A 72089-nucleotide genomic window follows, 5' to 3' on the forward strand; every position below is an offset into this window, starting at 1 on the left:
TGATAATTGCTACCTTCGAAAACTTTGAATAGGCCAGAAGACCTCATATCACAGGCTCAGCAGACTTTTGTCTGGGGCATAAACATGTGAAATAGGAGATCGCACGTCCCCACCACTTCTACTGGGAACTTCAAAGCCAACTCAAGAGCAGCCTTAGAACTATGCCCTTATATGGTGAACAACGCTGACCATTTTGGCTCTGAAGACTATTTTATTAATAAACTTTTAAGACTTTTATCTTTGCAACAGGACTTCGCAGGAATGTAAAAAATTTACGGTTTAAATGTAATTTTGTGGGTTTTAATTTAAGACGTGGTAGCCTCACTGCCATATTGGGAACAGAAATGGCAGAGAATTGGACCGTTTGAGGAAAGTGTACATGATGCCACTGTGCAATTCAGTACTTACATGTCTTATGATAATCTATACACAATGTATAAAGTTATAGAATTTTAGGTAGAATATTTATCACTGAAAATCGTGAAAAACTATTAGACGGGCGAAACAAAGTCCTACAGACATTAGGGTGGGACTGCCATGCTCTGCATACAATATGAAATTTGCCTATGTAATTTGTTAAGATGCCACAACGGTAAAAATTTGCCATTTATGCCAAAACTGTATTTTAACTAAAGTAACTGTGGGATGATCCTGGGCAATGAGAAGCCACATCATAAATCTGATGTCATGTCTCTAAAAGTCCAACCAGCTGACAGCAAGGTGGTAACAATCACCCCTGGCCAATCCAGTTGTTAGAGGCATGCCTAGCTTAAGCCTGATCCACCATCTAATTCTATGATGTCACCATGCCTTATAAATAAGGGAGCCTGACAGAACTCTGGACACTCTCTTCTGAATTTTCCAGCGCCTGTGTATCCAGATATTCCACCTTCACTCTGCAAGATTCCAGACCCCACTGCCAGAAAAGAGATAGTTGACCCAGGCCTTCTTATCCAGGCAGAACTACCATATAGCACTAAAACCCCATAAAAAAATCCCACTAACATCTGGGAAAGGTGGCTGAGCCCGCTTTGGGATTCTCCAGTGCCGCATGCTTGCCCGCTCCATCCAGCTGAGGCGTTGCTGTGCCATGTCCAGACCTTTGCCGAGCTGTCTTTTTCCAGGCGAGCCCGCTATCTGGTGACCAGAACCTTTTGAGTCCAGAACCCGGTGGCTGTCCTAAATTCCAAACTCAAGTGCTGATTGTATTTCCCCATCCCATAGTAACACATAGCATACCCCATCTTAACCCCTTTGTCTTTGCCCTATTTTCTAAGTAATCCTATCCACACCCTGATAACTTGTCTAAACTGTTCTAATTCTCTTTGCACCCTGTCCTTGTTTTTCTAGTGTTGGTGCAATTCTTTAATTCACCTCGTCTTGTAACTCCTTAGCAATATTTGGAATAATTTAAATTAATTCCTGCATAGATCTGAACATGGGGTGAAAGGGTTAAGTTGCAAAGTAACCCGGGATCGTAACGTGTCTTTCTTTAACAATTTAGTCTGAATAATCTAGTTTAAGTAAAACCTGTCCTTTTTCTTTCCAAACCGATTTCCTCCCTTTAACTGCTTTATTTTATCAAAACTGAATCTCCTTTTATCTTGCAAATATCATCCAGTTCTTCAGCTATTGCCCTCCTTTCACTTCTATATTGTCCCTGTGATGTGCATCTATCCCCCAGCCCAAAAACTGCATTCCATTTCAGAGTATTTCACCCATTTTCTGAAAAGCTGTTTTTGACATTTAAAACTGAAAACTGTAACGCTCACCTGGTATCCATGGGGACGTCACTCAGCCTGTTCTGACCTTTTATGACCTCGAACCCTTCCCTGGAGTCTACTCGACTGGAGACTGGGCCTGAAACACAGGATTGGTAGAGTTTAACTCCCTATTGTATGTGTGCTTGAACCCCTTCTTCCCCGGGGTCCAACCCTTCCCTTTGATCCACAGCTCACCTTGTTTTCTTGGAAAAAGTGCTCTCCGTCCTGCTTTCAGCGCAGGTGCGCGTTGATTGATGCGGGCTCGTTGCTGCCTAGTTACTTCACTGGCAAGACAGGTAAGTATAATGAATCTTTTGAACAGTTCTCTAACTTTGTTCCTTTCCTTCCTTAGATGATGGCCGGCGTCCAGGAATGACGACGTGCAGCTGAGATGAGTAGCGCTGAAGGTGAGTGAGAGCGCAATGCGTCCCTTTCGTATTTGTATTGAACTGAGTTCTTTTTCTGTATCTTTTAGGTGTTGCAACGTTTTCAGCGTGGATGCCGGTTATGAAGAAGAAATGCGGTGAGTAAGCGCGGTATGCGGCGCCTCTAGATGTTTCCACGCTAACCTGGAGTGTCTTTTCCTTCTTGCAGATGGATGAGAAGTTCCGGAGAGAGAGTTCCCCTAGAGCGGCTGGGATTCAGGTAAGCGTATGACGCTTGTACAGTCTTTAAAAATAAACAAAGATTTGCTGAATGCTTACTAATGCCTTTTTTCTGTTCTTTTCCCTTTTCCTTAGGAAGAGGCATGCCAGGATGGGAATGACACCGCCGAAGATGCCCGCAGAACAGAAGAAGCGATGAATGATGGGCAGAAGCGCCGCAAGATAAGGCTGTTCCTAACAGTGTTCTTGTTCTTGCAGGAGCTGAGCGCAGAGGAAAGATGCAGGCCTACTGGAGACCGATCCGAACACGGTGAGTGTCACGCTGCAGATGCAGAAAACACAAAGCATGTTTCTCAGCCTGGGCGTGGTTTTAAATAGTCTCTGGGCTGAACCACACCCAAAAGACTAGACTGCACATGCAGTTCTGGGAACCGAAATATGTGGGGGCATCCATCTTGTCCCCATCAATACACTACAAGTCCAATCCCCAATGTTATCCTATGGGAGTGAGTGAGTCTGGTGCCACAAGCGCCAAGTCTGACTCCAAGTGGGTCTTTGGAGGGATGGAGAAGCCCTTGAGGGCCATGTAGGTGACCGTGGCCTGGCTCCAGCCTGACATCTTGGAGGGCTGGGGACATGAGGGGCAGGAATCATAACAAAAAGTAGAAAAAATACAACTTTTCCATGTGTGATTTGACTGCACTGGGTTTTCAATTCAACCTGCTTTGTGAACTTTATGCCTTGTGTGATATCTTAAATTATAGTTGCTAGTGATATGACATCCCTGAGACTGTGATAAAACATATGTACATCATTATTTAATTATATATATATATATATATATATATATATATATATATATATAATTTGTTAAAATATGGTGTCATTTTATGCCATTTCAAAGGGTTTGCCTCTTATTTTGTGAGGGAAGGTCGAATTTTGATTCCTTTTGCTGTTCCTTATCCCTGACTACCTGCTGCTTCTTTCTATCCACTCAGAATTAGTGGGTTGAGGGAACATTGCAGGGGGAAAGCTTAACTCGGGTGCTATCTAGTTCAAGTGCTCCTATTCAGTAATGCTTTGGGTAACCTTTCTCAAGAACATATCCAAGTGTATTTTAGTAGTTGCATGGTGATTTCTGCCCAATATAAAAATGGTGTGATTTTCTTTTAAATTTAAATAAATAAATATTGTGTTACCACCCACCGGCCTGGTTTATTTATTTGTATTGCACACCGGACCCGTAGGCATCAGGGCGCATAGCATAGGATAATTCACAGCTTGGTTACACATCAAGATTAAACAATACATCTACGGCACGCAGAATAGCAGAAAGGGACCATATGGGCAAGGACAAGAGGCAGGAAATACAGTACAGTCAAAAATAACTCTAATATCTAATGTATGTACATAGGTTAAGTCAATAAGCACAAATCAACTACAGTGCGGTCAAAAGTAATTCTAATATCTAGAGTATTACAGGAAGCGGTGTAAGTTGGAGCTGGTAGTAGGCACATATCTAATTGTTAGATTATTTGAGCCATTTTATAGTATTGTGGCAGAAATTTTGATAGGGTTGGTCAGCTCTGAGTGTGGCAGGTAGGGAGTTCCACAGTTTGGCTGCCTTGACGGGATAACAACAGCCCCCAATTCTGGAGAGCTTAAATCTGGGGACAGTCAGATAGTTGGTATTGAATAGTCTAGTAGTCCTTATTGAAGATTTCTTAGTGATTCTTTCTGTCAGATAGCAAGTAGGTAAGTGAGGCAACTTTCATTTTGATTTTGTCTGATGTTGAAAGCCAATTGTTAGATCTTCTAATATTGGATATATGTTCTCTCCTAGCAATTCCTGGGGCTGCTCTAAGGGCGTTATTCTGCAGGATTTGGATTTTCTTGATGATTTGTTTGTTCGCACCTATGTAGAGCGCATTGCAATAGTCCAGCCTGGACAAAATAAGCACCCGGGCCAAGGTGGTGCAGCTGTAGTTTGACAGGAAATGTCTACCTGCTCTGATCAATTTGCATGTGTATGCCGTGGACCAGGCCATGGCATTTACCTGCCTATTGAAAGATAAGGTAGAGTCCAAGTAGAACCACAAAGTCTTCACCTCCCTGGCAACAGTGATTATATTGTTGTCAATGTTGAAGGAAGAATATTTGGAACTCAGTTTGTCGAGGGTTGAGGTAGTGCCTAGGATGATGATCTCAGTCTTATCATTCAGGCATAGTCCGTGGGTGGCCATCCATTCCTGGATGATGAGATAGACCCTATTCATCAAGGCCAAATCCTTGTCATAATCACCAGTAAGTGGTAAGAGGATCTGAGTATCATCTGCATAGTTAGTGTAGGTGATACCAAGATGATCCAGATCATCGAAAAAAGGGGCTTAGTTAAGATATTATATAGGGTAGGTGAGACACAGGATCCCTGAGGCACTCCACAGGTGATAGGGCTAGGGTCCGCAACTGCAGTGGGAGAGAAAACTCTCATAGTCCGGTTACTCAGAAAAGATTGTATCCAGGTTATGGCTTCTGTTGAAAAGTGGGCCGCGGAGTTCAGATGGCTGCATAGGGCCCTGTGATCCACCAGATCGAAAGCTGAAGATAGGTCTAGGAGAAGAAGGGCTGAATTTCCTTTGTCTCTAAGTTCATCGATCTGGGCCTTCAGGTCTAGTAAAGCTGTTTCGGTCCCGTGCTGGGGTCGAAAACCAGACTGGAGTGGTCCCAGTAGGTGGTTTGATTCCAGGTGTTTTTGGATTTGTGAGTAGGCCATTTTATCTACGAATTTCAGTAGAAATGGCACTGTGGTGATAGGTCGGTAGTAAGTAGGTATCAGAGGGTCTAAAGTCTACTTTTTTAATAGAGTGAGCACCCATGATTCCTTGAGGTTAGATGGGATATTGCCTGATGAAAAAGAGGCGTTGATGAGTTTCGTGATGAAGGGGGCCAGGTCTCTAGCAGCATCCTTTATCAATTGAGCAGGACATTGATCACCCTGGCAGTTAGATGGTTTGAGAGAAAGGATGGTTTTTTCATTTTCTATTATTGTGACTTTGGTGAACTTGAAGCAAGGGGGGTCATTGAGGTCATTAGGTTTGGTGTTAGTTAGGGAGGCTTTTTTCTTAGCAATTTTAGTTTGTTGGGTTGTAATTTTATTGGCTAGTGCTTGTATATTAGCACACCAACGTTTATCCATGGTCCATTGTGACCCAGGGTATTTATAAAAGGGGGTGTGAGACGGGTCGGGTATCAGCTCAATTTGAATTCATTGAGATTAAAGAAAAAGCATTCTAATTGCGTGCTACATCTAAGGCTGAGGGTGAAGGTCCTGGTCCGGTGTGTGATGCCCGATTGTAATCCTTCACACAGCGGACTGCAGGGAGGTCCTCGCCAAAGCCAGGACATCGTCGACACTAAAGTGCTACAGCCATAATTGGAAGCACTTTTATGCATGGTGCCGGTCGCAGAAGATTACCCCTCTGAGGGTCACGGCAATGCTGTAATATGGGTAATGCTGTGTATGGAACTATGGTCTTGCTTTCTACAAGGGTGGTCACCATTTCTCCCCCCCCTTTACCGCACGCCACTACCGCCCCTGTGTGCCTCCATCCCGTCCCCTGGTGAATTATTTATTACCCATCAACATATAGTATATCTCCTTCCGTCAATGCATGAGCCGTTCATCAGAGTGGGAAAATAAATAAAACTCCTCTATATAGTCTGTAGTTGCTAAAACAGGGGCAGTGCAAATCGCTTCTTTTAAGTCCTCAAATTGTCTAGTCATTTTGTCAGTCCATTCCAATTTACTTTTAAGTCCTCTGTCCTTCCCTGAGACTTTGTAACAGTGGCCTTGTGTAGACTGCATAGTCTAGGATCCATGTCCTACAATAATTTTAAAAAAGCTGCTACATTTCCTTCACAGTACTGGGCCTAGGAGTGGCACGTACTGCTGCTGCCCTATCTGGTAATATTTATTTTCCGTTTGCAAAAATGAGTGGTCCCAAATATAGTACCTCCTGTTGGTTGTATTGTAGCTTCTTTCTATCTGCCTTGTACCCTTTGTGAGCCAGCAATATCAATAATGCAACAGAATCCCTCCTGGACTGTTGTTCATTCTCACTGCATTGCAACCAATCATCCACATATTGGATGAGTGTGTTGGGCACCTGACTTCAATGTAATCTGTACTGGGGTCACATCTCTCAGTAACCCAACATCATGTGGATTAACAGTCGCATGTCCCCCTCAAAAAATAATAAACAGGGCACCACTGCCCTTAGTGGGCACTGTACCTTCTTATGCTGCACCATGATATCACAGGGGATGCAGATTTCCAAAAATATTTCCCCCATTTTGCTCACTGTCCTCAAATAAATAATCAGTCATTTCCTTTAATTATACTGTCTACACATAATGCGCGCCATTCGCACCCATCCAGGTCTGTTCCAATCAGGACTACTCTTTTGTCTGACACTACTAGTCCTTATAAATCTAATGACAATAGTGTCCCTGCCACCATCTCTGGTGACACCATGGGTTGGAAAAAAATATCTGTGGGCACTCGCCAACACTTTGTTGCAATTGCAGGCAATGCTTTTACTAATACCTTAATACCATCAAATAAAATCTATCGGGGAACACAGGAACCCCATGGACTACTGACTCCCTTGCCATTGCATTGATTACTACTATTGCTTGATCTACACGCATCCCTGGAATGGAACACACTACCCCTTGATCTGTGAATGATATAGTTCTATTTAGTTTACTATGCAGATCCCTATCCAACAAGTTCACAGGGGAACACTCAGAATATAACAAGGGGGCACGTACTACCTCCCCATTTACTTTTATATCCAGCTCCTCAGTGTATGAAACCATAGAAATAGCCCAAGAGAGTCCCTGCCTGTAAAGAGTTTGACCTGATAATGGAAAGATCCCCTCCATGATGCATGATTTAGTTGCACATGAATTTACCATAAATATGTGTCATGGTCATGAAGTCAGATGCACAGGCATGCAGGGGTCGCATGCACTGGAGACTTGGGTGGACACTGTCCTGGCGCCTTTGGCAACAGGCTCATGAACAAAAGTAAACAAGAACATCCATTTAACACCAAAAAGCTTTTATAATGGACATAGCACTTCAGATGCATTAACCTTGAACATTCCATCCATTAAGCAGGATGCATTAACCTAGAACATTCCATCCATTAAGTAGCCCCAAGTGTATTCTTGGGTGTGGCTGCTAATGGATTGCCTTCGCACGTGCTCACTCTCTAGGAGTGGCAGGGTGTGGCTGGTAAGCCGGCCCTAATGGGCATGCCCAGGATCTCAGCTATATAAGCTGCCCCGATCCTCAAGACAGACGCTTTGCGTTATTCTGAACTTGCAAGCACCGTAACGCTCACTGTCGCCTGAGGTCAGACTTACCTTTGAAGATCCTGCTTCCTGGACATCCTGCTTCCTGTCAGCATACCTACTAACTGGGGGAAGCTGTTCTTAACTGTACATCTCTTCAGCGAACCAAGTATTCATCTTTACACTTTCCGGAACGCCGAAATCTTCATCTTGGCACCGCAGCATGACACACACCATTGTCGACAGCAGCGCCTGCAAGGAATCGAAAAAACAGTCAGTTTAAGGTTACGCTTCGCCATACTTCACGCTTTCCTTAAACCATCACTTACCTGCTGTCGAACATTGCGGTAGCATTCATCTTCCATCCGGCCGCATCTCGCGTCTCACAGCTGCATTGAGGCCACATTTCCATCTAAGGGAAGAAAACAGAAGAGCGGTATTATTGCGGGCATAAATAGGAGCAACATATAAAGACATTAAACAGAACAAACAGCCTCACAAGAGCTCAAGAAAGACTTACCAATCAAAAGGAGAAGCATAGTCGCAGCTGGACTGGACTTATCCTTATCAAGGATCAGTGAAGGAACTAGATCCCATTCGACGTGCCCCTGCTAGAAGTAGCAGGACGGAGAGCTTATCTTCCATAATTCACAGGTGAGCTTCATGGGCCGCCAAATGCTAACAGAAACCGTACTTTGGGGTGAAGGGTTCGAGAGGTACAACAATCACAGATTGGCACACTCACACACTCTTATCTCCACGCAGGAGCAGTATCACCACGTGCCACCGCTCACAGTTTTTCTACTGAGGGAGAGGCCTGAAGGGCGTGATTCAAGTTCAGGGAGGGCTGCAACCAGCCCCAACGCCTCCGCAGCGACCAGGTGAGCGGAACAGAACACAAAACCTCTAATACTCTCTGCCTGAGCGTTATGGAAACTTCAGAAACAGATCAGTTAGCCCTCTTACTAGGGGAATTACGGGCTGAGGTACATGCTTCAAGACAGGAAACCAATGCATCTTATTGTAACTCGAGAAAGAACTGATGAATTGGCAAGACGAATGCTACAAGCAGGACAGGTTCCACTGCCTGGAGTGACCCATTCTTCCACACCACAGCAATCAATACTAGTTCAGATGGTTCTTCCAGGAGCGGTGCCTCTAGCCACTCACCAACGCTTCATCGGTGACCCAAAAAAGTTTGCTGTATTTATGAACCAATGTCGTCTTCATTTCTTGTGCAGACCAGGAGCCTTTCCTAATGACCAAGCCAAAGTGGCATTTGTACTCTGGTATTTAGGAGGTAGTGCAGCAGACTGGTCTATACCTTTGGTAAATCAAGATGGCCCTTTACTCCGGAACTTTGGGAATTTCCAACATGAGATGGAGAAATTGTTTGCCCGTCATACTCAAGGACAAGCTCTGGACAACGAGTTGTCACTCAGACAAAGGAGTCAAGATCTATTAACCTATATTGCAACCTTCTATCGTCTCATAGCCCAGACCAACTGTCCAGAAGAGAAGAGGACTACGCTCTTTTACCGAGGGTTACGTGGAGAACTTAAGGATGTGTTGGCGCAAGTGGTGAATCCCCCTGAGAGGTGTGCGGACTACATAGACCTGACGGTGCAATTCGATCATAGGTTGCAGAATCGGAAAATGGATCGAGCTAGATCAGAGAGACGGTCAGTTTACGTACGACCTTGTGAGAATCAGGCTAAACCACATGAACAGTCTGAGCCAATGCAAATTGTTGGATTACGAAGGTCCCTTACCAAAGCACAAAGGTAAAAAGAAGACAACAGCTTTGCTTATATTGTGGACAAGCAAGTCACTTCCTCTGTGACTGCCCGGTAAAACCACCCAAGAAAATGGTTGGGGCAACAGACAAAACTGATGAAGAAGTAGAACATAACTCTGGAAACACCAATGCCCGGCAAGTGTAGAGGTCCGTTTGTCGAGCATGAAAAAGGAATCCGTACAGACTTCACATCTAGTCCTTCCAGTGCTTTTGGTGACATATATTGATTGTGGATCTGTGGGAACCAAAACATTTACCAAGATTTGGCTCTACGAAATAGGCCTTCCTCTCTGGCAGAAGCAGAAATCGAAAACGGAAAACGTCACTGCTGTGAATGGTTCTCAGCTATCATCTGGCCCGGTGACACAATACACCAAGAAAGTCAAGCTTCTGTGTCAGGATGGGCATCAAGAGGACATTACTTTCGATCTCATCGGTGCTCCTCAGTTCCAGATGATATTGGGAATGCCCTGGCTGGAGACCCACAATCCTAGGATCGACTGGCGAAAACGAGTTCTGACATTTCCTTATGATTATGCTGACACATGTTACAAAAAAGATGACAGAAATCTGAAACCGAAGAAAGGAATCGTGTTGGGCCTCACCAGCTCCTTACCGCTTGAATACCAAGATTACAAGGATGTCTTCAAAAAAGAGCAAGCCAAAGTTCTGCCCCCGCACAGACCCTACGATTGTCAAATAGATCTCGTTACCGGAGCCCCGATCCCTTGCAGCCGAATTTACGCTCTGACAGAACAGAAAAATCAGCATCTTGGAACTTTCCTGGATCAGTACCTGGCGAACGGTTTCATTCGCCCGTCCAAGTCACCTGCCTCCTCGCCTTTATTCTTCATGCCTAAAATGGAGGGGGACTTAAGAACTTGCATCGTCTGTAGAGCCATCAATCAGATCACAGTAAAAAATGTATATCCTTTACCACTTATACCAGAGCTCCTGGACCAAGTGAAACATGCTCAAAACTGGATTTAAGAGGTGCATGCCATCATTTAAGAGTAAAAGAGGGAGACGAGTGGAAAACGGCCTTCCACACAAAGTATGGTCTCTTTGAATACCAGGTCATGACCTTCGGGCTATGCAATGCCCCAGCGGTTCAATTCTTTATGAATGATGTACTCCGTGAACTACTGGACGTTTGCACTCTTGTTTACATTGACGACATTCTTATCTACTCAAATTCCATGGAAGAACATGTAGGCCATGTCCGGGCAGTCTTGGAGAAGCTTCGACAACACCAATTGTATGCCAAGTTGGAAAAATGTTTTTTCCATGTAACCGAGGTCGAGTTTCTCGGTTTCATGCTCACACCACAAGGCGTACATATGGATACACGAAAGGTGGATGAAATCGTCCAATGGCCCTCACCAACATCCACAAAAGGAGTGCAAAGCGTGCTCGGATTCGCCAACTTTTACTGTCGGTTTATACCTGGGTTTTCACAAATAGTACATCCAATTACCTCCTTGTTAAAGAAAAATCAAAAGTGCCATTGGTCGACAGATGCTGCAGAAGCCTTCCAGAAGTTGAAACTAGCATTAACTACAGCACCGCTCCTTCGACACCCACGACCAGACCTACCTTACATAGTTGAGACAGATCCTTCAAAAATAGCCATGGGAGCAGTATTGTCACACCGAGACACTGAAACAGGACAACTACACCCTGTCGCATTCTGGGCCCGCAAATGTTCAGCCCCCGAGTTGAACGACGCAATCACAGATAGGGAATTACTGGCGATTTAAAGCAGCATTCAAGGCCTGGAGACATTAACTTCTTGGGGCGAGTCATACAGTCACTGTCATCACGGACCACCATAACTTGCAATACTTGAAAACCGCCAAAGCACAATCCTCGCGTCAACTTCGTTGGGCTCTCATTTTTGCGGAATACAATTTTATCACTTATAGACCTGGAGTACGCAATGGGAAATCAGACGCTCTATCACACGTGAGTGAAGAAAAAGAGGCTTTGACAGCATCCGACCCTGTGGCCATAATTCTGAGGAAAGGATTCAAACCAGAATAGCTGCCACCACGTGTGTGATGACCAAAGAACCAGTTGGCAATCCTGATGGATGAATCAACACAACAGGAATGGCTGTTAAAAGGTGACCAGTTCACCATCAAAGACAATCTACCGTATTTCCAAGGACGATTATATGTCCAAGACCAAGAACTGCAAAAGCAAATCATCACAAATTACCACGATTAATTAGTGGAAGGACACCCAGGAATAGCCAAAACTCAGGCTAAGATAAAACAAAACTACTGGTGGCCAACCTGCCAAAAAGACATTGCCCAAATTTATTGAAACCTGCGGTGTCTGTGCACAACACAAGTCTCAGAAACAGAACCCCGCTGGTTTACTACATTCCCTAATAGTACCGCCAGCACCTCGGCATACCCTGTCAATGGACTTCATCACAGATCTTCCACCCTGCAATGGATACACCATATTAGTCGTCGTGGATTTATTCTCCAAAATGGCCCATTTCATCCCTCAGAAGGGACTCCCAACTGTGTCAACTCTCCCTTCTGTGTTCCTAGAGAAAATTGTTTGATTGCATGTATTTCCATCAATATTAGTATCTGATCGCAGAACTCAATTTGTTTCTGCCTTTTGGCAAACTGAACGAACCAATCAAACTTTTGAGCAATATCTCAGGTGTATGTTGCAACAGTCCAAGGATTCTTGGAAAAATATACTCTGGATAGCTGAGTATGCATGCATCAACTCAGTTCACACAAGCACAGGGCAAACTCCGTTCTACACTGTGCATGGAAGACATCTGAGGACATCAGTATTTGATCCACCTGATACCCTGGAAATGCCAGCCATAAAAAACTTGCATAAAACCATCACTCAGGTTCTTAAGGAGGCAGCAGAGCATCTGACCAAGGTTAAGAAAAGACAAAAACTGTTTGCTGATCGACATCGGAAGGAAGCTCCCGCCTACCAGATTGGAGAAAAGGTGTGGTTAGCATCCAAATATATTCCCCTGAAGGGGCCAAAAGCTTATCGCCCAAGATACCTGGGCCCTTATATTATAAAGTCCATAATCAATCCTGTCGCCATGAGATTGGATTTACCATCTCACATGAAAATTCACCCCGTATTTCATGTCTCTCTCCTCAAACCAATGAAGTCCAATACACAGCTTAGTTCTCTGCCAGAGCCCGAAGTAATAGATGGAGAACCAGAATATGAAGTCAAATCCATCCTGGACTCCAATGTGGTTCGATCAAAATTGTATTACCTAATTGACTGGAAAGGTTAAAGACCTCAAGACCGAACTTGGGAACCCAGTGAACACGTCCATGCTTCGCGTTTAATCGGACAGTTCCATCGCAATAATCCCACCAAACCTCCTCTTCCCCTTGGTGCTCCATCATACTGCCACTGTGGGTTGGGGCACTGTACCCCCACTCCATTGTCCCTGTCCTCCTTCACCCCATTGTGGCGCAATTTCTGGCATTCCCAATTTGTTGAGTGTCTCCTGTCCTTTCCCTCTGAGCCGGTGCTGTTACTGGTGCTTGGATGACAACCTTATTTAGTTCCTTTTCCAGTTGTTTTGCCTCGTCTGTTTGCCGCTTCTGGGCTGTCTCCTTGTCCTGCTCCTTTATTCTCTTACAATGGTGGACTATTATACTTCGTATCTCTGCCCACCCTTTGGCTTCAATTCCCAAAATGTTATCTAGTGCCTTCTGGACCTCTTTTGGTAATCCCCTGTTTACGATAAAATAAAAAAATGGTACTGTCTCAACTCTCCACATTTCCTGTTACCTAAGAATAAACTTAACTGGGTCCTCATCATCACCGATTGTGCACTCCATTAAAGAATGTAAGTCGGGGGTATCTGGATACATCCTTCATAGGGCATCCCATACCCTTACCCTTACCCCATAAACATCTGCTCCATCATGTTCATTATCTGCAAGACTTATCCCAGAGTACCGCACCCTTGCCCTTATGTGCCCAGCCTGATCCCCTACTATGGAGACTAATAAACTCTTAAAATCTCCTAGTGCTAAGGCTACCCCTACTGTTTGTTTTTCAAATTCATAGATCCATTTACTAGCTATGGCTATAAGCTGGGGGAGAGCTTTAATCAAATTATTTTTGTTCATTTGAGGCCATGGCACATACTGCGTTATCCCTACTCCTTTATGTATAAGAGGCATCTGAATATCTATTTTGTTTTCTGCCCCTTTTTTCTTCTGATTTTGTACTATCACCATTAAATCTGGTCTATTCCTTGATCTGTCCCTCCTCACTGCCTCTTATGGCAGGGACGGGTTTCTCGCCACCTCATTGCCTTGATCTCCTCCTTGCGCTGCCTCATTATATCTACCACCTTGATCTTCCCCTCCATTTTCCGTTGCTTGTTCTACTTCTTGTCCCAGGACCGGCCATACCCTCTGCCCATCACCTTTTTCAACACAAATATTTCTTATTGCCCCTGGGTTGAATCTAACCAAAAAATCTCCTGACTACCGATCCCCTATTTTCTGCACAGGTACCCTTATTTCGAGGGGATTGGGTCCTCCGACGTATTCCATATCTGACAGGTAATGTCCACAGCTGTGCTGCTTTGGAAAATCTTCAGTGTCTGCGTCCTACGTCGATGCGCCGTTCCCGAGGACCTCCTCTAACGGCCGACGTCACCCGATGCGATAAGTAGGACGCACGACGCCTATAGCCTCAGTACCATTTTTTTTTCTGCGAACGTGTTCGCTTCGTGAATCTCGGTACGCCTCGACTCTTTGGAGTTTGATGTTTTCTTCTCGGTTCGTTGAACCGGTTTGGTTTTTTGTGAAGACCTGTTCATGGCGATGTCTACTTCGTCTTCAGCCCCGCGTCCGAGCTTCAAGAAATGCGGGGACTGTGGGTCCAAGATGTCGGTCACGGACTTGCACGACGCCTGCCTCTGGTGCCTTGGGGAGGCCCACCATACGGACGACTGTGTCGACTGCCAGTCGCTCATGGCAAAGGCCTTGCGGGAATGCAAGAAGAAGCTGTCGCTAGGTCGGGTGTCTAAGCCCCGGAAGTCGAGGTCTGCGGGGCTTTCGACGGATGACTCGAGGGGCGACTCTCCACGTCATCGTCGGAAGTCCAGTGGGTCTCCTTCCTGGAGTCGGTCTCGCCACTCCTCTGCCTCTTCGAGGCATTCCTGGAAGGGCCGTCATCGGTCGCCTTCCCCGTCCTCTGCCGAGGACTCCGCCCGTCGGCGGGTCGCTTATCCCTCCATGCAAGCGACACCGGAGGAATGGGCTTCCTTCGGGAAGCAGATGTTAGCGATTCTTGAATCGTAGGGCACCGGTCCGTCCGCGCCTCCGAGTGGGGTCGGTCGGCACTGGTCGAGAGACACTGCTCGTACGCCTTCGGGCTTGGTTGCTCCGCACAGCTCGCGGGAGAGGTCCCGCTCAGACAAGGGTAGCCGTTCTTGCCATGCCCGTTCCAGGTCCCGGTCCTCGACGTGCTCGAGACCGCATGATCTTGTACCGTCTTCAAAGAAGACGTCGACGCCTGTGGCGCCGAGGTCGTTGACGATTTCTCTCGAGGCTCTGCCTCCGAGGGGGTTGTCGACGCTGTCGGCGCCTAGGTCGTCGAGAGACACGCTCGGAGCTCTGGCTTCGAGGCCTGTGTCGACGCCGTCGATGCTGGCGGCGCTGCAGCTGACATTGACGCCGATTCGCTCGACGTCGACTCCGTTTCTGTCGACGCCGGCGCGGACTTGTTCAGTGCCCTCGACGCCTTTCGAGGCGGTTGTGTCGGAGCGGAGGGGCCCCGTGGCCCTAGAAAGGCTCTGGCTAAGGTCAGGCACTGCTTTGGTCCCCAGATGTCTTCCTCTCCCCGCCTGGAGTACATTTCAGAGGGTGATGAAGGCTCTGATGACGGCTTGGTTTCGGTTACGGTACCAGATGAGCTTATCTCGGGCCATAGCCAGTTTGATGACCTGAGGCAGTCACTGCATGATGCAAGTGGACTGTACACCTCTCCGGAGGTGGAGTTTTGTAGGCCGGAGCCTGGCACTCATGCCGATTCTTCATATCGGCGCCTTGTGTCTCGGGTCACCGAGTACTTGGGTTGGTCAGCTCCCCCAGGGGAGTTCGTTCAGGATGATCTCACGGACATTCTTGATCTTGGAGAGTCTCCCGGCAGTGGGCAAGTCTTTGTCGCGAAAATACCGCCCAGCCAGTAGTGACCCCTGCTACTTGTCCTGTAAGCGAAATTCAATCAACACTACAGCTAAGTCAATGCCTAGTCTGGGATGCTGAGGAAAACCCTTATTGATGTATTTTTATAATCAGTTCAGTATCCTGGATGACAACCCTTGTATAACACCCCCCTCTTAGAATCCCCCTGACCCCACTGAGCCAAGAAGTAGGTTTGTCAATTTAAACAATATATATATATCACACTTTATAATAAATTAATATCTGATAGTACACTTAGACATATGATGTTGATGCACAATGGTAATCTGGCACTAGCACACTTCTTTACAATCAATGAGGAGTTAGTATAGGATGGATAAAGTAGCAAAAATACTTTTATGGTTTCAAGGGAAAAGCAATGAGGAATAAAATGCAGTACAGTAATACTTGATATGATTTTAGCAAAAGATAAGATAATCACTTTTTCTCTGGCAATTCACCCCCCTTCCCTATGCAAAGTAAGAAATGGAAGGAGATGGAAAGAGGAGCACACAGTTCTCAGGAATGCAATCAAATACAATACGAAATTCAGTTCCCCCCCAGCAAGCTGAGAGGAAACAGGTAGGAGTTTGAAACACAGGCCCAAAATGCTTTTAAATGTGGTGGCAGTGAAGTGAGAAATATGCTGAAAATGCTTTTAATTCCCTTTAGGAGGTTCAGGGTGAGTGAGAGATACTTGGGATGAGCTCAGGCTCACTTTAGCAATGATTCAGGGATGGTTATTAAGAGGCAAACAAATTTTTAGCAAAGAAAAGCAAAAAGCTGATATCTTTTTACAGGTAAAGAAATCAGGCCAAATCGCGGCAAAATTCGCGAGTGCGTGAATCAGGATTGCGGAATAAGTATAAGGATTAGGAAGTCGGTTCTAGGCTTGTTGGAAAGCTTAGATTCTAAGCTTTCAGAGGAAAGTTAAACCACGTTCCTAGCACAAACGGTTCCAGAGATACAGACGATGTAATGAAGGTAGATTTTCGGATTTAAAGTAAAACTCAAAATGACAGGTGACAGCTTGCAGCTTTACAAATGACAGATGACACGATTTCTAGGAGGCTGTTCTACTTAGGTTAAAATAGTTTGGATTAGATTATTTTAACTAAGAGATTGGTTCTGCACAGTTCTGCTAGGTACTCACAATATAAATTTGAAATAGGCCTCGCCACGGATCTGGTCAGGTTTTGGACTGGACTCCGGTTCTGGTCTCTGCACTTCACAGTGATCTGGGTCAGCTCTCTGGTTCTGCTCACAGCGGTCTGGGTCACTCTGGATCTCTGGTCTGGTCTCTGGCAATTGTTCTTGGCAAAAGAATTCAAACAGCTCGCCCGGCTGTGGAATCGTTTTCAAATGATTTTGAGGCCTGCTGACAAATACTTTTGCTTGCAGTGGGCCTTCTTGGTTCAAGGTTCTGTAGTCTCTGTTTAGCTTGGAAGTCTAAGTGTTGGATCTCTGGATGTGAAGTCGTCGGTCAGCATGCTCCACAGAAAATGGAATTGAATGTCTCTACCTGTCCCAGCAGTCTCTTTTTATGTGTTTTGGAAATGGGTGTGTGCCTGGGCCTAGCTAAGCCTGCCCCTCTCTACTTGTCATTGGCCCAATTCTCCCCTCTCCCATGATTGGGGGAAGGAATTGGATTGTCATCATGATGAGGTCTGTTTATGGGTCAGAGGATCCTCCCCTGGTCAGTTTGCCCACAAATCTATATTTGATTCAAATACATCTTTCCCAGATATACAATTTGTTGAAATTACATGTGCACATTATATATTCCTTATGGTCCATGCTTGTCCGCCTCTGATCTTCCTGGGGGCTTGCATTCAAAAATGACAACATTTTGCGCTTTTTAACTGGTTTTGCAATATCGGACATTTACCCAAAATTACACACATGTGCGCAAGGAGTATGGACATTAATTGATGAAGTGTCAGATTTTTAACATGCTGACATTTGGAGTGAGACCCTATTTTCTGCTAACAACCCCCCAGAATACACCACAGGGTCCTAACGCCTCTCAAAATGTTCACAGAAGAATCAATCACAAAAATAATGATATTACTTACATAATTCTGACAAGTTCGCACTATGAGTTATCTATCTTTTTAAAATTATGCCCTGGTCAAAAAGGGGTGTGGCTTCCCACATCACAGGGTGGAATAACTGGTTTATCCACTTCCCCCAAGCTCAGCTGCTAGCAGAGGCACTGCCCCTCCCAGTTTCCCCTAAGAGGAAGCCACTTTACGACGCCCCCAATATAACATTTACCTGAGTCAAGGGAGTTGCATTGTTCTGTTCCTTCCAGTTCCCAGGTGCTCAACCCCTAATCTAATCAGAGAGGTGACAACTCCTTTTGGCAAGGGGCAGCAGGATGCAGCTAGGCCTGGGAAGAGTGGCTGATCAGGTTTCTCCTGTCGGGGGTAGTTGTCAGGCAGAATCCAGTTTCACTAAGCCAGGTTTCAGCTAAATGTCACTTTTTGTTCCCAGTTTTCTACATTCAAATCAAACTGACAATTTGTACCTATACATTAAATAATTACTTCCTTCAAGTCATTTCAGAATATGGTTTTACATTCTTCCACCTCTTAGCAAGTCTTTCCTTGGTCTGGTTTTGTTTCATTTGTTCATTTTTACACAAAAGTCTGGTGGTTTTAAAACGCCAGCTTTCTGATAGTGGTGAGTACTGGTAATGCAACCATTTTTGGGATTAAGAAAATGAATTCCCCACAGTTCTGGGTTGCTTTTGGCAATCAGCATTGCCATTCCCAATGGTTTCAGGCTACTGTGTGTGTAGCCCAATGGTGGTTTTAGGCAGTGCCCTCCTGTGCTCACAACATAGGCAAGAATGGGTGGCAGCCTATTCTTCATGTTTTCCCTGTGCACTCTCTGGGGAGTTCTGGCCATCATGATGTTTTCGATGCCAGTAATGCACAGTTTTTGTGGTAGGGCTCGGATGCATGGGTAAAAACATCCCACAGTCCAGGCACCCCACTCCGGAGAGTTTGGTGGTGCAGGCGGCTACGGCCCTGGCAAAGCAGGCCTCGTATTCTACCATCCTTCCGGATAGGGACGACAAACGTTTTGACGGCTGGGCGAAGAAAGTGTTTTCTTCAGGGGGTATGGCGCTTCAGGCGGCCAACTCCATATGTGCCTTGTCTCGTTTCACTCACACTCTGTGGGACTGTGTTGCATTAGCGGCTGAACGAATTCCCGAAGGGGACGAACGGGATGGTTTCCTTGCTATGGTTCAGGATGGCAAGGATGCCATGTGTGAGGCTGTTCAGTCGGGTTTGGACATGGCAGATTGTGTCAGCCGGTCCATGGCGGCAAGCACCGTAATACGCAGGTTTGCGTGGTTGTGGAAGTCTGGGTTCGCTCCTAATGTGCAGTCCCGGCTCCTCAACATGCCCTTTGACGGTGAACATCTTTTTGGCAGCAAGGCTGACGAGAGCCTTGAGAGGTTGCAGACCTCCAAAGCTGCAGCGAAGTCGTTGGGCGCTGCAGTTCGCCAACCTCCGCCTTTTCGTCCTAGGGGACAGCAATGGAGGGGAGGTTCCTTTCGCTATTTTCGTCCTTCAGTAAAGCGAGAGGAGCTAGCAGTCAAAGAGGCCACCGTAAGAGTGCCAGATGTGGAAACAAGGGTACTCGAGGTGCCAAGGCCGCTTGGGCAGTTGCCTCTTTGCCCTCAGGCAACACCGCAGCCGCTACCACTCAGTCATGAGGCCAGGTCCCATGGTTCGCCGGTTGGGGGAAGGCAGGCGCAGCATCTTGTAGAGTGGCGAGACATTACTTCAGATGTGTGGGTTCTGGAGATCATAACCCACGGCTAATGTCTTCCTTTTCGGCAGACGCCTCACGACAATCCACTTGGGAACCTCTCTTTGAAGAGTCCGGATCTGCTTCTTGCGCAGGAAATTCAAGCCCTGCTGGAGAAAGGCGCCATAGAACTGGTGCCTGTAGCGGAGAGGAACAAGGGATGGTATTCCCCTTATTTTTTGATTTCGAAGAAAGACAGGGGATTGAGACCAATCATGGACTTGCGCGGTTTGAACAAACTCCTCAGGAAGGACAAGTTCAAGATGGTTACTCTCTCTCAAGTCCTCCAGGCCCTTCAACTTCAGGACTGGTTGGTGTCTCTCGACCTCAAGGATGCTTGCTTCCATGTGCCGATCCATCCCAAGCACAAGAAGTACCTGAGGTTCGCGGTTGGCGACTCGCACTTTCAGTTTCAGGTCCTGCCGTTCGGATTGACCTCCGCCCGAGGGTTTTCACCAAGCTCATGGTGGTGGTGGCAGCACATGTCAGGAAAGGGGGGATTCACGTCTACCCCTACCTGGACGATTGGTTGATCAGGGGGAGCTCTCCCGAGCAAGTCCTGGCTCATCTGTCCGTCACCTGCCACTCCCTTCACAAGCTGGGCTTCTCCCTCAATTTAAAGAAGTCCCATTTGACACCAACGCAGCGGCTCCAGTACATCGGAGCAGTGCTCGATACGTCCCTGGGGCGGTGTTTTCCTCCCCAGGTGAGGGCTCTTCACATTCAGCAGATGGTGCACAAGTTTCAACTTGCCCAGATCTCCCAACGTCAGAGTTCTTGAGACTGCTCGGCCTCCTGGCATCCTGCATTCTTCTGATGCCAGAAGCTCGTCTGCGGATGAGATCTTTGCAGTGGGCACTCAAGCTCCAGTGGTCTCAGTCCTCCGGCAGGCTGTCGGACCCTGTTCAGGTGCCGCCCTCAGTCGCCCAGGACCTTCTGTGGTGGGCCGTCAAAGGCAATCTGATGAAGGGGGCCCCATTTTGGCTGCCCTGGCCGGAGGTGACGATCGTGACGGACGCATCCCTCATGGGATGGGGAGCTCATGCCAACGAGTTGACAGTCAGCGGTCGTTGGTCTCCGTCGGTGTCCAGACTCCATATCAATCTGTTGGAGCCGAGGGCCGTCAGGCTTGCCCTGAAGGCTTTTCTGCCGAAAGTGCGAGGAAAGTGTGTCCTGATTCTAACAGACAACACAGTGGCCATGCACTACCTCAACGAAAAGGGGGGGCAGGGTCACTTCCTCTGTGCAGGGAGGCGATGCAGCTCGAGTTCTGGGCCATCCAGCAGGAAGTTTCGATCTCGGCTGTTCATCTGGCCGGAGACGACAACGAGACGGTGGACGCTCTGAGCAGGCAGAGCATGATCTCTCACAAGTGGGAGCTGGCTCAGGAGATTCTCCTGGAGATCTTCACCCTTTGGGGGACCCCTCAAGTAGATCTCTTTGCCTCCAGTTTCAACCGGAAGTGCGAAAGGTTTTGCTCACAGGAATTTCCTCCAAAAGGAGCCTTAGGAGACGCGTTCGTGGTGGAGTGGTCATTCCCACTGCTGTACGCGTTTCCTCCAGTCCCCGTCATCCCGCAAGTACTGCGGAGGTTACGGAGGTTCGGTTCCCGGATGATCCTCATTGCTCCGGCGTGGGCCCGGAGGACGTGGTACCCGGACCTTCTCGACTTGTCCATCTGCCCTCCATGTCGTCTTCCCTACCGAGACGATCTCCTCTCGCGGGAGGGGGGGTTAAGTTCTCCATCCAGAGATCAGATCCCTCAACCTTCACGCTTGGCTTCTGAAAGGTTGAGGTATAAGGATTGGAACCTCCCTGAAGACGTGATGGAGGTGTTGCTCTCGGCCAGGCGGCCGGCAACAAAGTCTCTGTACCGTTGCCGTTGGAGAAAGTTCTGTGACTGGTGCAGAGTTAAAATGTGGATCCTTTTGAATGTGGCATTCCCATGGTTCTGTCTTTTTTGCTTTCTTTGGCCCACAGGGGCTTGCAAGTGGGGACCATTAAAGGTTACCTGGCGGTGCTGTCCATATTTAAGCGCTCGTCTGAAGAGTGTTCCTATTTTAAGATTCCTTTAATTTCTCAGTTTTTGAAAGGGCTTGCTAATGTGTTCCCTCCGTCGCCTTTTCTGCTGCCCGGTTGGGATTTGAACCTTGTTCTTAAGTTTCTTATGGGTGCTCCATTTGAGCCTTTACATTCTTGCCCTTTGAGACTGCTAACTCTTAAAACTGTGTTTTTGGTTGCGGTTACTTCCGCTCGCAGAGTGAGTGAGTTACAGACACTTTCAGTTAAGCCACCCTTCACTGTGTTTCATAAGGACAGGGTTGTCCTTAGAGTTCGTCCTTCTTTTCTTCCGAAGGTGGTTTCGGAATTTCATTTGAGCCAGAAGGTTGTTCTTCCGGCGTTCTATCCTCCTCCACATCCTGGTAAGGAAGAGGAGAGGCTCCATAGGCTTGATCCTAGGAGAGCGTTGAGCTTTTATATTTCGCGCATGTCCCGGGTCAGAGTGGACGATCAACTTTTCATTGGTTACGCTGGAAAGCGTTTGGGACAAGCTGTGACGAAACAGACTTTGTCTCGTTGGATTATTTTAGCTATCTCCGAGTGTTAACGCTTGGCGGGTAAGTACCCTCCGGCTGGCTTGCGGTCCCATTCTACCACGGGAGTGGCTGCGTCTACTGCCCTGCAGAAGGTTGTTCCTATTCGTCACATCTGTGATGCCGCCACCTGGGCTTCAGTACATACTTTTGTACGTCACTACTCCCTCGATTCCATCAGAGGGCAGGATCTGGCCTTTGGCAAGGCAGTCCTATATTCCGCAATTTGATTGGGCATGCTAAATTTGTGTTCTAAATTCTTTTCCCATCTCCTTGCTTGGTACTGCTTTGGGAGCCTGTCATAGATATGGAATACGTCGGAGGACCCAATCCCCTCGAAGAACAAGTTACTTTCTTACCTGGTAACGTTCTTTCGATGGGATGGTCCGACGACGTATTCCATATCGCTCCCTCCCTACCTTCCCCGCTGCAGAGTTTCTTTTGCGATTGCAGCTTGCGTTCCGCAAGGCCTTGTGTGTCTGACTGGCAGAAAACTGGTGGCACACGTTCTGGGGCAAAAAACTATAACTGAGGCTATGGGCATCGTGCGTCCTACTTATCACATCGGGTGATGTCGGCCGTCGGAGGAGGTCCTCGGGGACGGCGCATCGACGTCATCGACGCAGGATGCAGACGCCAAAGATTTTCCGAAGCAGCACAGCTGTGGACATTACCTGTCGTAGATATGAAATACGTCATCGGACCATCCCATTGAAAGAACGTTACCAGGTAAGAAAGTAACTTGTTCTTCTGGTAATACTTCTTCAGGTTCTTGTAACCTGACTAACCTTTACTGCAATGCTTTTAACTCATTGTCTGTCTACTTGTGGACCTTCTGGGTACACCAATGCTACGGGCATATAAGCGCTTGTGAATGGGTTATATGGAGGTGCAAAAGCCCTTGAGTTCCCCCACCTAGTTGCTAATCCTGTTGACACTCTCTCTACCACTGGAGGCTTATAGACTGGGTTTGTATATCCTACAGCAGGTTTAGGCGTTACTGGGAATATCCACTTACAGTGGATCTCTTTTTCTCCTTCCTGATCTTCCAAAATCTCTCTTTTTTTTTGGGATGTGTTCCCTTTATATTTTGCTGCTAAAAAGATGGAAATCTTTTCTAGCATGTTTCTGTTATGGGAGTCCTGCTATGGCCAGGAGCAGAATGTCCCCCCCTTACTTTGTTTCTACTACCCATTGTTTATTTATTCTGTCAAAATACAGTGGCAGAACCCTCTGCATGTGTTGGGGTTTCTTCCCCCATAATGTAGCACACTTCCCTAATGCTTCACTTAAATCCTACTAGTATGCAGCGCACTCTGCTGTGTGTTACACAAAAATACAGATCAACCCACTTTTTCCTCCTCCCTTTACACTTTTTCTACTTTGATTTCACACATACACACACGGCGATGCATCCATCTTTTTTCCTTTTTTACCACAAAAGACAGCAAGAGAAAATATACAAAAAATAGACTAAAATCCAGGCCTATTCCTTATACCGAGCCACTACATATATCCTTTGTAATACCACCTATTGCTTTTATCGTCATAAAAGAATAATGCGTGGTACTACCTTCTCAACCTCTTATGGCTGATGATCCCTTACCTCCCAGTCCTTATAAACTGGGACTCCTTTTCATAGCAGTCTTTTATATGCTGAGGCTCCCTTTTTCCATTATAGAAAGTAGAAAAACAGAAATATGCGACAATTTCAATACATAACCCGCCTCCTCCTGTCTTTCTGGTGCCACGCCCTACTTCAGTGAGTGGAGGGGATTTCTTTTTAAATGGCTTCTACTAAAACTGCTCAGGAAACACATGTTTTTTGATTCAGGGACCCAGTCACTATAAATGGGCGTGGCTGACTGACCTGGGGCAAAGTACATGGGTCAAGAAACTAAGATCACATCAAAGGTCACCACTGAAAGGTAGCCCAATTTACAGAGGTACCCCTTAATTATGCATACCCATAATCACGCTCCCACCAGATTAAAGTTCAAGGCCAAGAGTCTTTATCTTGCAAGGATAACAAAACAAAATACAAATAAATAAATAACAATTTTAATCTTTAAAGGAAATGAGGATGGGGGGGGCAAATAACACTGCTCCCTGAACGGCATTCTGTCCCTGACCGTTCCAAGCTCCTTCAGACTGGTGCCAGGCAGGGAGCTTAAATACTCTTAACTTGGTCACTCGATACTGGCATGGCTCCGTCCAAAACTGTCCTTCTTCCCTTAAAGGGTTTCTACAGTCTTCCTTCCTGCATGGCCGGGTTTCCGTTTAGGGAAAACTACTTGGCATACTGCTAGCCTATGCAAGAATACATTGTATCTCCTGTTTATCATCATTTTGCTATATTATAAACATTTATATATAAACACCTTTTCCGTCATAATCTCCATACTTCACTCAATATACTCATATTTTATCTGATCCAGTAATTCCCCGTAAAACTTTATTTTCCTACAATGTTGCATGTCGTGCATTGAGCATGTACACTCCCCTATTCCTAGTATACATGGGCTCTTGATGGACAGGAAACAGCTGCTCAGCCACTTTGTGTGCTCTGCCAGAGGTACCGAACACCACAGTAATGCCTTTAGACTATTTTTAGCACATGCTGCATTATTTTTGGCACAGAACCTACTTCTGTTGTGCATTGAGATTTTAAAACTACATAGAATAACATTTACAAGTGTATTCAACTAATAGTTATTTACCCCTTATATTTAAATACTTACTACCTTCATTTAGTGGCCCCGCTACGCTCTGGACTCTTGTAGTGCTTATACATAGTTAAAAGAAGACTTGCCTTTCTAAACCCTTTTTAGGGGGTGCAGTAAGGCATTGGCTCCTACCCAACAACTGAGACTTGTAGGTCCCCGCATGCCTTCACAAAGTTCTACTGCATCAACAGAGATTCCAGGGAGGAGTCCAGTGTCGGCCAGGCAGTGCTACACAACATGTTCACTTGAGGTGAGTCTGTTCCAGGGGTAAGTGTTGATTACTTCTGTTGAGCCTTGCCAGCTTCTGTAGTTGTGTAATGTGTATTACTGTGTATTCGTTATTAATGAGCATGTGAATCCATGCCAGACCCTGTGCTGGAGAAGGTTTAAGTTACTTACCTGTAACTATTGTTATCCAGCATGGGTCTTTGCAAATCTGAAGATGCCTGCCAGAGCGGTGCTTAGGAATAGGACTGTCATTGGATGAGGGCAGTATGACCCAGAGGACAGTGATTGGTTTAGAGGAGGAATACAGTTTTAAAGTGAAAGTGAAACTGTTTTTTCTTTTACTGAGGATTCCCAGCATGACAACGGGCAATAACCATGAGCATGTGAATACATGCCAGACCCATGCTGGAGAACAATAGTTAGAGGTAAGTAACTTAAACCATACTCCACATTCCCTAGCCTGGGAAGGAGAAGCTTACTGTTGGTCCTGCCCGTTTCAAAGCCTGACATAAACAGGATAAACAGCAATGGGACAGCCCTGCTTTACCCCCTTGGTGCATTGAAGTAAGGGGTAATGCCACCTGGGCCAATTCACCTACTGCCGCCTTCGTGACAATGTAGCAGATTTGGCTCAGTTGAAAACAGCCCCAGCGGCACCTCCCTGGCTTCTAGCATGTGCCATAGTGTGCACCTGTCTATGAATTCAAATGCCTTCTCCAGGTCCAGCAAGGAAAGCAGCCTCCACCAACCCTGCAATATTTGTAAGTATAGTGCTCAGAGTGAAACCATGATCAATGGCAGAAAAACCGGCTTGGGATGTTTGTAGTATGTTAATCTGAGCCACCCATTCATCAAGCTGTGTTAAAATACATTTGGCATATATCTGTCCAGTAAGGAGATGGGTCTGTAGCATTGGGGATCCCCCGGGGCACCCTTTGTAAATATTAGTACAAATCTTCCTCTTCGCCAGAGCACAGGGAACCCTACGCCCTCAGAAATTGCCTCAAATAGTTTGCCCAAGATCGTGGCTCAGCAGTTTGAAAAACCAACAAAGGCATCTGTTGTAGGCCAATCTGGTCCTGCTGCTTTCAATGCTTCATTTGGCTAATGGCTTTAATGATCTCTGGCTGTGATAAGATTATTTTACTACTTGGGCCACAATCTGTGAAATGTGCCTCTTCTCAATGCTTGTCCTCAAAGATGCCCTGGAAGTGTGATGCCCAGAAACACTTCCTGATAAATCCTCCCGGGGGTTCGCCCCTTTTCCCCAGCCTTTGGCTACCAGTTTCCAGAACAGTTTGATTGTTATTGAAAACTGCTGTGCTGGACCACTGTTTCTCTATGTGGTCCTGCTTCTTGTTTTATTATAAACCCTTTGAATTCCCTTTTCTTCGTGAAATATATGGCCAGCCAGTTGCCTCCCCCCCCCAATAGCATTATTCAGAATTTTCTTCTGTTACCTGCAGCCACCATCAAACCAAGGGGCATGCTTGTATATAGGGGGCATGGGAGAGGTAGTCCTCGGGTACTACTTATATCCACCATGTATTTTATTTCATAGCCGCTCCACCAAACAGGCACATTTTGCTACCAGTTCCACCGGTTGGAGCTGCTAGTGGAGAATCAAATAATAAATAGCTACAATGTCTTCTGCAACTAGACATTTTTCCACCTGCAGACTGCTCGGGTGACCTGTATGCAGGGCATTCTCTTTATCATCTGGTTAGTATCCGGGGTCCAGAAAGATCAGCAAATAGTACTAATGGTAAGTGGTCGCCCTCTGATCGTTCTTCCACTGGTGGTGTCTGATCTGACTAAATTCAACAGTCGGCAAACATATAATCTAGGGTAGTGGAGTTAAGTTTCCCTTCGAAATGTGTGCCTAGGTGTGATATTGCCAGGTAGCCTTCTGTTCAATTCTACCAGAAAAAGCTCTGTAGCCGAGGAAGCTAAAAGTCTGCCTCCATGATTAGGTGTGTTAAATGCTGGGCTCCTCCTGGGCATCCGAAGTATCTTCAATGCCTGGGCTTTGGTATAGTGTGTGCCCAGCACCCAAAAAATCCCTACAAACAAATTGCCATTCTGGCGAAAACCAAAGCAACGGCAGAGAAATACCACACTCCAGCTCTCTTAAAATAAAAAAGGAACCAAGAGCTACCCACTTCGAATATGAAGGAGAAGAATCTTTTCATACACCAGTACAAGGAAACGAAACAGGTTATCCAACCCTTGTACCAAGCAACACAGGTAGACATTCCTCCCCGATTGACAATGCACAAAACCAGACACTTCCAACAACTATGATGGAACTACAAACCATGCTGCTGGCAGTGGTATCTCAATCCATGATACCCTTTCTCAAACTTCACGAAGCCACAAAAGATAATATACCAGACCATGCAACACTGCTCGCAATGATTCACACTAAGCAAATACATACAGAAGATTTCATCAACACAATTGGAAAGCCCCTAGACTTTGAAGCAGAACAGTCCCGTACATGGCAACAAAGACTTTTCATGACAGCACGGGATGACAAAGAAGAAAAGATCCAACTTACAAAAGAACTCATGATCCTACTCAAAAACCAGCAACAACAACCGAACAACCGAGCAGCAACCGAACTACAACCGAACTTATTGCCACTATTAACAACTGTACCAAATCCATGCACTGAAATAATAAAACCAACAGGTGAACCCAGAACCATGACTAGCAATGACACTTTCGGAATATTTGGACAAGCAAAGAATACCGACAAAAATCCACCAAAGAAACTCACCAAACAAACACATAAACAAACAGGTTCACGAGCCTTCCTACGAAATTTGCCAATACCAAAGCTGATCCCAGAAAAAACAGAAAAAAACAGGCAAAATTCCATCCTCAGGAAAAAACCCTAAAAGCCCTGCAAAGAATCTCACAAGAAAACACAACGAGCCACTACTACCAATTTCAAACAAACAAAAGCTACAGCAAAGACATTAAATGATGATCAAAGCTTAGATTCGGATGACCTAATTAACTTAACGACATACGAAGATCAACCCTCACAAGGAAACATTAAAACCAACAGACAAGTAAAAGACTCAATCTTGATAGTCATTGACGAATACAAACAAGACCAATCCCTCAGCAATTCGATCTCTTGCGAACAAATCTCAGACAGCTCAACGATTAACCATACTAACACCTTAAACAATGAGGCAACCTACGATGAAATCTCCTCATCTTCATTTGTCGACAAAACAAACAGCAGCACTGGAAACAGCCATTCCCAATCGACTCATATCAAGAATTTTGTGATGCACAACAACAGAGAAAATCAAGACCTCCCGGGACCAAAATTTTTGAACCCTTTCCAGCTAACAGAGAAACACATAGTGCAAATAGAAAATGTCACCACCAGAGCAAATGAACTGGTACTGAACAGAGCGAATATCCTAATCCTCTTCCAAACCATTCCAAACCTTACTCAAATACAGAGTCAGAGACATTGACCTGGTGATCTTTGCAGACGAAAAACTCGAACGACAAACTATTGCTAAAACTCCATAATAAAACAACTATGGATCAAATATTAAAATTTAAAGTTGCTCTAAACAAACTGGGCTTTAGATGTACAACTGCTACTAAAGCGTGCAAAGAAGAGATCACTAAAAAGGAAAACCTTAGAAAAACCTTTACAACGAAAAAACAGATAAAAGGGAAATATAATTATACAAATAAACTCTCTAACACTCCAAAAAATAGAAGTGACCACCATTTCAAATGTCAGTATACCCCAGAAGATCATAATGCCAGACAACAGTACACTCCAGAAGACCACCAAACTAGGCGACAGGACACCCCTGAAAATACCACATATAACGAAGAGGAACTAGTGACGAGCTACAACACGGATCGTCCAATCCGATATCAATACGGATTAGACGATAGCCTGAATTTCCAAGACAATGCAGAACTAAGCAATATTTAATAACCATCAACCAATAGACCAGAAAATTGGACCCTGTGTTCATGGAACACACGGACAAACTCCCACCTGTTTAACGATCCATCTCCGGTATTCGATTGCTACCAGATCATTTGCTTCCAAGAAACCTGGCTCTCCTCTACTCCATGCTGCGATGGCTTTCTAGCCTTCCTTAATCCAGCTCCAACAAGAACCAAAGGAAGACCCTCATCGGGGCTATTAACGCTAATTAAGATTGATACCACATGGTCTATACTACAGACAACAAATATCAATCCATGGATACAAAACACAGTCGTTAAAATCATGTCAAAGAGCGAGCCAAACTGTGCAACACCGGAAAGCAATCACGAAAGGATAATAGCAATCATGAACTTATACTGGAACCCAATGGCTATTACCAACGAAGCCTTCTTAGATGGCGTATTCCTTACAATCGACAACCTCATCGAGAAATATACAGGAGTCGAATTTATACTGTGCGGAGATCTAAATCTGCATCTAAGGCAAAAAGACAGTCCGCCAACGCCAATCGAAAAACAAACAATCTGCGCAAAAAAATGGACTAAAGAAACCGTCGTCCGTAACCTACAACTTATAGACCATCCAAAAGACGAAATAGGAAATCTTCTTCCCACTTGATCTCGAGGCAAATCATCTGCCATAATTGATTACATTTACCTTTCCAACAAACTAAAAGAAGCAATAGAAACAACAAATATAATTGCAACGAAAAGCGACCACAATCAACCAGTCGTACATGGACAAGACATCCTGCTTCAACATGAGCCCAAGCGTCCTACTCCGCTCAAAGTCTGTGCAGCCGGAAAAACACTTTGCATAACCCAAAAAGCCACTCTCCAACTTACAAGCAAATTTATTCAAAACTCTCTGCCAGATGATCAAACAAAACTACCAATGGCTACTCCAACCTCATTACAAAATAGCTAAACATAAAACTCTATAGATTCACCAGCATCACTACAACAAAGAGCTTGCTGATAGAAAAAGAACAATGAGAAACACAGTCCGCCAACTGTCAAAAAACAAAGATAAGGACTCAATTGTCAAAATAAAAGCGGCCAAACAAAGATACAGGAACTGGATAAAAAATCACAAGATGATGCTATTACAGTCAGACGCAGAAGCAATCCTGGAAACATATAAAAAACGCAATCTTTGAGATATATGGAACGTCTTAAATAATAATGCTGCTCAACAACAAAAACTAACAGGAAATGTGGCGGAACATCAATGGATTGCCCACTACACAGAAATATATAAAGCCCGATCTGACAGTGAAAGTAATCCACAACCACAGAACGACAAATGGACAGTAATTTGCAGTCACCAAGATATATTCGAAATTATTCAAAAACTCAATATATCACATGCCCCAGGTCCTGACGGGACATCAAATGCAATGCTAAAGGAAAATCCGCATGCATGGACTAATCTCATGGAAAACATCTTAACACTTATAAACAAGCTCAATCAGATACCTTAGTCATGGAAAACGGCAACCATTGTTCCCATCCACAAGCAAGGTCCAAAGGATGACCCGACTAACTTCCGCCCAATAGCAATACTGGACCCACTGGGAAAGTTGTTTGCTTCGATCTTCCTGAAAAAACTGAATCTATGGGCAATCCAAACAAAGCACTTTGCTACAAGACAAACTGGCTTCACCCCAAATTTTGGGACTAACATAACCTACTTTTACTAAACTTAATAAAACGCGAAGCCATTAACAGCAAAACAAAAATGTACGTGGCGTTCATAGATCTTCATATGGCCTTTGATGGGATCTCTCGACAAAAACTTTGGACCAAACTTGAAAAATGGGAATGCCCAAATGACATACTGGGCCCGATTAAACAACTCTACACAAATACCTCCATTACACAATGAGAAGGTCAAACATCATCTAAAATAAAGGCTGCAAATGGACTAAAACAAGGATGCCCCTTGGCTGCAACACTGTACAATCTCTATACTGCAGATATTGAGACTCATCTCCAACCTGATGTGCTGAATCCTCCGAAGATTAACTCAACTCCGTTGAAAATAATGACATATGCAGATGATACAAGACAAGACACCATCAGGGTTACAACACAGTCTCAATCAACTGAGCTCTTACATGCTTCTTAATGAACTCACTATTAACACAAAAAAACCAACATCATGCAACTGACAAGACTGCCAAACACCAATGGAAAACAACTGAAAATGTACCTCAATAGCAAACAGCTGGAAGAAGTAACAACTTTTAAATACTTAGGTATCTTCATAAATCAATCCGAATGTGAAAAGGAGTGGACTACGAAATTGGAACAACAAACTCAATCTTTGGCGAGACAAGGATGTTTGATACAGCGTAAATTTGGGAAGTACTCTCTCAAACCGATAACTTCATTTTACAAACAAAAAGTTATCCTGACTATAGTCTATGGAACAGAGGCAATGATACATGCAACAGATCATACTTGGACAAAACTAGAGCCTCTTTTCTGGCGTAAGATCTTGCAACTTCCATCTACTTTTCCTATGTCCAGAATTAGGCATGAAATAGCCTTACAATCCATCAACTCAATAGTTTTATGGAAACAACTAGATCTGTATCGAAAGCTTCTCACTGACGAAAAATACCAGCAATCGAAATCTTGAGGCTCCATGAAGGAGCAATGAACACCACAATCCTTATGAAGTGGAAAGCCAACCTCCCGATTCCCTTTTTCTCCCTTCTCTGAGACCGATGTTGCCACAACTTGCTCACACTCATTCCACTGCTGCTCTCTGTTCTTGGAGATTAATACTGAAGTTATAAGATCTATTCCACTCGTCTTCCATACCCGATACTTCTATGTAACATTTCTTTAACCTTTGCTATTTTTCCAGCTGAATCCAAACCCGCATCTATTCTTCCCATCCTCAAAATACAATCACCTCGGGGCCCAGAGTTTCCCCTGCCACCGCGGAGGGAATCCTCTTTTCAGCCCATCGATAAGACCCCGGTGGAAAAAGAGAGGGGGGGCGGTGGCCGTCACGGACACGGATACAGCCTCTGAGGAGGAGCTGGTTGAAGTCGTGAAGGGCCTCAACAAGAGGTTTGAGGAGGTCTGGTCCCACGGGAGGAACCTCGAGGAGGCGGACGAAGAGAGCAACGGTGGCACAGACGAGGCTCCCTTGGAGGAGGAGCAACCATTGCACCCGTCGCAACCAGTGCCCGAGCCTCAGGACAACTCGGTGGCCATTTTGATGGCAATCCAAACCTTATGCACGGAGATAAGGACGAGGTTGCCTCTACCCCCAACCGACGACCTAGCAGAACCGGGCCGATCGGGAAGCCCTCCACACAAGCGGATGGGAGTTCCTCCCCCCCACCCTTCCAGCCATTGCGGCCCGTTCAGCCTTCATCTCCTTCCCCTGATCCTAGGGATGACACGGGAACAGATACGGCCACGACGGGGACGGATGACAACGGTGGTGACGACAGGCTGGGCCTTCGATCACCACCCCCTCGGTTCTCCCCGCCTGTTAGGGAGAATTCTCTGTTAAGGCTAATTTCCCAAACCTAGTGAGTCCCCCAGCAGCTTTTCTGGATTTTTGGGGTTTAATGTTTTCTCCTGCTAAGAGTGAGACTCTTTTTCTCCCACTCTTAGACATGATTTGAGATATCCTTTTACTTTGTAATGTGTTTTATGGGCTATGGGGTCTTTTACTCCATAGGGTTTCATGTGGTTTTTGGGAAGTGTGTTACACAGCATCCTCAGTGTAGTAACACAGGGGTGTCATAGTGACCCCCAAACATAGACTCCATACCCTGGGACTGACTACTGTCTCCCAGGGCATGTAAAGTCACCATTGACTTTACTAGTCTTAAATTGGGAACAGAACCAGTACAAACCATCTGAACTCGTCGAGTTTCTGGCTGGTGGCAGTGGTTACCACGCAAAATATTCCACCGGAATATTTTCTATGGGATTCTCCCATTCATTTTAAACACACCACTTTTTGGTGCAATGTTAAAGATACCGCTGTGTTATTTATTTAATATTTATTCCCCAGTTGGGTCTTTTTGTCAGAACTCGGTTTTAAAATAGCATTTGTGTTCGCCTCTGTAACTCCAACCCAAATCGAGCCCTTTGTTCCACTTTTTGGCGGGCTTATACACAGAAGTCTCCAAAAGTGGTGCCACTCTGTCTGGGTCTACAGGATGTGTGGGAGAGGGGTTTAGGCACCCTGGACTGAGTTGCCTCGGCAACTCAAGTCGCACTCTTGTGTGATTGGCCCAGTGGTGAGCCGCCCGACTCACCACTTAGCATGTTTGAGTGACAGCTAGGACTGATGAATGGGGGTTTTCTGCATAGAAGCAGGGCTTTGGGGACTGGAACTTCAGATGTCGCCACAGGACCTAAAGAATCCATGGAGGGAGAAGCTGAGCCCACCTGCAACGACGACACCACGCTTTCCTCCACGTTGAGATCTTCTCTTCCTCTGGACAACGACATGACTTGAACCCGCTGCCAGGAACAACTGCCCCCGCTGGAGGATCCTCTCCATTTTAAAGGTACTGTGTTCGCCTAGCCTCCCTAGCAACGGTCTGTACGGGGTGTCTATTAAATCCTCGACTTACTACCTGGGCTGACCCTAGGCTGGCTAACTGAACTTTTCTGAGCTGAACTAATTCCTTTTTGAACTCTCTGCAAGACTTTTTCAAGCCTCTTAAACTGTGTGATCTTGGGCGCATTGGTGTTCTGTTCTCTCCAAGAGGGAGCCTGGCCTCTGAACTTTTTGCTCACAAGTAGACTTTGACTTTCCTGCCTTGCTGGGTGCTTCCAAAGTATTAGTGTTGTGTGCTTTTCTAATTTCTGCCTTTTCCTTCCCTTTTTTGATAACTTATTGGAGTGCCATCTTCAGTTAAGCGCTCACCTCTGTCTCAAAATAAGTGGTGTTAACTAAGACTTGTCTAATAAGGGATGTATATATATTAATAGTGACTGTGTTTTGAACTTGCTTACAATAATAGTGCTGGAGTGTTTCTATAAGTGTGTCTTTAAATAAATAATTATATACTTTGATACCAAAGCTCTGGTCAGTGTTTGCTTGTGCTACTGTATTTTGGTACCTATCTTGTATACTCTATATACTGTCTAACTCTTCTTGAGAGAAGTCTGGCTACTCAGCCACAGCTACCAGGTAAATCTGGGTGGTACAGGCTGCTACCAATTGGGTTTACTGCCAACACCTGTAGTCTTACGCCTTTTGCAGTGGTCCCTAGGGGAACTGCACAGGTTTCTGCCTAACACCGCCCGACGAAATAGGCTCCTTCCATGCCATGATTGCCAGGGCATCCGAGCTTTCCAGCTCTGCCTCGAAGAACAGAAGAAAGAAGGCTTCTTCCATCAACGGCGCGAGGCCAAGAAGAAAACGGTCCTCGCGGTGCCGTTGCTTGACGATATCTGGGACGAGGGACTTGCGCTTCTTAGGAACCCGTCCACGACGCCTGTCAAGAGGGATCAGTATGAGAAGAAGTACCGGGTCCCTGCTTCTGCCCATTTGTGCTTTAGAGCACAGCCGACCCCAGATTCGGTCGTCTGAGGCGGCCAAGAAGAAAGCGGCGGGGGCGACGGCTTCAACTTCAACATCTCCACCTGACGGCGATGGAAAGAAACTGGACGCCATGGGATGATGAGTCATATCATCTGCGGTGACGACAATTAAGGCGGCCAATGCCCTAGCGATTGTGGCCCACTACGACAGGAAGTTGTGGTACAAGATCGCTCCCTTGCTGAACTTCCTACCGGATGACAAGAGGGCGGAGGCCCTGGAGATCCTGCAGGAAGGTGAAGTGGCGTCGGACCCCACCAAAACAGTGGCCACGGACATCGCTGCCACCGGGTTCCGCCAGTTGGGCAACAATGTTTGCCTTCGACGGCGGGGATGGCTCAAGGCAACAGATTTCCGCCAGGACGTGCAAACCAGAGTTTTGTACATGCCCTTCGACGAGAACAACCTGTTTGGAAAGACAGTGGATGAGTCACTTCAGGCCATCAAGACCGACAAGGAGACGGCTCGGGCCTTGGGAGTTTTGCAGCAACGACATAGGCAGACAGGGTGCCTACAAGGGATCCGGCGGTTGCTCCTCGACGTACTGCCAGACGGCCGCTCCTCGTCGCAGGAGGCCTACAGAGGACGCACCAAGTCAGGAGTATCTGATCGCCAAGGAGGCCAAAGTGGGAAGGCCGCCGCCAAGCAGGACGGGACCGGCCATAGTGTTGGGCCCCCACCTGAGCACCCCGGTGGGAGGCCGGCTGGCGAAGTTCATCAGCGTGTGGGAGTCCATCTCCACCGACCGTTGGGTGCTGGATGCCCTGGGCCATGGGCACACTCTCGAATTTCTAAAGAAGTGCCCCCGCATTCCTCCTGTGGCCTGGAAGGAAAATCACGTCCCTCAAATGCTGTTAGAGGTAAGGGTGATGCTCAAGAAAGGTGCCATTGAGCTCGTCCCGAAGAGGCTCCGGGGCTCCGGAGTATACTCAAGATACTTCCTCGTCAGAAAGAAGACAGGTGGTTGGCGCCCCATCCTGGACCTGCGTCCGTTAAACAAATACATCAAGGCCCAGAAGTTCAGGATGGTCACCCTCCAGCACATGCTGGGACAGCTGGAGGAAGGCGACTTCCTATAGTCGCTGGACTTGGAGGATGCTTACTTTCACATCCCCATTCTAAAAGGACACCGAATGTTTCTCAGATTCGTAGTCCAAGGACAGCACTACCAATTCAAGGCCCTGCCATTCGGATTGAAGTCGGCGCCCACAGTATTTACCAAGTGCCTAGCACCAGTGGCGGCTGCGGCTGCGGCTGCGGGGGATCTACGTTTACCCCCTACCTGGACGATTGGCTCATCTGTGCAAGGACAAGAGAACTCGCCGTCGAACACACAGCGAAGACCGTTCAACTGCTCACGGACCTGGGATTCTCCATCAACTACTCAAAATCCCGCCTGGTTCTGTCGGAGATCACACTGTTTCTGGGAGCCAAGCTCGATACAGTGGCGCGATTGGCTTCTCCGTCGGAGGAGAGGACGAAGGCCATCTTGAGCAAGGTGCAGTGCCTCCTGGCCATGCACGTGATCAGGGTGAGGTCCATCAAGTCCCTGCTCGGTATGATGTCCTCGTGCATCTACCTGGTGCACCTGTGCAGGCTACGGATGCGTCCTCTACAAGAGTTCCTCAACGCCTGTTGGATGCAAGCGGCGGGGAGCTTCGAAGACAGGATCCTGCTCAGCGAGGCCTTCCGCCAAGCGATTCGGTGGTGGGGCACCCACGCGCATCTTGAGGCGGGCACAGACTTTCAGACCCCGGCACATCAGGAAATGGTGACGATGGACGCCTCCCTGGAGGGATAGGGAGCGCACACCGGAGATCTCCATGCAAGAGGCCTTTGGTTCCCGGAGGAGAAGTCACTCCACATCAACATCCTGGAGCTCCGAGCCGTGTTCTGGGCCCTCAAGTCGTTCCTTCCGTCCCTCAAGGGCAAGGTGGTGAGGGTCTTCACCGACAACACCACAACAATGTTCTACATCCGGAATCAGGGAGGCACCAGATCCCCAGCCCTATCCAAGCAGGCCCAGGATCTCTGGCACTGGGCCGTCGCCCAGGGGATGTTTCTGGTGCCCTTCCATCTGGCAGGAATAAAGAACACTATCGCCGACTCACTCAGCAGGGAGCAGCGCTCGTGCCCCGAGTGTGAGCTGCGTCAGGATCAAGCGGATCGACTCTTCCAGCGATGGGGAAAACCCCAGATCGACCTGTTCGCGACAGCGACGAACTCCAAGTGCCAGCGGTTCTCCAGCAGGGTTCCCCAGCCGAGGAGCATGGCCGATGCTTTCTCGTTCCCCTGGGACGGCCTGTTCCTGTATTTGTTCCCCCCGTTGCTGCTGCGACTCATCAACCAACTCAAGAGGTCCCGGTGCAGGATGATCCTCGTCGCACCGGCGTGGCCGAGGCAGATCTGGTTCCCAGAACTTCTGGACTTGTCAGCGTCCCCCCAGTCAAGCTGTCGACGGACGCGGATCTTCTCTCCAGAGAAGGAGGCACCATCCTCTATCACGACCCGGGGTCGCTGAACTTGCAGGCATGGCTCCTGCAGCACTAGAGTGCAGGAGCCAGGCAGACTGCAAGGAGGTGCTTGCAAAGGCCAGAGCTTCCTCAACTCTCAAGTGCTATGGACACAAATGGAAGAGGTTCTCTGTCTGGTGCCGCGCACAGAAGATTAACCCCCCTATGGATTACGGCCCTGAGAGTGCTGCCGTACCTGCCATCGCTGGCCAAGGCAGGGCTAGCTCATGCCTCCATCAAGATACATCTAGCAGCGATTTCCCGCTACACCAGAACTCCCGGGCGATCATCTCTGTGGTCCCATCGCCTGGTGAAGGAATTTATGAAAGGACTGTTCCGTTCATTCCCGCCGGTGAAGGCTCCGGCCCCGGCGTGGGAACTCAACGTGGTGCTGAGCAGGCTCATGGGGCCGCCATTCGAGCCTCTGCATTCGGCGCCGTTGAAGTTCCTGTCGTGGAAGACGGCGTTTCTTGTGGCCATCACCTCCGCACAACGAGTGGGAGAGAACCAAGCCCTCTCCTGTAAAACTCCGTACTTGACTTTCCACGAGACGAGGGTGGTGCTGAGGACGCACCCCTCCTTCATGCCCAAGGTGCCAACAGACTTCCACCTCAATGAGCCCTTGGTGTTGCCAGTTTTCTTCACGTCGCCTTCGTTGCCGGCCGAAAGGACTTTGTATTCGCTGGATGTAGCTAGAGCGCTGAAGTTCTACGTGGACCGCACAAAGAGTTTTCGGAAGACATCACAGTTGTTTGTGAACTTTGGACCTGTGAACCAAGGGAAGGCCCTTTCAAAGGCTTCCATTTCCAGATGGCTCTCCGGCTGCATCATGCACTGTCACCGGTTGGCAAACCGACCGTTGCCCGGCTGTCCGAGAGCCCATTCGACCAGAGCGATCGCTGCGACCACGGCGTTCCTATCTGGTGTGCCCCTGCTGGACATCTGCAGGGCTGCTACGTGGAGGTTGACGCACACCTTCACAAGGTTCTACTGCGTCGACCGGGATTCCAGGGAGGAGTCCAGGGTTGGCCAAGCAGTGCTGCGCAACCTGTTCGCCTGAAGGTGGGCCTGGTGAGGAGGTAAGAGATGCTTAATGTTGAGTTGATGTAATGCTTAATGTTGAGTCTTGCCACCTCCCGTGGTTGTGCATGTGTGTACTGCTATGTATTCTTATATTCATGAGCATGTGAATCCATGCCAGATCCCATGCTGGAGAAGGAACAAGTTACTTACCTGTAACTGTTGTTCTCCAGCATGGGTCTGGCTTGGATTCACATGCAAACCCTCCCTCCTTCCCCTCTGCGGCTCTTCACTTGGTCCTACTGCCACTTTACGTGCTACCAAATCTGAGGATGGCTGCCAGGGGAAGGGTTTAGGGAGAGGGCAGTCATTGGCTGGGGGCAGTATGACCCAGAGACCAGTGATTGGTTACTACTAAGAAAGACAGATCAGAAACCGAACTGATACTGATTTTTTTCTTTACTGAGGATTCCCAGCCTGACAACGGGGAATATTCATAAGCATGTGAATCCATGCCAGACCCATGCTGGAGAACAACAGTTACAGGTAAGTAACTTGTTCCTAACAACTTAAATCAGGATCTACCCCCCCTTATCAAAGTCCTGATGAGAGGATTATAAAATTCTCCGTCCCTTGATAGCTGAGCAACACCAAAACCCCTTGCCTTCAGAGAGGCTGTGAATGACCCGTTAAACTATCATACCGATCCAAGATCTAACAGGCCCACTCATCCTGACACCTACCAATTCACCCGAAAGGAGTCCGAGGAGGATCCCTATACCTTATCACTTCTTACACTGCTGGGACCCTAGCAATGGAACCCCACTCACCATTACCCCTCCTTCTCATCCCTTCTGTACTTATTTCATTGTTTCATTTATTTGAATTTGTATAGCGCACTACAGCCCAGGGGCATCGAGGCGCTGTTGCAAGAATATGACTTTGTTACAGGTAATGCAGGTTTACAAAGTGTGTATGTTTACACAGTTACTTTAGACTTGTCTCGTGGTTACAGTGAGCCTAGGCCTAGCTTAGTGATTACTGAAGCTAGTGACTACAAGAAATATAGCGGTTACACAATGTGATGCCATCAATGGAAAGTGGAGGCGACTAGATCATGATGTGCAGCAGCATTGTTTTACTAAAATATATGCATGGAATAATGCGGTGCGTGCCCCCATCAAGGGGCCTCCTTGCACCTGCTCCCTATCGCACCTGCCACTTCGTTTCTCTGTGCAGATGGGGATGAAGCTTGGAATGGCGTGACTCCTGCCCAAATTCATTTTTTTTGGGACCTCCCTCTCAAGCCCCTTGAAATGATGAGTTGGCAACTCACGGATCTTTCTCCTATGGATGCGCACAAATCTCATGTCTTAAGTGCATAGGTATGGACTATGCCAGGCCTCTGCTATTTTTTTTGCAAGGTACTCTCCTCTCAGTACGATCACTACAGAGCTTACTTTGCAGGTGGGAGGATGTGTTTGTCCACACTCTTATTCCAAAGAGCATGAAAGGCTTTGTTGAGTGCAAGCGAATAAGTAAGGAGCCTTCCACTGGCATCCTGACCAGGTCAAACTTTCCAAGTGTGCGGTTTCATGTGGAAGTGGTCCTCTGATCCTTTCAGGGCTTGCGTGCAGGGTTTAACACCTTTCCAGAGAATGAAAGCAGACCGCCTATCACTGGACTCATTCCAAGGGTCTGTGCTTTTGGCCTTTCACCCATGGGAATTCTAAGGGCTCTCCCTTTTGGCAAGTGGTACGTCCTATCCCATTTCAAGACTAGGTTGCTTGATTTGGTCTTTTTTGTCAGAACCAGCAGGTTCTGGGTTATGTTGGATGACAAATCCTCTGGGTGCCAGGCCCCTGGAAGGAGTTTCATTGGTGCATCATCCTTAGGACAGTGTGGACACGCAACATCCACCCCTTAGTGGCCGAGGGCACCAAGCCTCCTCTGGCAGGGCAGCGTTCCCCTTTTGGAGGTTCTGCTGTCCCATTTTATGGGACCCCTTTACTTGTTGCTTTCTTGGCTGTTTGACGTTATTTCTATGGCCAGATGTACTTCTACTAAAGTCACTTTGTAACTGCAACCCTTCTTTATTATCCTTTCCTATGATGGGCCAAGAATCTCCGAGGGCCAGAGTGCTTTTTTAGTACCACACATTGACCTATGGTGTTCATATCACCCTACAATAATGTTGTGGGTGGTAGCCGTGATTTCATTTTGGATTCACCAGAGGTGGAGTCTGCGTTATCCACATTAGTAGCCCAGAGTCCCAGTGTTGTAGCCATTGGGCTTCTAATGTATGTTCCTAATTCTACTCTTGGTCTTTTTCTGTTGAGCCTTTCCTTTGTTTAGGTAAAACACGAGACAGGCTGAAAAGGGCCGTTATGCAAACATGGGCTCACTCCGAGTCCAGCCCTGCACCCATACTAAGGAGTGTTTGGGACCGGTTTACATCAGTGCCCAACCTTAGGACATCCAGTAAACAAACTGTTTTAATGGATGTGAGCACTTGGCGTTTCTTTTAGCCAGCTTCACTAGATGGCTGCCTAACTCTTTGTGCGGCTTCCCTTTTGTGTTGTTGGAGTCCTGGCTAATGCTTGCCCATGAGTGAATGGGTATATCTAGAATAGAGACATCCTGACCATCCCTCAATTCTGCTGGGACTTTTACTTGTTTATTTACCCGTTAATGAAGAATTGTTGTCGCCAACTTGTGTTGCTTATTTTAAAAACCAATTCTGGCCACACTGCTTGTGTCGTGTGTTCCCCTGAGCTTCAGTTTCCTCTTCTGGCTGCTAGACATCCTGTCTAGCCTATCCCCTTCCTTTCACTGGTGGTCCTCACTGGATAGGCAAGATGTCGTGTGCTCCTGTCTTTTCTGTGCCATTTTTCCACTGTCTTCCCCAATATCCATCCAATCAAGCATCTTTAGGTAGGGACTTATTGCCATCCCCAAGGTTTGTGGAAGACCACTACCCCCCACCTCTGCTGTTTGTCTGGCTTATCTTCAGTCATCTCCACTGTTGCCCCCATCGCATGACTGTTTTCTGCTAGCTGGCTGCTTTGTTTTGCCCTTTGAGTCTTTGGTATTGCTGGGTTTGGTCCCTCTACCTTCCTTGTGCCTTTTCAGTTGTTGGGTAAAAGAATTAAACATTTTTTGACATTTTTTCTTTGAATGTATAAAGCGTGCAACGGCACTGAGGCATCATGGTGCTGTTACAGAAGATTCAAGCAGGATTCACTTCATGTACATACAGAGATAACTGGTTGTATACTAATTGACCTTTTCACAATTGGCCTCTGGAGAATTGACCTAATTTAAAAGGTCAATTAGGAAATATATGCGGGCGGAATCCCCCCGCAACTCCCTACCCAATCCAAAACCCCCTGCAACCCTGCAGCCAACCCCCTTATATTATTTATAATCCAAAACCAACCCAATACATATATAAAATAATAAAAGATCAATGGTGCAGAAGGTGAATTAGGACCACTATAATTAGGTTAATTAGGACAAAAGGTCAATTTGGGTAATACCAGATAACCGTATGGTGCAGAATAACGACAGGGCTGAGACATTCGACAGACATTTACAAGATAAAGGAATGGTGCGTTCCAGGGGTTACAACAGAACTGCCTGAAGGAGGTGCCTATTTGAACAGCTTGGTTTTCAGTGCTTTGCAGAAGGCAGTGAAGGAGGTTTCCTTCCTGATTGGGAGTGGCAGGGCATTCCAATTTTTGGGAGCTAGGACAGGAAAGCTTGTGCCTCTGACTTTGGCTCTTTTAAAGGTAGGGACTGTGAGCTGATGGGAGTATTGGGCCCTCTTCGGTCTAAGTGAGTTTTTCCGGTGACTTTTTTCTGACAGATACAGGGGTGCAGAGTAGGATAAGCATCTATGGGTGATAGTGAGGGTCTTGAAGAGAATTCTCTCTATAACCAGGTCTCGTCTCCTAGGAAAGCTTAGTGCCGCTCTGAGGGCATTGTTATGTGTGATTTGCAGTTTAGTCAGGTTTTTTGATGAGGTGCCTAGGAACAGTATGTTACAGTAGTCCAACTTTGCACTGATGGTGGCTCTGGCAATGGTATGGCAATTGTTTTAAGAGAGGTATGGATTCACTGCATTAATGATTTTGGTCATAAGTGCAGCTGATGATGAGATGGCGCTGACTTGACATTTCAATGAGAGGGTGGAGTCAAGGTATACACCCAGAGTTTTAACAGCACCTGAGGCTGTGATTAGTGTCCTCAACGCTGAAGGACCTGTATTTGCTGTTGAGTTTAAGAATTTCGTTAGGACCTACCAGTAGGATTTCTTTTTTTTTCTCCATTAACACACAAACTGTTGGCCGCCCTCCAGCCCTAGATGAGGGTATAGGTTTCACTGGGGCTGGCTGCATCTTGTTCATAGGAGCCGGTGAGGAGTGGAATGACTTGCGTATCGTTGGCATAGTTTGTAAAGCTCTTTTGACTCCGATTTGGCGTTAGAGGTTCTGAGATTGTAGGCTGAGGACTTTGCTAACATGGTGGCTTTTTTGTATTGTTTGGCAATAGTTCTATAGTGCTCTGGTATGGAGTCAGTTGGGCAGGATTGCCATTTTGTGAAAGCCGAGCGCTTAATGGACTTTAGGTCACTTAACCGTTGGGTAAACCATGAGTTGCAGTGTTTATTGGTTTTGCCTGTTTTTCTCTCTAATGGGGCAATAGCTTCTATTGCTTCTTTAAGAGTGGTGTTGTAGAGTTTTACCAGTTCCAACGGGTTGTTGGAGAAGAGGGATCTTAAGGCTGGGGCCTCTAGAAATGGCAGGAAGCTATCTTTGGCAAGGAGACGTGAAGATCTGGCCATGGCTGAGGGTGCAGGTGAGGTAGGTTTAGAGAGATTTCTAGTAGGGATGTGGAAGTGTAAGAGGTGATGATAGGTCCATGGGCGCGGGGTATTAGAGCTGATGTCTGCTGTGCAGTTGTGATCAGCAATCCAGTCTAATATGCGACCTTTTGTGTGCGTTGGGTCGGTGACTCTTTTGATAAAGCCCATATCAAGGAGTGCTTTGGCAAAGGCTTTACCTTGCTTGTCATTTGAGTCATTGAAACCCAGGTTGAAGTCTCCCAGCAGGAGTTCTCTGGTGTTATTTATTAGGTTATCTCCTAAGAGGTGCTGGACCCACCTGGCTGGTGGTTCATCATCCTGCGAAGGCAGATTATTCTTCATTTGGTCATCGTTGGTCGAGGGTTCAAGTCCCTGGGTGACCAGATCCTGTAACATGCATGAAAAAGATGATTTGTACGCACTGGATGGTTTTGCCAATCCAAAACCAGTTTTCCTTGAAGCTGGCACAGTGACTACTTGCCTTGGATCTATCCTGTTACTTCCTATGGGGAACTTTTCTTCAACTTATAAACTTGTAAACCTTTACTCTTGTTGGTATTCAACCGAACTGTGACTTTATTTGGTCCCCCTTGTTTCACAGGAGTTAAAATCCAAGAACTACAATTTCAACTGATATTCCTGTCTTTTCTACTGACTTTTAAATCACTGCATTACACTCCTTCCATCTGAAATGTGCATGGATACAATGTATAACTGGGTTCTATTTTTAAAACTTGCCCGTTTAAAGTCGGTATCCAAAAAAGACAGCCTTTTACTCAGCCAATTTGTAGTGGCCTTCAATGGGTGGGAAATAAAGATTTCAGGAGGGTTTTACCCCCCCGGTGCACCTCTGAGCCATTCCTCCACCTTCTCCAATGCTGGTGGGTTTTTATCTTTAGGGTGCTTTCACCCACCCAAAGTGCCTTTTTTCCTCCCCCGCGCTCCCCTGCCCTCTTCCTAACTGCAGACATTTGCCACTCCCCATCCCCCCCATACCCCCCAATGCTCACAAATACACACAATGGCCTGATCTCCCCACCGGCAACTTTACTCTTGCGGGTCTCTGAGAAAGGGCGCGTCAGTCTGTGCATGAATTAGTGTGAAGCCAGAATCAGCATTGTACATCTGCAGGATTCGGTATGCAGTCTTTTTTGCCAGTGATCAATAGATTGTGGGTGAAACATTGTGTACCCTGTAACTGTTGTAATTCTGGGTCTAAAATGCTTCTAGGTTTGTAAAATGAACAATCTAATATTGCAAGTTCAAGCCTAGTCTGATTGTTGTGTGACCCTCAGGGCCTTATTGTTAATTGATAACCCCCTAGGAAGGAGGGTAAATAGTGAAAAAGATGTGTAGTATTTGCCAGGACAAAGGATAACTAGTGCAGAAGTTCTACTATTTGCCAGGACAAGAGGTAAATAATGCAAAATGTGTACTTTTTGCAGGACAAAGGGTAAATAATGCAGAATGTCTACTATTTGCCAGAACAATGGATACGTAGTGCAGAAATTCTATTATTTGCAAGGAGGGTGGGACGAACGGTAAATAGTGCAGATGTTCTACTATTTGCCAGGACCAAGGGTGAACAATGCAACGTGTACTATTTTAGGACAAAGGATAAATACAGAATGTATACTATTTGCCAGGATGAAAGGTAAATAGTACAAAATACAAAATGCGTACTATTTATTAAGATGAAAGTCAAATAGTGCAGAATGTGCATTATTTGCAATGCCAAAGGCTAAATAATGCACATTTTCTACTATTTACCAGGGCACCATCAAAGCAGCTCAGACATGCCATTAGAGGGGAGCTTGTCATCAGCGCCCATTGTCCCGCTAAATAATGTAGTTTTGCTAAAAATGACTAGGACAAAAGGTAAACACTGAACATTCTTTTTTATTTACCAGGACACCACAGAAACAACCCAGAGACCATCAGCAACACCTCTGGCCCGGATTAATAGTTTTGTTTCTTTTTGCAATTAAAAGGATGAAAAATTCTCAACTATCTAGTGGGGCATTGTAAAAGTAGTCAAGTGGTTTTAAAGTTTTATGGGGATTGGCAGTTTCATAGGCTAGCTTAAATGTATCTCAGAAACATATGTCGCCACCATATTAGTACAGACATGTCGTCAGGGTTTTCGTTCATGTGGGCAACCTACAGATTTGGGCCTAGGGTGTCGAAGCCAGCAAGGAAAACAGGAAACCCCATGCATTTCCCAAAAGAGGACACCTGTGGGAATCCACAGAGGTCTGATTTATGCAAATCGGCCCAGAATTTATTACCCAGAACACCCGGCAAAAACCCACATGGGAGAAGGGTGCCCAAGGCTAGGGATATTACCGCCGACTTTGCTGGAGCTCTGGCTGCCCTCTGTTACAGCTTCTCCCCACCAGGGAGTCCGGGCAGTGTGCCAATATCTCTCTGAATCGAAAATCTGTAATGCAGCCCAGCCGCAACTCCAGGACGGTTGGAGGTGATGTCTCTGGCCTTGGACATCCATGTACCATGTGGGTGTACCGTCCCCGAAGCACAGCGGCAGCTCCAGGGAGCCCCGGCAGGATCCCCATTCCTCCCCAGAGGTGGCATCTGCAAAGTAGCACAGCCAGAGGTGGAGCCTGGGCTTGCAGACGGACAACCCACATGGGAGGCATCCGCTCCCAGGGAAATGCCAATCTTCTGCTGGCATGGGGGGCAATTTGTGGCCTGCCCCTGCAATTGTGTCCCAGCCCACCAAAATATCTGCCGAGACGGCCCATTCCCACCCACACCAACAACAATACAGCCCCAGTCTCACCCACCCCACTTACAGTGGACCCTAACCATAGAATAATAAAAAACAGCACTCGCATAACATTGCAGCTGCTCGCATAGAAAAAGTTGTAAACAAAACAAAAAACATGTTACCTACGGGCACACCAACAAAAACAAATCAATACTTTTCAAGCATGCCCCACCCTTGCAGGCCATCCCTGGTGGTCTACTGAACCTCACCCCCCCCCCAGTTGAAACCCATTTGCCCCTTCCTACGGGCAGATACCTGCCCCCAGTGATAGCTGCATCAGGTGCCCCCGCACACTCCATTTGGGGTGGGGGGAGAAGCCCACCCCCAAAACATCAGCCAGGCCCCCCAATGGATGGGGAAGTAGGGTCTGGGCCCCCTGGGGGCAGATTGACACACAAATGTGCCCATCTGTGCCAAGGGAAGTTTGGTAAACAAAGAAACAAATTGAAAATGGCAGGCTGCACTTTAAGGGGGACAGATGGGCACCCTAAACCGCCAGAACATTTTGAAATATAATGGGGGTGTGCCTCTCCACCCCCAACCCAAATGGAGGGGGTGGCGCATCTCATGTAGCCCTCCCTGGGGGCAGACAAGGGGGGGCTGTTCTGCACTCCTCCCTGGGGTCAGGTGTCCCTTCTTAGGAGCAGATATCTGCCCCCAGGGAGGGCTGCATGACATAGCCCCCACTCCATTGTGGTTGGGGGTCACCACCCCTTCCCATTAGAATATTTCCTGTCGGTTTGGGGTGCCCCATAGCCCCCCTTAAATTGTGGTCTACCATTTTCACTTTTTTCCTTTGGTAACCCAACTCCCCTTGGTGCAGATGGACTCAATAGTGTGCCAATCTGGCCCCAGGGTACCCAAACCTTACTGCCCCACCCACTGGGGGGCCTGTCCCACAATTTCTGGTGGTCCTCTCCCCCCTCACCCCAAATGGGTGGCAGGGGCACCTCATGCAGGCCTCCCTGGGCCTCCTACAAACGGGTGCGGGAGGTACACCCTCCTCCATTTGGCGTGGGGGGAGAGGGCCACCAAAAATTGTGGGACAGGCCCCCCAGTGGGTGGGGCAGTAAGGTTTGGGCACCCTGGGGCCAGATTGGCACACCAATGTGCACCTCTACACCAAGGCAAGTTTGGTAAACAAAAGAAAAAAATTGAAAATGGCAAGCTGCACTTAAGGGGGGGGGGCTGAGGGGCACCCTAAACCGCCAGGTAATTTTCTAATGTAATGGGGGGTGACCCTCTTCCCCCCCACACCAAATGCAGGGGGGGGACATCTCATGCAGCCCTCCCAGGGGTCAGATGGCCCTTCCTAGGAGCAGATATCTGCCCCCAGGGAGGGCTACAAGGGGTGCCCCCATTTCCCCTTGGTGTGAGGGGGCCACCCCCCCTTTTCCGTAAAATAAATCCCTGGTGGCTAGTGGCCCCCACTCCCTCCCAAATCTCACTTGTTTTTCTTATTTTTCATTTTTCCCCTCCCCTGGGGGCCTAACCTCCAGGCCCCATGCTTTGGGGGGGCTGCACACTTATTCCTGGTGGCCCTCCCCCTCCTCCAATTGGATGGGGCCACCTCATGTACTCACTGCCAGCTCTGTCACTGTTTTTGACTCACTCCTCCCAGAGGGCTACAAGATCCTCTCTAAGCCCAGGCCTAACTGGCTTGTGGGCGGAGTGGCCTTGATCTTCCCTGAATGGGTCCCTGCAACTACCATACCCACTCAGACCTACTCTTCCTTCGAATGCCTTGTCTGCAGGCTTGGTGTCTCTCCAACCTTCTTGCAGACTCTTGCCACTATCTGCAGGACCCCTGATTCGGTCTCTCCCTTCCTTTCAGAGTGGTCTGACCTCTCCTCTTCTGACCTCCACCTCCAAACTTCTCTTCCTCTGAGACTTCAATATTCACATTGACTTTCATGATGCAGCCTCCTTAACTCTTCTGTAGCCTCTGTGACTGTTTCCCCCTGGTCCGACGCACTCAGCCGGACACAGCTTGGATGCTCTCATCTCAGCAGACATCCCCATCTCCAACCCTCTCACTACACCCCTCTCCTGGTCGGACCATGCCCTTCTGTCCTCTCACCTGGATCTCTTGGGTACCCCAGCTAAGCCTCTGCCCGCACAGCCTGTCTCCTCCTCCTCTGCCATTCGTCTGATGAAGTGAGTGTCAGTTGCTGCTTTTGCTGCCACGTTCATTCCCGCTCCAACCACTGACTCTCACACTGACACAGCCCTTGCTAACCTTCACCGCTCCATCTCGAACACTCTGGACATCCTTTCCCCTGTCATGAGGATCCGTATGAAGTCTGCCTCCAAGTGCAAAACTAGGTATGATTCTTGCCTCTCTGAAATGCAAGTGCAGAGCTTCTGATCACGCCTCGAGCACATCCTCTGACAGACTGGCTTGCCACCTGCTCTAAAGGCAATACAGACTCTCGATCCACTTGAAGAAGGCCTACATCCAAGCTTGCATCACAGCTGTACTGTTCTAAATCTGCAAGGAACTTGCCAGTCCTATTGCAGTCTCCACCTCTCCTCTGCCATCCCTGGCCCTCCGTCCTGTACTGGCCTCTCACTTCATAGTCAAGACTCAGGACATCCTATCCTCACTCTCCTCTTCACCCCTCCCTTCTCCCGGACCCACTCTGACATCCCTTGGCCCCCCTCCCCCTTCCCTACTTCTCTCCTGTTTCTCACCCACCAATGGCTTATACAGCTCCAGCAAACCATGAACACAGGTCAGTTAATGAATCTTGGAATAGGGCATGTCACTGCCAATGGAGGGAATTCTTTCACAAGTAATGGGATGAGGCTGTACCCGCAATAGGACAGCTCACTGGGAGACCTGATGTGTTCAGTGCTATCCGTGACGCCGAACCCTCATGTTGAACCAAAGGTGGACATCAGTATAGGAGGCAAATGTTTTTTGTTTTTAGTAGACACAGGTGCAACATGCTCATGTATACGCGAGGAAAACATTTCAATGTCTGGCAATGCCATGAATACTCAGGGGTTCACAGTTCCTTTTACTGAAGAATGACCAGTTTCTATAGGAGAATGTGACATGAAGGGGCCACTGATATATTTGAGGCAAACACCTGACAATATATTGGGACGAGATTTAATGACTAAGTTGAATATGACAATGTCGTTCACTGATGAAAGTATATTGTGTTCAACACCAGGAATGCATTATGTAAACGTGTGCGGAATTATTATGGCATACGCAGCACAACTAGCTATGAGAGGAATCTCATTAGAACTAGAGTTTTTTTAGTATGGAGTACGCATTCTGTTGTCATAGTTACCGTGCTTAGCAGGCAGGCCAATGAGAACTCCAGATGAATTTTTGTTCAGACCAAGAATACCTAAAACCTATTCTCGAAGAAAAGGGACAAGTTTATCCCTTAGATACAAGCAGCCATAGTGAGAGGGGAAATGTCCTTGCTTGATGGACATGATGATGAAGGAAAACAATGGCGCACAGTAATCGCCATTGGGAAGGGTTACAGATTGACTGACGTCACTGATGATCTGTTTGAAGATCACCCATCTGATGATGAAGTAACATTCGAAATGTGCATTACTTATTCGGTAAGAGTAATTAAAAGAGAAGTTCCTCAGAAAATGTTAGCACAAAAACGTCCCGAGTATTTTGATTTTTTCATAATGGACCACCAGCCCCTATGTCGTAGGCTTACAAAAGGGGGTTGGTGAAGTGAAGATTAAATTGAAACCAGGAGCAATTTTACCTCAAGCACAATAATATCCTATGTCCCGAGAGGCAGATGAAGGTATTTTTAAGACGATTTCCCCCATGATGCAGCAGGGTATCTTAGTGACGTCAGAGTCACCGTATAATATATCCGTGTACCCTGTGGAAAAAAAGTAAGGGTGATTGTGGTGTCTAGTGCAGGACCTTCGCCCAATAAACCAAATTGTAGAGGCCGAGTTCCCTCAAGTTCCAAACCCGTCCATGATCCTAGGTAATCTACCTGTTGACACACGATATTTCACAGTGATTGATTTAAAAAATGCATTTTCTCAATCCCATTGCATAAAGACTTGCAGGATCTGACAGCATTTACGTTCAGCAAACTCGCAAACAACTGCTTACCCCAGGGGTACTGTGAGTCCCCTTCGATTTTCAATAGAGTCCTTCAGATTGACATAAGCAAAAGCACTTTGGAAAGCGCTGTGTTGCAATACGTAGACAACATTTTAGTTTGCAGCACCTCAGTAGAAGAGTGCAGACACTATTCTGTCCAGCTGATGATTATACTTGTTGACAAAGGATATAAGGTTGACAAAGGAAAATGACAGTTTTGTCAACAAGAAGTGTTGTACATAGGCCAATTGATTTCACATAAAGTGAAAAAGGTTACTCCTGAAAGAGCTGAGGCTTTTTTAAATACAGCCAAGCCACACACGATAAACCACATGCAGAGATTTTTGGGATTATGTGACTACGTCAGAGTATGGGTCTTTGACTACAGTTCACATGTAAGGCCCCTATTACAGGCTCTAAAGAAAGCACAGGCAACACAGGAAGAAATTGTGTGGACTGAGGAGATGGAAGAAGAGTTTTATGAACTGAAAAAAACAATTTGCATGACTCCAGTTTTAGGGATTCCCAATTATGCTGAGGAATTCTTTTTGTTTTAGATGGCACTGTCATTACAGCAGTCCTTACACAGAGAACCACTTTGGGGGATAAGCTCCTTGCATATTACAGTGGAATCTTAGGCCCAGTGATGAGAGGTCATTTAACGTGCAAACAAAGTTTAGCAGTCGGTGCATTCACCATAGAGAAGGCTGCAAGCATAGTAATGGGATGTTCCATGACGTTATTTGTTGAGCACGCACTATTTGCCATTTTAGAGAAACCACAAGGCACATTGACTTCTCAAAGGGGTTCTGCCGATGAGGTAGTCCTATCAAATTCAGCGATTAAAATAGTTAGATGTAAAATAGTGAATCCTGCCATGTTTATAGCTGAGCCAATGACAGAGATAGAGCCTGTACACAATTGCGCGAACTATGAAGCGTTCTGTGATGGGCTCTGCAAAATGAAAGAGAATGCATTAGCAGGAGGAGAGATTGTTTTTATTGACGGTTCATCAAGGACCGATCAAAGTGACGGACAGAGATATACAGGTGCCGCTGTGGTAAAGCACACGGCTAATGGGGGAATTTCGGGTGCTTATTAGTACTCGATTGCTGTCTCATTATTCAGCACAGGCTGCAGAATTATTGGCATTGATACTCATGATCGAGAGTCACGCAGACCAGGAAGTAAGTTAACAGCGACTCTGCCTATGTGACGTCAACGGTGCACGCAGGGCTGGCCTTTTGGAAAAGGAGAGGCTACCTCTGACAGACGGCACGCCAGTGCAACACACTGCCTTACTGGATAGACTCATTAAGGCACTACAACTCCCAGTAAGCATTGCAGTCGTTAACTGCGCAGCACATACTAAAGGGGCAGATTTTATCTCACGTGGAAATCAAGCAGCAGATACTGAGGCCAATCGTGTAGCGATTACAGATAAAGAGATGATGAATGTTGAGACTTTTGATGTGAATGAGAAAATGATAATTACGATGACTATATCTTAACGGTACAACCACTTGTCAAAAATGCAGTTAGTGGAGGTCCAGGGGGAAGCACCTCAAGAGGAAAAGAATTTGTGGACACGAAGAGGGTGTATCTTAAACCCCCTCTGAAGCATTGTGGTGACAGGACAGCACTGGTAAACCGGTGATGCCTGTAGCCTTATTAAGGGTGGCACTCGAACAGCTACATTACCCTGCACATACAACTGGGGAGAATCTTGCAGTAACTATTGGTGAGGAATGGTTTGTGCCAAATTTGATGGAGCATGTTGCATTTTTTATAGTAAACTGTATTGTGTGTCAACAATTCACGGCTGGGCACACACTGCGCACGGTTAGGGGAGTCATTCCGAGACCTAATGGCCCTTTTCAACACTTGCATATCGACTATGTCGACATGATACAAGTATGTAATGGGTATAGATATCTAATTGTTGTTGTGTGTCCTTTCTCAAGATGGATAGAAGCAGGACCATGTACACACCGAGACGCTACATATGAAGCAAACTTCTTGGTGCAGGAAGTATTTCCTAGATGGGGAGTATGCGAAGTTATGAGGTAAGATAATGGTCCTCACTTTGTGAACCAGATATTTGAACAGATTAGCTTGTTGCTTGGTATAAAGCACAAGTTTTCTTTGGCTCATCATCCGCAAGGAAATGGGATCTGTGAGAGGCTGAACGGCTTGCTTAAAGAAAGAATAGCCAAGTTGAAGCTTACCTTGAGGAAAGGGTGGTTGCATTGCCTCCCGCTGCCATTATATGCTTTAAGGAACCAGCCAGGTTCTGACCACCATCTCACACCACACAAAATAGTGACAGGGAGACTCATGAGAACCCCCCTAATGCCTCCATCCAGAGTTAGAAGTGATGCTCAGCCAACAGCAGGACTGTTGGGATTGGAATTACACGATTTTTTGAACTGTATGACTTCCAGTATTTGCCATTTCAGGGCAGCTGTGGAGACAAGGGTGTAGAGCAGTACAGAACACAGAAGGAGATGCTGCAACAAACCAATCTTAAGAATTTCGTGTTCCCCAACTATTCCCAGGAGATGCAGTTTTGAACCGCAACCATGTAAGGAAAAATTGAGACCAAGCACGTTTCTGTGGTCCATTCATTGTGGAAGACATCAAGCCGTCTGCTGTCAAAGTGCAGGGCAGGCGTGCTTGGATCTTTTTGGGGGGCATTAAAACCTTTGCCGGAGAAACTCCTCTGCCTGCACCCCTACACGGCGAGGCAAGTACAAGCATCGGGGAAGAACCACAGCACGTGCAGATGACGATGGAAGAATGACGTAGAAGCTGACAAGTAGAAAGACAAAGAATTCATTGGACTGTGGCTTGATTCGGGACACTCCATTCATTTATAAAAGGGTCAAGGAAAACCAATTTGAACACACTGTGCTGCCGTTTCAGAGTGAAAGAAGATCTGTTTGTTCTTAAAGCCACAGTAGCTTATAAACTTTGGACTGAGGCATGCTGAAGCCTTGATAAGGAACGGGTTATGCCAGATTTTTATCGTGGACACAGCAATTCGTTTGACACAGAGTTCCTGTTTGGATGTACCCATGGTGTCACCCAGTACTGACCTTTCTAGGCACATTCTTACTTATTTATAGTTGGTACTGCACGCTTAATTCTTCGCTGATGGGGAGAACCACTCACATTCCAGTTTTTTACAAGATCCTAAGAATGAACAAGTTATAAGAAGATTACTCAGTCATCACTGAACAATTCTTGCAGCTACCTGAATACAGTGAGGAGAGTACAAATGCCCCTATCAAACAAAGTAGCTCATAGACTAGTCAGTGTGGTGTTCTTTCGTCTGATTGAAGAGTATCTGCACTTAGTTGGGAGGCACACTGATGTGCTCACCTTTCTAAGGGATCCGAGAAACACTGCAAATCTGAATGTGATCCTGGAGGGTATTATTATCCAAGTGAGCATCTATTCTGAGCGAAATCACAGGTCGGTGTAGAAACTTTCCTTCGAGGGGCAGATCGAAAGGTTGCAGATAAAGGAAGACTTTTGGTTCCCGCTGAAAGAAATTAGACCTGTCGTTTGGGCTGAGGCAGATTCGAGGCATAGATTGGGAGATAATCTGTCATTCAGCTTGTTTAGACTTACTGAGGTCGTTTGTCCTCACACTAAAGAGGCATCTATAGTTCGACTGATGAAAGACTGATTCCAGAGATGCAGAGAAATTTGCTTTTGTTAACCAGAAAGCAGATAACTGATCAAGGATGAATTGCTGAGTCGAAATAGCAGCTTTAAGAAGCAGTTCACAATACTGATGTATTACATTTTTAAGGTTTTTCCCTCCTTAGGTAGTCAAGATGGGAAATTTAAACAGTAATATTGTATTGCAGCATGAAGACAGATGCTCACGTTGTCCAAGAAGTAAATGCTGCAGGTTAACATACCACTGTATTATCTACACTTGCATTGTATTCATAATCATACTGCCTTCCTTGACTGTGAGAACGGCATTCTATAGTGGTGCAAATGGAGCTAAAACTTGTGTGCATGTTTCTGAGCAGAGGGAAAATGTACGTATGGCAACTACTAGGAAGCCTAGACCCTATGTAGTAATTCCTGTTCCAGAAAAGGATGGCAAATTGCCTGAGCTCAAGATGGATGTTATTAGTAATAATACACATGTAAAACGTGTCTTAGAAACGGTTTCTGGACGCCAGAGACAGACTCGGCGAAGCAGGCAAGGTATGGGGTTGATGAAAGGTGAGCCTACACAAGTAACGCATGCAAATACACCTGGTCCAGTGACAATAGACCCAAAAAACAGTTTCGAAAAAAAGATCCCAAATGGAGATTATGCGAGACATTTTCATACCTAAAAAATTTGTTGAGAGAATAAGGTTTGCTGAACTTTCTCCTACACAGGGAACCTGGATGGATGTTGCTGTGAATAATTCAATCAGAAGAAGCTATGTTGGTACACTTCATGATATGATTATGGAAGCTCATATGAAAAGAATGAGACCTGAAAGAAGCACACAGGAAGATGATTATGAATTAAATGATTACCTGTACAGCACGGCACACTTGGGAAATAACATATGGTGCCAACACATGAAGGAAGTTGGGAGAAGAACTTCAAAGAAGGAATGCTTTGTATGTGCACTCCTGCCACACTGCATGGGGAAGTCAAAGATCTTCATAGCGCATGAAATAGACATTCACACAGCACATTGTCTTTCACACATGGCCCTTTGCAAGACCAGAGGCCAGTTCATGAGAAGTGGTGCTTCTCTTAAATGGGCAACTGAAGGAACAGATCCAGATGAAGACGATTATATTCAAGATATAAAGACAAGAAACAATGCAAAGACAATGAGTATTGTGATCAGATATGACAAACCTGGAATAAAAGGAGCTGAAATCAGAAGGAAGTGAATAAAAAACTGGAGACCGCAGGAAAATCTGCAGACGATATTCGAATTTGGAAGAACAGGGGTCAGATGCAGATCTGGGGATCAGTCTTATCACCAGATGGATGTGAAAAAGGAGTGGTGATCTGCAGAGCCTGAATGGTAACTAATCGTCCTGAATTCACTATTTTGAATGTACAAGAGGTATGCAAACCATTGTGGCCAAGACTTTCTAAACTACTAACATGTGTCGAAGACAGAGGAGGACCCCTGCAAATAGTGCATTGGGAGAGCTGACATCTTTGTTCTGCCTGAGGAAATGCCTCACAAACTCAGCCCGAAATGCCTGGCAGACAAAATTTGCCTACACCAATCCACAAGCACTACCAGATCATCTCATTCCCACCCCTTAGTGGTTCCAAAATACAATCTAAAAACAGCAGGAGCCAGCTTCCCAGTCCAAGCTGCCAAACGATGGAACTCTATCCCTATCCCCTTCAGACAGGAACCCTCCTTCCTCACTTTTAAAGCCGGTATATAAACTGACTGAGCCTCCTCAGTAAGACGTATTCAGTAGGCTAGCCGATCACCTTACTGCCTCGATTCAGTCGCCTGTTTAGTCTACTATTGTATTTCTTCTTCTGTATCTCATACATTGACCCATCTGTGACCAAGATCCTTTGTTGCCTTAATCTGTATGCCCGCTTATGTCTGTAACCTTAAGTTTTTGAAGCGCCCAGTTACCTCAGGGTTCGCAGCACGATACAAATAATATACATATACAAATACAAATACAGCTGCCTCTGCCTCTTGCCTCAGCAGCAAAGCCTCTTGTATGCAGTCTCATGAAGTGGATAGAGGCCACAGGTAATTCTTTTTTCAATGGATTGCATTTTCCCACAGATTCCTCCGCTTCATAAAGATCCTCCTGCGGCAGCTGTTGTCATAAAATTCAGAAGGGGGCATAGTGCCAATCACATTCCTTTACTCCTCTGCTGCTCGACTCCGGAAATGACATCAGCACTAGTACATATAGTATGCACTACATACTCGAACTCTTTTCAACGCGATCAACATGCTATTTTCTCTGAACTTCCTTCTAAAATCTCTGTGCTCTCTTACTTGGTCTCAAGGACTGCTGGAACTGCAGCTCCAAGGTGTCCATCAACGACCGACGCAATATCTGTGTGTGGTGTCTAGGGACAGACCACCATGTCGTGCAGTGCTGCTTGTGCTAGTCAATGAGCCCAAAGGCCTTGAGGGAACCCGTTGCTAAATTAGAGCTGGCCATCCCCCTTCGAAGTAGCTGGCCCGATTTCTCCCTTAGTCCCCTGAAGCCGACACGCAAGGGGATGAGCGAGCGGGCCGGTGTAATGTCATTTTTTGCTATCTGACGTAGGCCCGCATACTAATAGATTGTTGTTTGGCTGGAGGCCAGCACAGGGTGCCTTGTTTACACTGCCGGAGCACTGCTCAGAGGTGCAAAGGGGTGTGACCAGACGGCGAGCGCAGGAGAGAAGAGCTCTCCGAGCGGGAGCCTTGGTCTGCATCTACATGCGGGCAGGAATGAATTCTCGGATTCCTGCGTTTATGGGTTCAGTGTGGATTGTTACTGTTGTTAAGAGCATTGTGTAATCTCATTGTTGAGCATACTCTTCTTTATGCATTATAGAATGCAATCACATAACCCCCTTCCCCAGCTGTACACGCTCCCCTCCCTTGTGCCTCTACCACTTACTCCCTTCTTTCAATATAATGTACTTTATTAGCAACATTTCCAAAGTAAATGCATGGTGTACACGAAATGTTACATTCTCCTCAGTAGTGCTCGCTTTGGCTTTCAGCGTTTTTTCTCTCTCAAATAGTCCATATTGTAGTGTTGCGCCATTTTAAAGAAACAAGTCCCCCTTGCTTATGGCTCGTCCTTGTGTCACATGTCTGAGACCATGTGACTGACTAAATGAGAGATGAGCTGTTTCCTGCTCGTCAGTCAGTCCCACCAGACTCCTGCCTGATGGGTGTTCTTTGCAGAGCTACGCCAGCGCTGCTTTCTAGCCTGAGGGCTTGCCTGCCAGGCAACGCTGCCCACCTGTAACTAGCAGAGCCCCTGCTTAGCAACGCTGTACCTGTGTCCCACAGCCCCTGCTTGGCAACTCTGGCTGTGTGGGCTGGACTGGCCTGGGTGCCCCCAGCCCATGTTCCCACCATGTACACACAGTCCAACAGGGTGATCCCTGCAACTGTATATGTCGACTGGGTACCCCCAGCAACTATGTGCCTGGCCCTGTGCCCTGGGGGGTCCAGACTGAGCACATATCACCTCATGCACTTTGCTGGCCGGCAGACATATTTTGCTGTTCTCTCTGCTAAATCTGGTGGGTTTATGAGGATAATTCCGAGCTGTTCTTGTCCTGTTTTACTTGCAAGGGCTTCCTTTCTCTTGCAAAATGTGAGGCTATAAATGTATTCCTAATGCCTATATATGCAGGACAGTGCAGGACAAATCGTCTCATTTTCAGCTTTCTAAGTCCCATTTCTGACAGATTCTGTCCTACCTGAGCTTCTTATTTGAGCTGTGCCGTTCAGTCGCTAATGAATCCTGTGGTCACTCAGCCTGTATTTGTTGATAGTTTTGCCTGTGCTTGTTTTCTAACCAAATGCAAGTGACATGTACGTTTTGCCCGAGTCATTGGAAGCACTCTAGCTTGCTGTGCTGTCCTAGTTCTGCTTTCAGCTACATTGTGTGTTGCTTCTTTGGGGCTTTTTCTAAGTAGGGTGCGGGGACGTCCCGTTTTTCAGGGATTGTCGCGGAATCGGAATCGGGGAATGGGAGGATGACGGCCGGGTTTTTTTTTATTGATAACAATTATCAACTAAATAAACCTGATTAGATTTTCGTAATCATTTTAGGATGGGCTCAAACCCCCAACCTTCCAGGTGCTAGCAAAATGCATTCATTGTTTGCTCACTGAGACAGGCCGAGAGGCAAGTACATGGCAAGACATGTAATTTCGAACAGAGCAAAAGCTGCTTTGCTATTTACATGCTTTATTTAGTAAATTAAAGTGTTATAGTTGAGATGCTCAACTTTTCACACTAAATATCAATAACAATAAAGTGCACGTAAAAACTATAACATTAAAATACACTTTTATGTTGGCCAACCCGTTTTTTTGTCTTGAAAATCTGGTCACCCTCCGTCTGTCATCGGTCAGTTCTGTTTGGTCTTTCAGCGCCTGGAGTTTGATTAATGCTTTTGATATGGCACCAGAATTTAAAAATGTGATTTTGAGTGATGAGTGGTGGTTCTGCTCTGCACCCATGGTTGGGCAGTCTCCATGCACTTGAAGTACCTTTTTACAGAGCTGGAGGTGAAGGATTTCTGTGGTAGTTTTGTCTCATAGTGCATTCTCTTTCTTCAAGTGTTGGATCCCACACCTCACTCCCATAGGGGAAGATGATGACCTTAATACGTTTCACCATTAGTTTTACTGGTGGGGTTGGGGGATCCTAGATGCTTCTTGATGGAATATAATTCTCGGAGGACTTTTTCCTAAATTCATTTTATTTCTAGTTTAAAACCTCCATGGGCACTTATGATGAAACTTAGCTAAATGTAGTCCGTAACACGTTACATTTCTGTGCCATTTGTAATAGTTTAAATGAGTTTCTTATTCTGGATGGCGATTATTCTGGTCACCCTCTCTTGCTCTCCTCCTCCTTCCTCTACTCCAGGACCTCTGCACGGCCTTGGCTTCACATTTCATCTACATAAACCCGGACATCCTTTCCACACTCTTCTTCTCCTCCTTCCTCTACTTTTCCCTCTACCTCTTGCCTTCCTGTGGCCGCCTCTCCTTCTCCCTTCTCTTCCTTTCCTTTGTTCACCACAGACGAGGTTTCTAGACCAGTCTGATCTATGAAAGACTCATCAAAACAGGTTCTTCTCTTTTCATCCAAAACCATCAAGGACCACATTTACACCCTCGCTCCAGCCTTGGCTGACATTTGCTACCGCTCCTTCGCCACTGGAACCTTCTCTTCCCCCCTGAAGTACTCTCTTGTGCACCCTCTTCTTAAGAAACCCTCAGCCGACCCCCCCCCTGTCCGGCTAACAATCGCCCGATCTACATTACTCCTTTTCTGGGTAAACTCTTGGAGAAGCTGGCCATCTCCCAGCTTAATCTTCACACTGAATCTGTTGGTTGTCTCCATGACCATCAGTCTGGCTTCAGAGTGGCGAGAAGCACGGAAACTGCTCTCCTGAATATCTGTGAAGACCTGCTCTCAAACCTTGATACTAACCACCCTTCTGTCCTCATCCTACTCAGCAGCTCTTCTGCTTTTGATACTGTCAACCATGCTGTTACGCTCACCTGGTTCCCACGGGGGCGTCGACCGGAACTGGGCCGCTGTTGTTTCCACCAGCGTGACGTGTAGCGCCGAGATGACTGACTGGACTGGCCCGCTTAGCCTAGTTTGTCTGGCTCGCAGGAATATTCTTCTGCAAAGGAGAAGAGGAATTAACCACCCGTGGAATTGAGTGTCAACCCACCTTCCCCACTCCCGTTGTCTTCCCACAGATCACTCTTGATGTCCCCTCCTTAGTCTCACCTGATGGTTTGGAAGGATGAGCTCTCCATCCTGCGTCGACCGCAAGGGCGCGTTGATGACCAGTTACTTCACTGGCGTAGAGGAATTGGTGAGTTCCAGTATTGACTCTAAAGTCCAATTGTTCATAAGAGTTCAAATGTCTGATCTTCACTCTGTCCGATTCCTTGCAGGTTGCCGATTAATCCACTCGAAGATTTCCAAATGGCAATTGGTAAGATTCAGGTAAGTCTATTGTGGTTTTCCCCTTAGGGGCCGGGGTACGGCGATGAAGCAGAGTTGACTGCGCCGACCCGAGATGAGGTGAATACCCCCCGTGGTAAATCAGGTAAGTCCTTGGGGGTAGCTTGTATAGCCTTAGAGAGTCCCCTTGCTCACCTTGCTGTCTTTGTCTCCTTAGGTGTCGGAGGGCGGCCGCGAGATGGAGAGAGCGTGATGGAATGCTGAAGTACCGCCAAGCAGGTGAGTTCAGCGCAGCGCCGTAGGAATGCGAAGCGATGCTTCAAAGACTTCTGTCTTTCAGCTCTGTGGCGAAATGGATCAGGATTCAGGTAAAGTTAAAACTCCTGTTCTAACCTTTATCCTTCTTTTCTTCTTGTTTCAGGAGTCCCAGGACTGAAGCGGGCGTGGCTGAAGACTGGAGCTGCTGAAAACACGGTGAGCGTTACGCTGCAGCAAGCAGAATAACGCGAAGCACGTGTGGCTGTCCGGGCGTGGTTTAAATAGCCTTGGAAGAAGATCCAGGTAAGTATTCTTCCACAGCCCCACCCAAGTAACAAAATAGTCCCTTCAGTAAAATAGTTCCTCCTAAGCCTCATTTGGCTTGAGTCTTCATGCAGCATGGTCTGCCTCAGGTGAGTATGCAGCATGGTCTGCTTCAGGTAAGTTATCAATAATGAGCCTGGTGCCCATGGCGCCAGGACTGACTTTATTTTTATGAGCCTGGCGCCATAGGCGTCAGGACTGCACCCAAACAGCCCCTAACTGGGGCTTTTGGGCATGCTCCAAGTGGCATGATGCCTGCTTCCGGGGCTGCTGGGCCTGGTCTGGTCTTCCGGTGGCAGGCATCATGACACATGCCTTCTTGCTCAACTGGCTCTATGATAACCTTAGTATCACTGATCAGGCCTTGACCTGGCTGACCTTTATCTTTGACCGACCCTCCCAGGTCCAACTTGGGTCCTTCCTCTCCTCTCTCTCTACCTGTGGTGTTCCAGAGGGGTGTAATCTTTCTCCCTGGCTGTTCAACCAATACCTGGCACCTCTCGTCCACCGCATAACTGCTCTCTGCTCCAACTGTCAGTGCTATTATGCGGCTGACACTCGAGTCACTTTCAGGCTCCCCTCAGCCACCTCTTCGCCCTCTCTCCTCCCGGATTGTCTGTCCGCAATTAATGAGTGGTGTACCGTCAATGATCTCTGCCTTAATGCCAGTAAGACAGAGATCCTCCTCATCGGCTCACCTGCACCTTCCTTTCCTGTCACTCGCTGGCAGCCCACTCTGGGCCCTCTACCTACTCCCACCTGTGAGGCTAAGAACCTCTGGCTCATCTTTGAATCCACACTCTCCTTCTGTCCTCACATCTCTGACGTCTCTAAGAAGTCAAACTACCAACTGCACCTCCTCAGAGGTATTGTTCCTTTCCTCACTTTCCCCCAGAAGCTCATTGTCTCCAGAGCTCTGGTTCTCTCTAGGCTGGACTAATGCAACAGCCTCTTTCTAAATCTACCTGCCTCTACTCTCTGACCTCTACAACTCATCCAGAACAGGACTGCAAGACTTGTCCTTGGCCTCAAGGCCAGGGATTGTATCTGTCAGCTCTGAAATCTCTCCATTGGCTCCCAGTGGTGGCAAGGATCGAGTGCAAGACCCTCTGCATTGTTCACAAGGCTTTCAGGGGCCTGGGGTATGGGACCGCAATGCCACTAACTCTCTCTACAGAGATATCTTCCTGCTCAAGCTCTTCGCTCCTCCATCTCCTTGAGGGTCAGTCGCTTCTCCAAGCAACGAGTTGGCAGATCTTTCTTCGGCTGGTGCCTCCCTCATGAGCAGCCTCACTGCCTCTCTGAAACTTGAGCAGAACCATCTCTGGAAGCACCTCAAGACCTTCCTCTTTGCTTCTGCCTTCTCTCTTCCTCTCCCCTGCTGATCTCCTGTCTGACATATGCACTGGTCACCTAGCTACCCTCTGAATTCAGGCCTAGGTCTCTGCCCATCCAGCTGCATATATGCACTGCTTCCTGGCACCCACTGCACTTGTGGTCTGCATCTGTAACCCTACCGTCCCTTTTCCTGCACTTATTAGATACCTGTTGTCTGCACGTCTAACACTCACCACCTGTTGGCTGCACTATGTGTTGTGTTGATTCCTTGTCCTGCTCTTGTCCATCCTCTATCCCCCCTTCCTCCGGCACTTCTCCCCTCCCCACTCCCTTGCACTTGCGCAATCTCAATTTCACTAGACCTAGTAAGATCATTGTTTTTGTCATCCTTCTGTTTCCCCTCCCTTGCCGCGCCTTGAAACACTTGTGTATAGGCGTGTTATACATACCATAATCATATCATAAATCCTATCATTTTAAGGTTCTCCCTTGTTTTTCGAGGAGGTAACTAGTGTGATGTATTTCTTCCTTGGTGGGTGCCAGTAGGACAGGTCATGTGCATAGAGCAGGCGCTTTATGTCGAAGCCATCCATTTTCCGCCCTGGGGTCTGGGATTACAATAGTGTAGGGGGTCATGGATATAAATATTGAGCAGGTTGGGCTGAGGTTGCACCTTTGTTTCACTCCTGGCTACCGCTGAAAGGACCGGTTTTCAGGCTGCTAATCTTCACCTGATAGCCAATAGTTGACATGCATTTATTTTGTCATAAACCCCCACCCCAGCTTTGAATAATTAAAGTTTTAGTGATGGGGGCAAATTTGAATCAAATGCTTTTCAGACATCTATAAAGCAAGAAAATGTTCCCTTTTTCTTTGCGTCTTTGCTGACCAGTCTCCAAGGTGGAGATATGATCTGTGGCTCGGTGTTTGGTGGCAATCCAATCTCACTCTTATGCAAGTTGTTACCGTCCATTAGGAAGATAAGTGTTTTTTTTTTGGTTCATGAGGCTAAAGAATATTTGATGAGGTTACTTTTAATAAAGATTCCCCTGTACTTGTTTGGGTCCAGGGCATCCCTGCATTTGTAAATAAGGGCGATGACCCCTTCAGACCAAATGTCTGGGAAGTGGCCAGAATGTGCCTGAATAACATCACTGGTGTGGTACACGCTATCCTGGAGCATCACATTTGTCATCCTCTTATCTTCCCCTGTTATCGTTGATCCTTCCTCAGACCAAGGACTGTAAATCCTTGGTGGGGGCACAATATGCCAAGCCACGGACATGCCTGGTCCCTTGAGACTGCCACAGTAGCGATCTGGCATAGTATAAAAGCATTAGAACATAACATATTGGACTGCCTGCTCTGCACAAATAATAATAGAAGTGGTCGAAGTAAGCGGTAGCGGTGCTCCTCTACTTTTTTAAATTATCTTTTACATCGCCTATACTTAAACCATTCCGGAATGCTCGCTTTTTGAAATAAAAGTGTAGGAAGAAGTTGAAACTTGCACTTTCAGTGCCCTGCACTGGATGTTCCCTTAAACAGCAGGTGCAAGTGTTTGGGGGGGGGGGGGTATTGTGTGTGGGGAGTGGGTGCAGGCCAGCAGGCAACATAGTTCCACTACTTCTTTTCGTACACCTCGACCACTGAATAATAGCACTGTAATAACAGAAGTCGTTATTACCCATAGTTACTGGTACTTTGTTGCTCTTGGAAGGATGAAATGCTGAGTCAGTGTGCATTGGAATTTGAACTTGCGAATTGCAGGCTGGCTCCATTGAGAAGCGAGCACTTAACTCGTCACCTTCTCCCAGGGCATATTGTGTGTTTCCTCATCCCCCATAACGGCGCATCAACACGCAATATCAGAGGACTGCCAGACAGGGCAGGTTACAATGATCCCATTTACTATAGAATGCAAAGGAAAAATGCTAGGTCTGAGATGTCAGCTAAGAGTCCGGCATGTTGAAGGCTTGATACCTGCTTGGAAGTCTCAAGGTCCTTCGCTATCTTCAGTCCTTCAACTTCACTTGTGTGTGTCGTTGCTGTGCATGCACTCTTCTTGGTTTGTGATTTTGGTTGTGTCCTTTCTCATTGCCTCTGTGTTCTAGTATACAGCCATGTGCGTGGGATTCAGGTTGTCTCCCTGTGTCAAGCCTCCCTCCATTCCATCAATTGGCTTTTTTACTGACTTTTTCTTTGTGCCTCTGATAAATGGCTCTCCTTTCATTTCTAGGATCATTCCATGCTTGTCGGTGTCTGTTTATATGAGTTGGCTGTACTTTGATTCGGTATTGCGGTCTTTGTGTACTAGCCTACATTTCCCCTAATATGCTTCTTTAATGGAGTGAGATTGTAATGGCCTTTCCCGTGTTATATGTGCATTTTCACATTCATTGTTAAGAACCTACACCGTCTTTAATTTATTTGTGGACATCGTGTGTTCTGCTAGACCCAAGGTGGTGTCTACAGTGCCTTGGCCTGCCACCCCATCAAGAGGTAGAACAGGGAACCCCTGTGATGGAGTTTGGGACTACTCTGAGGGCTGCCACCGCTTTGTGCACAGTTCATCTGCGTGGAGTGTCCCTGGTGGTACACCACTGCTCTCATGTGCTGCATATGGAGTGCTCTACTTAGAAACCCTGCATCCCCATTGACCAGAACTGATCCCATCGTTGGTCACTACATGAGAGGAGTTGTGGTGAGCTTGCTCCCCGCAGTATGCTTCACAGAAAGATGTGATCATGGTGGTGCTGTATGCCAGGAACTTCACTGCTTTTCACCTCGAGGTACAGCAGACCAACATGATTCCATAATCCTGCAGCAGTGGCATGCGATCCGTGGATCTGACAGTCAACTCCTCCGTTTTGAAAAATGTCGTCTTTCCACTGTATATCTGTCAGAGGAGTGGTTCTTGCAGCAAATCTCTTGTCGCTCCCACTGCAACAATCTGTTTCAACCTCAACTTCCTTGACCAGTCTTGGTCTCCAGCAGTGTTGGCACAATCTCTCACACGCTACTTTTCCAAGTGGCCTTCATATGCTGGTTGAATGAGTCTCGCGTGGGCTTCTGTGGGGGCGCCATCTTGTTAACTCTCATGAGGAGGTCTTTGCATGCATTTCATTCTTATGCCACGTCACGATAAGGATGTAGACCAGGGGGCTTGTCCAGCCATCCACTTTTGCTGTACTCATTCCCCATGCCAAGGACGTTGTTGAAAGGTACATACTCTATCCATGTAGTTCACGGCCGTTCCTTTTGAGTGCTGTTGTATTTCTGAGATGCTAGCCTCAAATACAATCTGCTCTGAGAAATCTTGGCTTCTGGTCTCCTCTCAGCAGTCCAATCTGGCTGCGAATTCCGCTACCCATGAATATGCTCTATGGAGAAAGTGCGCTCCTGCTGTGTCCATCTAGCCATTTGATTTCCTGTATTGTGTGACTGCAGTATGTTAACCAATGGCTGATGATTATCTGGAGCTGAATGGGTCTTCCCAATAGATATGCTCTGGAATATATGGTGGCTCATGTAGAGGCTACTATCTTCTCTATCCTGGAGTAATGTCTCCCCGGCTCAGTTGAGGATTGCAATGTGAAGGCTATGGTGTGCCTATACTGCTCCGCTCTCTTTGCATTAGGGCTGCACCTAGGCCACACGCGCTTGCATCATCTAACGCAACTCTCGCCTTTTGTGTGCCGAACTGACTTGAACTCCGAACCTTCACGATTTCCACCTTTACTTTTTTAAGGGCTTCTTCTCAGTCACTGCACCATACAAAGTAGGACATTAGTGTTTTGCCGTCTTCATGCATTATATAAATTGCTAGTTGTCTTCAGGGGAGCTATGGCGCATCCTCTGTTCTCTTTGCTAAGCTTTCTTTAGGGTGTATCTGCTGAAATAGTACTCACTAAGTACTCCACTTGTTTCCATAGAAAGCTGCACTTGTTTCTGTAGTCTGAGATTGCATTCGTGTAGCATTGTCAGTACCTCTATTAGGATGTAATTAAGCTTTGGTTCAATGTTCCCCGTCTATAAATGTCTTGAAACTCTTCAGCCAATTATTTCTTCAGACTGCTTAGGTTGACGCACAATCTCAATTTGTTCATCTCTGCCTTTTGACAAGAATGGGGCTTAAACCTTTGGTTGCCTGCACTACTACCAAGGATCTTGCTGGACGGCGGTTTTAGGACTTCCTCCAGCTAGACTCCTACTGTGACAGCCACAGATCTCACTTTGCTTTACTGGAATGCCCTTTCCTGAGAGACATTGGGCTTCATTACGAGTATGGAGGTAGCCATGCCACTTTTAGCGGCATGGCTACCTCCATACGGCGTACTGGGTTCAGGAAATGGGGAATTACCGGGCCATTTCAACCTTGGAGGGCCCTGTTATTCCCTTTCCTGGAACCCGGACCTGGTACATCCCCATTCCCATTTGAGCCCCCATAGGGCTCAATGGGAATGGGGAGGATGCTAACAACGGGCCGTTAATGACGGCCTGTTAGCATCCTAGTCTGCTAGCGGGTCCCGCTAAGGACGCCTGGTTTTACCAGACGTCCTTAGCGGGACCCGCAAGCAGACCTAGTAATGAGGCGGTAGGGGGTTAATGGCGCCGGCAGCTCTACCTACTCCGTTAACCCCCTACCGCCTGGGTCGTAATGAGGCCCATTGGCTGTGAATGTTATAATTGCTAGTCCAAACCCTTTTATGTATGTCTATTATCTCTTTAAAAGTCCTTGTTTGGACTACCAAATGACGAACCTTCTCTGGTTTGGTCACCCTTGTACTGAGCTTTCTTTCTTTGCTATGTGCGTCTTTCTTCTACGGTTGCAGTCCTTAAACTGAAGGTTTCACTTTTTGTAGCCCCCTCCATGTTATGGAACCCGCTTCATAATTCCCCCGGTCAAAGTTCTGTGCACCCTATGCTCGGTTTTGCTCTGTAGCTCTCAGAATATGTCCTCTGAAATGAGCATCAGGTCTGAAAGCATCTTGATCTATTTTCCATGTACTATGGGCTTCGCAGTGGGGTTTTCACTTCACACAGTTATATGTCCTCTGACCAGCACTTAGGATCATGTTAGATTTTGATCTTTCATATTCATTTTAGCAGTTAACGCTTTCTTCCATGCGCATTACTTGACTGCAGTTACTGATGACTACATCCTCCCAAAGATTTTTCATCTTTGATGTTGAACCTCAGCTACAGCTGTCCTCGAACCTTTCTGGAGCAGATGGTGCAGTGCTTCTCCAGGCCAACTCCCATTGGTGCAGATTCCATGTTCCAGAATTGATACCACTGGTCCTATGCATGGACCACAAAGCCACAGTTCATTTTTTGTGCATGCTCAGCACACCATGAGAACGTTCATTTGTTTTCTCCCGAGAGAAAATGCTTTTTGTTAAATTATGCCTGGTGCACTGTAGCCCTTGGGCTTCCTCCCAGGAAAGCAATGTTTATGCCTTCAAGCCCACCCCCGTCTTAGTCTAAAAATAAGACTTCCCGAGCTCATTGGCTCCATCAGATGCAGGTCCCAAAGACACAGCTCCGACTATCGACAATGATGCAAATACTGGTCCCGTTGACGCATCGAGATATACCAGCCTTCATGGCAGGTCTTTGCACTATGGAGCCGATTTATGATGAAGTTCGATCGATCCTCTGACTTGGAGCCCTTCTTACTACATTACATCATATTATGTATATCGCGCCAGGAAGCAGGCCCCTAGACATAGGGGTGCAGAATAGAAAAATAACATAAACAGTAATACAGATGTACCAAGAACAGGCCTTATTCAAATATATGGGTTTTCAGAGATCGTTTAAAAAGAGCAAATCGAAATAATGCCTCTTAGGTCAGGGTGGGTGCCAGGTGTTGCAAGGCCTTGGAGCCGCAGAGCACAAAGCACACTTGGTTCAGAGAGCAAAGCCTTCTCTGGTTACAATCAGAAGATTACTATTATTCGAGCGCACGTTCCTACAATTCGGGAGCCAGTTCAGACATTCTGATAAATATGCAGGACTGCAACCAAACGCATCTATGAGTCGCTGGCAAAAGCTGGAAAGAGATCCTGTTATCCACTGGAAGCCAATGTAGTTCTTTTCTGGACTGAGATACATGGTCTCTCTTCCACAGCCTTGCTTCCACCCGGACAGCACTGTTTTGCATTACCTGGAGACGATTAATGCCGCTCTTACAGATACCAAATAAAAGGCTGCCACAATAGTCGAACTCGGAGCCAATAATGGCCTGAGCAACTGTGGCGCAGTTCTACTTGGAAATGAAAGGGCACATCTGTGGCAGGAGCTTGATGTAATAAGCCAAAGAAGAAATAAGAGAATTAACATGAGATCTCATGTCCAGATGCTGATCAAACTGTGGGTAAAGTATTACACTTACAGCCCTCAGTGAAAAAAGACTGATGAACAGAACCCAGCTTCTTAAGCTTGTCATCTGTGCCTATGACCATCAGCTCTGTTTTGGGCGTCATTCAAGGCCATCTCATTGGTCATCATCCGCTGTTGGATTAAAGAATATGCCAAATCTATAATTTCCAGATATTTATCATAAACACCGGACAGAGGGATTATACACTCATCTACGTAGTTGGTATAACAAATTCCTATATCGTCTAATAGTGGGAATAGAGGCAGAGTATACACATAAGTGTCGGGGACAAGCACGAACCTTGAGGTACACCATATAGGATTTTCACCGTCTCGCCAGCTGCATCCCCACGAAAGACATACATTAGTGCTCGTGATCTGAGATGGCAACACCACAGGGAAAACAATAACACTGTGATCCTCCATAAACATCTCTGCCATCAGTCCTGTCCCTTGCTCTGACCATTCCCTGATCGAGTTTGGTCTATCTCACGTCCTCCCCACTGCCAACCCTACACCACCATACTGACCCGCAACACCTGCAAGCTCTTGCATGAGATTCTTGGGCACTCTTCAGACCCTATTCACCACCCTAGCATCTACCAGCAAGGACCCACAACTACAGGCAAACCTCTACCATCGGAGCCTCCACACTACCATGGACCTACATGCCCCACTCCAATTCAAACACCCAAACCAACTAACATCTGTTTCAAGGAAGAATTGATCACGCTCTGTACATGTAAAAGAGCTCTAGAGTACCTACGGAAGAAACATCCCACCCCCACCAACTGCAGAAACCTCTCCAAGGTCACCAAGACATACAAAAACACCTGAATTTACATCAAAAGCCAATTTCTATAATTCCAGAATTACCAGCACAAGCTTCAATGTGAAAGAACGCTTTTCCATACTTAAAGAGTTGGAAAACCCAGCTCCCACGTACATCCTGCCTCGCTCTGACAGAGCCTGGTGTGCCACCATCCAAACTGCCCTCGCAAAAAAAATCATCAGTTTACGAGACAAAATCTTGTTCAAAAAAAGCACAACTCACAAAACCCCAACCCACAGATACTCCTCTGCTCCTAGCTACTCGCCTACAGCCCTGCCAACCAGTGACTGTGTGATCCTCACAGTGGAGGTGTACATCATCAGATAATAAATGGTTCCAAAACAGTGACTGTGTGATCCTCACAGTGGAGGTGTACATCATCAGATAATAAATGGTTCCAAACAGTGACTGTTTGGAACCATTTATTATCTGATGATGTACACCTCCACTGTGAGGATCACATAGTGACAAGCCCACGTGGCTTTTGCAGTATAAGCCCTATACCTGTGGCATTCATATCTCCACAGTTAAGACATCAGTCTACCCTGAACCTCGTCCTGATGAAGGCTGTGTTTAAAGACGGGGCACACTTAGTCCTCTGAAAAACGGCTGAAACACCTGGTGTAGACCCACTACTCTCTTAAGCTACAGCTTATTCAGACTGTTCACACAAGCAAAATATTCGTCTGTGTTACTATTTTAGTTTTACATGTTTTTAGAATTGTATGTTAAATCTGTAAACATTGTTATGTGAATCTGTTGACAAACTCCATTTGTTTTTTGGTCTCTGTTAAACACACACTATTAGGAGTTTGTTCCAAAATGTTTTGGTTCAGTGTGTGTTTCAAAAAAACATTTCTCCTTGTTCAGGTGTAGCCAACCTGTTTGTGATGTCTTTTTTCTGAATCATTTATTCTAAATATAAAAACAAGTATTTTTTATTTCTACTAGACAGTAGTGAAGAGTGATTCCTTTTGTATATATACAGAGGTCAATCTGTTGTTTTTGTATGGGAGTGTATATTTCAGCATAACGTCCTTTGGACCTATTCATTTGTATATTTTGTTCTAGTTTTCCCTCCTGGGAAGAATAGGTCCCCAACCAGGAGCCCTATTTTTGCGTCAATATATATATATATATATATATATATATATATATATATATATATACACACAATCAATAACACACTTTGTATTCTGGCAATTCTAATATGGTAAGTATGTACAATGTCTATGTGGTACCACAGTTCACTCTTGACTCCTTAAAAATGCACCAACTGCTGACAGTTAAAATGGCATACAAATCAAACGGTAATGTATATCAGCATCAGACATAGGAAGGAAGACAAGTTAGGTTAAACAATGTCAGAATAGTTCTCTTGCTACTAAGACACAGTTCTGTGTGAGGATCCCCCCCCCCACCTGGGCAACCTGTAAATAAAGTGCATCAACAAGCCCAGTCCTAATATGTTTAAGATAGGCTTGTTTCCTGCTAAAATCTTCTACTACCCCAATGTATTGGAGTTTCTTCAACGGTTCCCTCATGAGTGGACTCCCTTTAAAGCAGTAGCACGGGTCGTCGAGATTCCTTGAAGAAAATGTGAAGATTGTCGTCGAGAGAGCTGCTTCGATCTTGGCGGTGCTCGTCGATGATCGGTTGTGGATGTCCCATGAAGATGAGGCGTGCAGAGCACCTCGATGACAAGAGTTTGGTGCCGCAAAGCAGATCGGTGAAGAACGTAGGCCTGGCATTGGGTGTTGGCGTTGACGGTCGGGACTCGACCACAAGCTGGCTTTCAGATCTTCATAGTTCTGTGTCTTTGTGGACTTCGGGTGGCGGGAAACCCACCGGTGGATTCTCCTCAGCTGGTCGATGACCTCGGCTTTCTTTGGTGGGACAAAGTTGTCGACGGTGATGGCAAGGGAGTCCTTTTTATCCAGCGTTTTAGGCAAAGGTGGAGCATTGCAGCTCTGGTTATCTGCAGCATGGCGTCAAGCTGTCCCTGCTTCAGGGCGACATGACTCAACAGGCTTCTAGCGATTACGGCAGTCCTCCGAACCCTGGTCGAAGACGATGGACTTCGATATACGGGTGCTTCACGTCTCCAGTCGTCATTTTTTTGGGACTGGCTTCCAAGCTGCCTTTGTGAAGATTAGCTTTTGCACAATGTTCCCTCGTAGCTGGAGAAGAGGTCTCCTGTCCAGGTCCTCTCTTGGATCAGTCCTTGACAGACACGACAGCTTTCGGATTTCGACGACGGCAAGCAGCAGTAAAACCTTCTTCTTCCAGCTGGGCTTCAAGGTTAAGCATCAAGTTTCGACTTCAGCTACTGCACATTTCTGGTAAGTGAGAGGTCACCAGATATGCTGTTCCGTCTCTCAATCACACTGCTGAGCCAAGCTCAGGCAGGCAATCATTTAGAAGGGCATTCATGCAGGCAGGCAGCCAATCAGGCTCACGGTGCATTCAGGCCATTCTCTTCAATTCAGACACGCATAACAAGGAATGTGGATTGGGGCAAGCACACAGCCTTTCAGCACACCACACTGCATTCATGTCAGTTTCGGGCAGGGCTGTCTCAATCTTTGTGTGACACACGCAGATACCAGACACCCATAACATGCAGTGCATATTGGTCACACACTCCATTCACCCATGTCCCACTCCAAGGGTGTTCCCACAACATACAGTCACTGGGAAGGCTCCAGCCAATCTGGCCTGGACGTCCCCCACAATAACATATATGGTTCTTCCACCTAACAGCCAGTCAGGGGGTGTAGTGAAAAGGGGAAGCCTGCACCCTCCCTAGGGGCCAGCCCTTGGTGCTATAATCACTCCTAATCACCTTCCCACACAAGTAAGTTTATACAAAGCACAATGAACTCAGTCTGGAAGAAAGCCAATCACACAGAATATACAATGCTTGCATTTATTTCTATAATGTCTAGTGAGGACTAAGCAGCAATTTACAGAAATATGGGAATAAAAGTGCAAGCTGAATAATACCAATTGTCAGTCATAGATGAATATGCAATTATTTATCTTACGCTCCTAGAAAATGTAGATGATTAGATCACATCACACCCGGGACCCTTGCCGCTACAGGTGCCCAGAACTCTTCGAGAGAGTAAGGGAGGACTGGCCAAGGCCCCCACTGTCCTACACCAGAGCGGGGATGTGATGCTAGGAGTCTCGCCCCAGATAGTGCACGGCTGGTCGTCCAGGCACTGTTCCTCTTCGTGCGTGCGTTTCACCAAACAG

Source organism: Ambystoma mexicanum, chromosome 1p, assembly GCF_040938575.1.
Source record: "Ambystoma mexicanum isolate Mex_15411 chromosome 1p, UKY_AmexF1_1, whole genome shotgun sequence".
In the NCBI taxonomy this organism is placed as follows: Eukaryota; Metazoa; Chordata; class Amphibia; order Caudata; family Ambystomatidae; genus Ambystoma; species Ambystoma mexicanum.